Source organism: Cupressus sempervirens, chromosome 5, assembly GCF_028749045.1.
Source record: "Cupressus sempervirens isolate cs-2001-9-10 chromosome 5, ASM2874904v1, whole genome shotgun sequence".
NCBI lineage: Eukaryota > Viridiplantae > Streptophyta > Pinopsida > Cupressales > Cupressaceae > Cupressus > Cupressus sempervirens.
Genome location: NC_143122.1, coordinates 897,061,754 through 897,133,842, shown reverse-complemented (window position 1 = coordinate 897,133,842; position 72,089 = coordinate 897,061,754). Strand labels below are relative to the sequence as shown.

Below are 72,089 nucleotides of genomic sequence, written 5' to 3'. Positions count from 1 at the left end.
CCAACAGGATAGACAAGAAATGAATTATCTCATTGAGAGATTGCATCATGTTGAGAACGTTATTAAATCTGAAGTTGAAAGAAAATCGTATCAATGTGAGTATGATAAAGCTGAGAGTCATTTTCCAAGTGATAATTATGTTGCTGATCCAATATTTTATCAAGAGGTGTCATATGAAGCTGATGATGAGAGTTATTACTCAAGTCAACAAGAGGACAGTGCTAGTATGTGTCCGTCTTCATGTGAATCAGATGCTGATTGGGAAGAAGAGAGCAATGATGGAAGTGAGTGTTCTCTTGCTAATAAAGGTACGAATGCTGTTTCTAAATCTGAAAGTGAGTTTCCATATCAAAATTGTGTAAACCAGTTTGAGATTGAAAGTTATGAAGAAAATGTGTCTACACAATATGAAGACAAAGAGGTTATCCATAAAGACGTATTGCCTAATTGTGGAGAAGAGTGTCTTGAGGATGAGTGTAATGATGATCAGTACGTGATTGACTCTGAGATTAATGCATCAACACCTTTTGGTAAGATAAATGATGATTTTCTTACAAGACATTTGAATCACCTATATGGAGACAATGAAAGTAACTTTGATCTATTTTCTACATGCTTCGTTGACGGAGTGGATGTTGATTCTTCATGTAGTTCTAATTTTTCTTCATATGTTGAAAGTGTCCATGATAGTGATGTTAGAAATGATTTTAAAGTTTTCACTAATCCGTTATATGGTGAGGAGCTTGATGTTGATCAGCACATCACTTGTCCTAATGTCTATAAAGGCGCTTTGCATGGAGTTATCAATCCTCTTTTTGAAGAACACATGGATAGTTTAGATTTAGAAGAGAATAAGTTTAATGATGATACTTTGTCTTACTGCTATAAGAGGTCAAACTGTTCTTCTTCCAAATATGACAGTGAATATGATCATGATGTTGCATCTGATTATGATAACAAGGTGTTTAATAAGACGGTTATTGAAAATCTACCTATACCTTGCAGTGAGATTCATGATGAACTCTTCGATGTGAAGACTAATTTGTTTGCTGATTGTGAAGAACCATTTGAAGATTATAGATTAGTCTCAGATTTTGACATTGATTATATATGTGAGTACAAGTCAGAATGTTCATTTGAATATCGTCCGGTTATGTATAAGGAAACACATTTTCAAGGTATGTGTGATCCCTTTCCCCAAGTTGAATATGAAGCCTTCATATTCGAAAATGATAGCATGCATGAGTCATTTGTTAGAGAAGGTTTTCAGTTTTAGCCTGATATTTTTGAGCATGCTGATCAGAACTTTCATAATGAGCTAACGGTTGAAGATGAATATAGTTTTTATTTTCATTGTGAAAGTCAAGGTTTAGATTCAGTTTTGCTAAATGAGTTGATTCAGAATTAGAATCTGATTGGTGAGACTGATAGGAGAAGAATTTTTAGTTTACATCATGAAAGTTCAGATGAGAACCATGTTTATGACAGAGGTAAACAATTTTTCTGAAGTTCGGTGGCCCGGGGCCATCGTGTGTACATAGTCTTGGTAGTTGTAGTTGTTTCCTTGCTTTCAATAAGTTGTTCAAGAAGAGTTTTGAAGTTTTTGGGAATGGTCTGCTTCCTCCAGAGATCTGAATCCTTGCCATGCCCACAAGGGACATGCATCCCTAGACAGAGCCACTGTTGGCGCTAAAAATAGCATGGTCAATTTTGAGCCCTGTTGAGAAAAAATAGCCCTATAAATACTTTTAAATGAGATTGTACTCGGCTGTACCTTTGAACCCTATGAGGTGTTTTATGCTCCTAGCACTTTTCATTCAACATGCCTAAGTGTTTCGTGCAGTTAAATTGAGTTTTCGAGTCATTTGACGAAGTCCTGTTTCAAGCATTTGTCAAATTTGCAATTCTGCCCTAGTGTCAAACAACGACAGGAGGCTGTGTTTGAACCCGAATATCTTTTGTCCAAAATTGTATCATAACTCGCCACTTTGAGAGTACCTAATATCCATATCCAAAAACCTATGTTTCAGATTTCGAGTCATTTCGAGTCCGTTTGACTAGGTTTTGAATCCCTCAAAGTTGGTCAGTTACTGTTTTCATGCTGATGCACTTTACACATAATTCTGGGAAGCCCTGTTTGACATGTTGTAACTTTTGACCAGTTGACCCAAATTTTGAAATTCCTTTTGCGTTGCATTGTAGATGTCAAAGACTTGTCATGTTTCAAGTTTCAGCCCTTGACGAATCCATTTGATCAGTTTTCAAACGCGATTCCAAATGGAATTTCTAACTTTTACTAGTGTCAGCATTTGCAGATTGATTGGAACCCCTGTTTGTGACATCATATCTCCTGATCCGTGATAGATGAGATCAAATGGTTTGTTGCCCTATGTTCTATACTGAAAATACTCCAAGTGTGTCAGTTTTCAAATCTTGACGAATCCGTTTGCACACTTTTCCAAGGTCATTCCGTTGGTAAAAATTGTTATGTTGTCATCGTTTCCTGTCTTGCAAATCCAGGTAGCCCATTTTAGATGCTTGCCAAATGCGCCTAGTTATTCATCGTGAGCCCAAATCGCAGATTCATATTGTCCTCGGGATAGAGTTTTAACGCCCCAGTTTTCATTTCCCCATGTCTTCATTTGCCCAATTTTCTGAGCCAAATCCAAACCCAGTTTATTGCTTCCTGACGTGTTTGCTTGCAAATAAATTCGAGAATTCAACTTTGACGGTCAATATCTTTTGACCTGGAATTTGTCATGAGATGAGATTCGGCAGGTTGATAATATGTGGAATAGAGAATTAGTGTGCCTATTTTTAGAGCCTGACCAGAGGTTTGGGTCAGTTTTCAAGGGCAGTCAACGGGCCTCCTGATGCAAAATTGACAGTTGGCAGAAAGATGTAAATTGAGTTTCAAATTCGCTTGCAGTGGTCAAATTTGTTTCAAATCATTGCCAGAGGGTGAATGAGTTAGTTTTCTAGTTTAGTCATCTGGAAACAAAATTTTTTTAGCTGGGCCTATTGTGGGGCCTGACTAATTTGCGCTAGATTGATAAGAGGTTGGGATTTAAGGATAAAAGGATATATGATGGTTTTTTCTAAGTTAGAGTTCCAATATCGAGCATTGAATATCAATAAGGAGCTTGGACAAATAAAAATGAGATAAAGATATTAAGTAACCCACGGTTCGGACTTCCATGGAGTGGCAGAGAAACAGAGTAAGCCGCCTAATAAGATGAGATATCCATGCCAAAATGGGGCATTATGAAACCCATGTCAACAAAAGAAGCCACCTGATATTGATGATTTAAATAATTCTTTGCCATGTGTCTCAGATCAAGGAAGAGAAATTAATCTAAATTCTATGTTTGAGCCACAAATCGTTGAATCAAATAATGCTAATGTACAAGGGTTAAGTACCTTAGCTGAAGCTCCTAGTTCTGACCAATCAAAAGAGTCTATTTTTGAACTTCCCCATCAGCCAAAGGAGGTATTAAAGCCCAAGATTTGGAGCAGGCGACATATTAGTAAGGACCAGCATTTTTAAAGAAAGGACCATGCCTTATATAGAGACATTGCTCGCAGGCAAAGAAATGCTCACGCAGCATCCAGGAAGAAGCAAGTTCAGAGTTGACGCAAGATAAGGCTCAGTAAAGAAAAGAAGGCCTCACACCATCTTAGCAAGGGTTCATAATTTATAAAGGCAGGCATCATTTAATAGGAAAAGAATGTTATAGCACACGTCTATATGCAAATAAGAGAAGTCCAAGCCCACTAGAAGATTCAAGACTCAAGCTTCAAAAGATAGTCGATGGAGATCAAGTAAGACCCTGCGAAATAAAAGGGGCCCAGCAAGGAAGCCCAATGTTTTAAAAAGAATGAGGCACTCAACCCACGTCGGCCCAGTCAAAGAGGAAAGCACATAGCAAAAGAAATCATTGTATCAAGATGTTGCATGTGTTAAGAAGAGATCCATGCATTGGCAGGAGGGTTCATGCCAGGAACAAGGAAGCTCACGATTTTTCAAAAAGGAAGCCATCCACGTTATAGTATGAGTAGGCAGAGCAAACATGAATAGAATCCGACTCAAAGAGATAGCCGCCATGTTAAATAGAAGACGCCTTGCAATGGAAATCCTTAAGCAACACGAAGAAAACATCAAACAAAAGTGTATCCATGTCTCACGCAAAAGGAAAGAGGGAAGCCATCTCACAGACACCCGTGTGAAGCAGCCAACAAAGATGAAAGGAGGAAGAGTAAATCACGGGTAAAGAAGAAACTGCCAGTCATAGACCAAAGAGCCATAGCTTTTGTTTCAAGAAAGCTGCTAGTCTGCACAAAAGGGAGAAATGCCCACAGTTTGAATAAGGAAAGGAGGCATCTGAATTTTCGCTCAGAGAAGAAGAGGTTCATTTAGACGTTTATCCCATATTTGTCACGTTTTAAAATTTACCTCACTTTAAATGCTTTTCCACACGCATTACCAATTGTCTTAAAGAGAGAGGTTGTCGAAAAGCCAAAGTTTTCATCGTGGGACCCGGTTGCTGGAGGAAAGAACAATAAAATTTTGACCGAAAAATGTGCAAAACAGAGATGATGTCAGCAAATATGGAGAGGCCAGAAAAGCGTAAAATCTGGCTAGTCGCTATGTCGCTAGCTGAAAAATCTCAGAATTTCCAGCTAGCGAGGTAGCGAGGTCGCCGGAAAACCCCAAAATCCGGCAAGAGTTAGAATGCCAAGCGGGTCCTGCCTAGCAACAAGCTGGTGAATCAGGTGATGACACATGGCAGATGATGCAGATCAAGTGTCCAATTAGAATGCGCCACATGGCATTGGTCAAACCTAGAGTTGACCCAGATGAAATGAGAGGGAAATATGAAGGCAAATAAACATAATAATTTTTATTATTTCCCATTTTTTAAGGTCACGTTCAGGCTTTTGAAATCAAATAAAGGATATTTCTAAAGTTTGGACTTTAGAGTATTTTAATTTTTTTTTAAAATTTTAAAAGATGTGCAACCTCAACTTTCAATCGGAGGAGTCATTTTTAAAATGATTTTTTTTGGGGGTTTCCTGGAGGAAAAATAGGCGATGTTATATATCGCTGAAATTGGGAGAAGACGTACTTTCCAAATCTGGAGTTGGTTTTTGCACAGGTTTCAGTCAGTTTGTGCTACACGAGGTTTTCTATTAGGTACCTAAGTTGCAACCATTTTTAGACCAGGAAGTTCAGTTTTGTTTTTTGTTAAGGTAATGACCCGAATATCAGTAAGAAGGCAATGGAAATGCAGTTAGGGTTGAATTTGTTCTGATTTACTCAGTAAAAACTCATTTTCACTGGCTTTTTCATGGGGCAATCAGATATTTTGGCAAGTAAAGGGTTTTCATCATTAGACAAGGATATTTTGCAAGTTTGTTACAGATTAATGATGAAACAAAATCAGATCAGAAGGGATGATGGAAGGAAGAAGTAATTCAGTTACAGAGGATTGAATTTCAAATGGACACTTGTCATCTTCAGAACAGATCCGAGAATTTTTTCTAGGCTATATCATTCTTTCTTGCTATCATTGTGGGGGTTCCAGTTTTTGCACTGAGAAACCATTCTTCAGCATTTCTTCTTGTATTGAACAGCATTTTTAAGTTTTATGCAGATAGTTCTTTTCTGTTAGGTGATCTATGAGTTATTTTCTGTACATTTCATGTATTTGATTTCAAGGAAAACAAATAAAATGTAGCAAAAGTTTGAATTTCAGTTTGAATCTTGTCTCCTGATTATGGCTCTGTTATTTCTTCTAATTTGTGATCAAAGAGCATGAATTAGGTTGCATTACATTTTGAAATGTATGTGGTTAAAATGTCTTTCTTATGGAACAAAGAACCATGTAATTGCTTGATATTTGTCACAGGGTTTGCAGATTTCATGATAGGATTTTCTAAGTATGAGATTCATTCTGTAGCAGAGGTCTATTCACAAGGTGAAAGATAGATCAGGGATCTTAATGTAGAGATATGTTTTAGGTTTCCAGGAGATGTATGGTTATGATTCATTTAATTGCCGAATAGATAAGGCACTGGTCAGAGATAGGATCATTAAGTTCTATTGCTCATACTTGGGTCTTGCTGATATCAACATATTAAATCACTTTTCCCTTTTATGTTGAAAGCTATTCAATGTTAACCCACACTTAGCTTTCCAGTTTCATGAGTCATGTCCTTAGCTATTTCATGCTTGTGATCTCCTAGTTAAGCATAGAAGGATTAGGGGTTTCATCTGCTTTTATAGATCCTGAATATGCTTATTGCACTGGTCACATAGTCAGTTCTAAAGAGGTTCACCCACCTAGGTTTTGCAAAGCCTGAAGTGCAGAAGGAGTACGGCCTTATAGTTGGCCTGGTGTCTGAATGGATGTGTTGATAATGGGAGTTAGCTGCCCCTAGATGCATCTTGTTCTCATCAGGGTAATTGGAAATGGGTAACATTTTTAAACACCAACAACAGGCTCCTGCAATATCCTCTGCAATATGACCAAGAGGAATCCATAATCAAACTGACAATTATAGCTCAACCAAACTCCGAAATCACCACTACCACAATCAAAACCCATGAGGCACAAACTCTTAGAACATCAGAACCCAAGCAAAGTGGACAAATCAAACTACCAACACAGTAAATACCATCAATGCATCCCACTGGCCTATACGGAATGCACAATCCAACTCTGCAACAATGGTGAATGCTCTCGAATGAAACTGTACCAAGTATGGAGAATCCAAACATTGTACAACTCCTGCAGTCAACACAACTTTGCAAATCATTGGCCACTATCTCATAACCATAACTACCGTGCACCCCTGATGGTGAAAAGCCATCACAAGATAAATAGCAATAATTGGAACCCAAACCAAATCTTCCTGCCATCAACTCCTCGAGACAAGGATCAAATGCTAACTGATGTACATACCTTGCAATATAATGTTGATAAAAAAAACCAACCTTAATCAACAACTCACCATGAACAAATGATACAACCACTGTGACTGATCACCAGCTAAGTGAGGAGATGTCATAGCCAAAGGAGTAGAATCAATAACAACACCCACTGAAGCATCACTCTGAAACTCCTACTCTAAGTCATGTATTATCAATCTATCAATTGTAGAACCTATCGCCATGTCATGCCCATCACAACTCTCATCTTGAGGCATCAAATTGTCCCATAACTGATGATAAGCACTAGGAACCAAAGTACATCTCTGTATCATTATCTCATCAACATGGTCATCAAAGGTAAATTGATGAGCATACCTCATAGTGTAATGCCAATAGAATGCACCAATCTCAGTCAGTGGCTCAGACTGTAATCCAGATGAAACTAACTGCAATTGATCATTAACCATTTTGGAACTAACTACTACCTCCGAAGATATCACCAACATGTCAGGCATACAACAATCTGCTACAACACCCAACTCAACTGAACCTAACTCTAGTAGGAATGAACCTAATATTCCAATGTTAGTATGAAGAATGGATGCATCCCCATCTCCACTGTCTCTGACAATCTCAGCCATGGACATCGTCAGATCACCAAACACCATTGCTTGTGACTGTATAGAATCAGGTGAAGACTGTAGTCACTCTAACTCCATGGTCACCTTAGCCAAATGAAATTGTGACTCCTTGAAAGTCAACTATGTACTCTCAAGAATATCAGAAGTCACCACAAGTTGCTCAGTAAGCTCACTCACCTCATCTTCCTTGGCCAACAATGCATCATATGTTGTACTGCCCCACTTCATAAGATAATCTCTGTTGGCTACCAACTGCATATAATCCTATCTCAGAATCTGGATAGCCTCCCATAAAGAGTGGAACTCTATCAAGGAAAGATAACTGCCTCCCTGCTCATCACTAGTAGGAGAACCCCATCCATAAACTGCTAACAACTGACGAGCATCATCGAAATGCTGGCAAGTGATAGCAATGTCTTGTTCACTAACTCTCAACTAATTAGACACATGATGGCACTGGCTTGATTGTCTCCTACAAACCTCCTCTGATGCACTGTCTAAAGGAGTATCCTCAAAGTTACTAGTCTCTAGAGTATTACCATCCATATCCTGTGAATCAAATCTAAAACTCATATCAACATACGGAGTATCAAAAACATTAGCATTGCTGTCCAACTCCTCTATACCCAAGGAAACTAAGTCTTCAAAATTGCCCACTGCATCCTCCTAGATGTCATCAATGCCAATATGATCCTGGGACTCATCTATACACACTGCCAAATATGAAATATCATCAACACATTCTAGCAAGTATGGTCGACTGGATATATGAACAAAGCCCAACATCGGTGTATAAAAACTAATACCAACATTGGACAAGCTACTAGCACAAGAAAAGACAACACCATGCAATCTGCTAATCAATTCCATGATAGCACCCAAACAAACACTGCTACCAAAAAGTGTTAAAGATCTCCTGTCAACTGAATCCCAAATGCCAATATAACAATCTTGAGTCCATATCTGTAAACTAGAATCAGCTGGTAACTCAAGCAAAATCCTCACTTGAGTAATATGACCAATACCAACTAACTCCACATACCTATCATGATGAGATAATGAAGTCAAAATACTATCTTCACTCACCTTCAGCTGGCGGGATAAATCATGTGAAATACTACCTACCTCAACCTCATGTGATGAAGCATCTAACTGTGCCTGGTACTCTTTCTCAGCAAAGTCATGAATGCTCAATGTTTGCTCATCTCTATCAGGTATCTCACCATCTTGCACAACAACATCCTCATAATCATCATCTGAACCCACTACACTGTAGTCACTGCCTGTTGTAACTATACCATCCTGAATACCTGTGGCATCACCCTTTGACAGCCTGTAAACAATTGTCTCAATTTGATTATCAAGTTGACCGTTACTATCAATCTGTGTAATATCCTTTCCCACCACCTCCTATGGCAGAGTAGAATCTGAGACCTCTACCTGGCTATCAGCTAGTTTCTCAAACTCCTCATGCAAGTTCTTGGGAATTGTGTCATCTGTCCTGTGAGAAAATATGTCAAATAGAAATCCAGTCAACTTATCCACCTTAGCTGGGTCAGATAACATGTCATTCATTATACGGTGGTGCTCAACCAACTGTTTAGACATGTCATGGCTTATTTTCATAAGTTTATCTCGAATGTCTAAATAACCATCCTTTCTACTATTTTGACTCTGGCTATCAATTGTCCAAGATCGTTCCCTCTGAGACTCTGTACTATACCTGTCCATTCTGGATAAAGTAGAGTGTAACCCCAATAGGATATAACTTCTTCAAACACCAAGAACTAACATGCAAATGATTAGAAGTAGCATGCAACCATAGATTTGGACATGCAACTAATTAGAAGCAACATGCAACCACCAAATTATGACATGCAAGATCTGGGTAGTTGTCAAAACTGACATGCAAACTTCTACAACCACCAAATTCACCAAGAAATAACATGCAAATGATTAGAAGTAGCATGAAACCATATATTTGGACATGCAATTGATTAGAAGCAACATGCAACCACCAAATTATGACATGCAAGATCTGGGTAGTTGTCAAAACCGACATGCAAGATCTAGGTACTTGTCAAAACTGAAATGCAAACTTCTACAACCACCAAATTCACCAAGAACTAACATGAAAATGATTAGAAGTAGCATGCAACCATAAATTTTGACATGCAGCTAATTAGAAGCAACATGCAATCATAAATTATGACATGCAAGATTTGGGTAGTTCTCAAAACTGAAATGCAAGATCTGGGTAGTTGTCAAAACTGACCTACAAACTTCTACAAACCCTCAGGCTGGCAAGATCATGGCTCTGATACCACTAAAATTTCCCTTTTTTGATTTTACATGATATTTCCAACCTTTAATCAGATCTTTAAGATCAAACAACTAATATCACAAAGATCCTCCAAATTTCTCAAGAAACCCCAAATCTGGTATGCCAGAAATTGTGCCAAAAGCTTCACAGCTTCACCAATTATTAATAAATATGAAAGTGGACATTTTTACAGAAATTTCAGCAGCATAACAGCCTATAAAATGACATTTCCAGATCCATATAACCTTTACACAACAGTTATCAAATGTAGGACAAAAACTATGCTCATCGGGCTCCCGAAATTAACACAAAAATGCCTGGAAACACAACACAACACTAATAAACTATCTCAGAAGTTTAATCACATCCCAATACATATATTTAGCTCTATTTTAACAGCTTAAAGTCTTAAATACATCAAAAACCAAAACTGATATGAAATGCTCAACTGAAAACACCAAACTCATGCAAAAAACACACCCAAAAACCCACAAATCTACACTATTCGGCACAAAGGCAAACTCTGTATGAGCATGCACATGGAATGGCTTCAAACTCCCATCCTTAGCGTTCCTGGAAACCTACAAACTCCCATTCTTGGGTCTCCCTAGAAACCTGCAAACTCCCGTTCTTGGGTCTCCTTCTCCATAGGTTTGGCAGCCTCTGAAGAATAAAAAAGAATGAGCAAAAATCAAGTTCTCCAATCAGCCCAAAATGCCTCCAAACCCCTTAAAAGAGGGCATAACTGTAACTCACGTCCAAGAGAGGTTAATGAAACATATTTTAATAATAATTTTCATTTATTAGTCCAACGGTTTCCAAAGATTAACCCCCTTTTTTCGAAACTTCACTTTCTTGGGCCTGCCTGCCTTAGCAAAGATTATTATTTTTTAATTATTTGAAAAGGGGACATGACAAAGTCTTAGTTTTATTTGTCCTTGTTATTAGGCAGGAGAATAAAGCTTTCACCAAACATTTTCGTATTAATTCATTTTTGGGATGATGTGCATTCTTCATAAAACAAAGGTTTTGAGCAATATTTTCATTTAATTGAAAATTTTCATAGTTAATTACTATTTTATCATTAGTTACGTCAACTTTTCTAAATAGTCTTTTCAATTTTAACTTTAGAAAATTGTCCATTATATGCATCATGTTGGAGTTATCCACCCATCTGCTACATGTGTTGGTTACCAGGCAACTCCACAAGAGCTTAAAAAAAAGGAAATTCATCTCCACCGATGGTAGCATGGAATTGTTCGGAGGTATAAAATGTGCGTCATCTACAGGTGGAATCATGTGGCATTTTGCATGAATGCTTCCTCCGTGTTGATGTATTAAACTTTTTTTTTTCAATTCATTTTTAGTATGTTTTCTCCCAAACAATGTGTGTTTATTGTGGATGAAACATGGTCGTCATCTTGGACATCTTATTCAGCATCACAACCCTAGTTTAGACTCAAAGGTATTTTTATCTCAATTCCTCTCCACACTTGATCCATGGTTCTGATAGCTACAATGAATAGAATCTGTGAACATAGTTGGTTTTCCCTGTATATAATCTCTATTAGTGATCAAAATTATCTTAAATTTATTCCAAAGCTTTTGCCCTAATGACATATGAATTTATTGTCAGGAGTTGGATATAGTCCTCACATTATTTCTAGTTTATTACCATTCTACTCAGAGAGGACCATCAATTTTCACATTTACACTAGAGGGAATCTAAACTCTGAAATCTCTATCTAATCCAAGATAACTGAAGGCGGGGCATTGAATACTATTTGTTCAATATCTATATTATGTACATTACTACATCCATCTACAATCATTGCATCTAAAGAAACATGATGTGAAAAGGCATAAAATCCATCTATTGTGATGGATTCACAACCAATGACCTTGACCTCATTCAATTTTGAACAATTCTTACCAATAGTAAGCAATGAATCGATCAAATGCTATGTTATGTTTGTAGAGACATTTTCCCAATTCTAGGTATGATTTTTTCCAATTTTGACATTTTATTTCTTCTATTATTACATTATTTCTTTATTTTAGTATATCCCTATAGCTTTCTCCATTATTTTGCAGATCTATAGGTACACATTTTTGGAGCACTCTCCATGATAGGTGTGAAATTGGTGTTCATAGCATGCTCTCTCAAACACAATATTCAGAAATAGATGTTAGAAGCACCAAAATTTAGGGGCCAAACAATGTAATCATCTCATTGTATGCTTTTCTTGTGAATCTTTTTAAAATGGAGATTCATGCTATTAATTGTATCAAATGGACTGATTCTATTCAATGCAGGTTTCCCCTCTTCCGTGACTACTTTTTCTATTCAATGCTAGATGTTAAAATAATGAGGATAATGGTGAGGATATTAATTCATTGGTGTATGCAAACTATAGAGTAGAGATGAATCCATTGTAAAATAGTTTGATTGTGAATAGAGTCTAAAAGTATTTTACTTTTCAACTCTATATCTTATGAGGAATGAATAAAATAATGAAGTAAACTATTTTCATTTTCCAATATCCTCCTACATCTAACTTGTAGTAATTATGGTCATTCTCTTTGCAATAGTCTCTAGTTTACTAATGTCTAGTAAATAATACACATCTTCACCAAGGATTTATGCACAACTATGCAATTATTATTACAAATAAAATATTAGTATAGAAACTATTCTTCTACAATTGTAGTCATTTTTTTTCCAATAGTCAATTCTTCACTAAAACTTTGTGGTAGTCCATCTTCCTGTTTGGATCATTGACATTGCTTTGCCTTTGTAAAATCTATAGGTAGCCTAGATGTTAAAGTTGGTTTGGATGGTTGACAAAAGAAAAATAAAAAGGTTAGGTCAAGCATCAACTCTCAACAAAGGCCATGTATAAACTTACTATAAAAATGTAATAGTGTAAACTTACTATAAAATTATTCTTGAATATTTTATTTTTTAATTCTATATATGGTGTTTATTTGCATCACCTTAATTTAGTTTTATTTGAAGCATATTGTTACGTAAAATGTTATATTGAAGAGTAGAGTTATAGTTAGGGTTAGGGTTAGTGTTAGGGTTGGGGCTATTGTTAGGGTTTGAGTTATGGATAGGGTTAGAGTTACGGTTAGGAATAGAGTTACAATTAGAGTCAAGATTAGCATTAGGGTTAGAGCTAGGGTTATTTTTAGGATTATGAATCTTGTTAGGGTTATAGTTAGGGTTAGGTTTAGAATTAGAGTTAGAGTTAAAGTTAGGATTAGGGTTAGAATTTGGGTTACAAATATAGTCATGGTTAGAATTAGAGTTAGGGTTAGGGTTAAGGTAAGGGCGAGGATAAGAATAAGGGTTTAGGTTAAAAATATAGTTTGGGTTAGGATTAGAATTAGAGTTAGGGTTTGAGTTAGAGGTAGAGTTAGAAATGGAGCTCGAATAAGGGCTAGAGTTAGAGTTGAAATTATGGTTGTAATTAGGGTTAAAATTAGGATTAGGGTTAGGGTTATAATTAGATTTACGGTTAGAGTTAGAGAAAGGGTTAATTTTAGGGTGATGGTTAAGGTTAGGTTTATATTTAGAGTTAGGGTTGTATATAGAGTTACATCAGGGTTAAGATTAGGGTAAGGGTTTGAGTCGGGGTTAAGGTCAGGGTTAGGGTTAGGGTTAGGGCTATGGTTTTTGTCTAGATTAAAGTAAGGGTTAAGGTTAGAGTTAGGGTTAGGTTATGATTTTAGTGATGGTTAAACTACGGATTAGGGTTAGTATTAGAGTCTAATTATGGTAGAGTTAGATTTACAGTTAGGGTTATATTTAGGGTTAGAGTTAGGGGTAGGATTATGGTTTAAAAAATGTAATTTTCTTTTTGGCATATTGTAATGTAAAATGTTATAGTCAAACATAGATATATGGTTAGGGACAAAGTTACCATTACAGTTAATGTTAACCTTACGGATAGAATAAGGGTTAGGGATAGCATTAGCATTAGGGCTAGAGTTAGGGTTAGGGTTTGAGTTATGGTTAAGGTTAGGGTTAGAGTTACGGTTATGATTATTGTTAGATTTATGGTTAAGGTTTGGGTTAGAGTTATGTTTATGGTTAAGGTTAGGGTTAGAGTTATGGTTATGGTTAAGGTTCGGATTAGAGTTATCTTTATGGTTAAGGTTAGGGTTAAAGTTATGGTCATAGTTAAGGTTAGGGTTAGAGTTATGGTTATGGTTAGGGTTAATTTTATAGTAAGGCTAGGGTTAGGGTTTGAGTTAAGGTTAAGGTTAGAGTCAAGGTTACGGTTTGAGTCAAGATTAAAGTAAGGGTTAGGGTTAGGGTTAGAGTCCAATTATGGTAGGGTTAGAGTTGAGGGTTAGAGTTATGCTCATGGTTAAGGTTAGGGTTAGACTTATGGTTATGGTTAGGGTTATTATAGGGCTTGAGTTAGGGTTATTGTAGGGATAAGGTTAGGGTTTGAATCAAGGTTAAGGTTAGATTTATGATTACGGTTAGGGTTTTAGTTAGGATTAAAGTTAGGGTTAGGGTTAGGGTTAGAGTCTAGTTATGGTAGAGTTAGATTTAGGGTTAGAGTTAGGGATAGAGTTATGTTTATGGTTAAGTTTAGGGTTAGAGTTATGCTCATGGTTAAGGTTAGGGTTAGACTTATGGTTATGGTTAGTGTTAGGGTTATAGTAGGGCAAGGGTTGGGTTAGGGTTAGGGTTAGGGCTTGAGTAAAGGTTAAGGTTCTAGAGTTATGGTTAGGGAAAACTTTTGAGCCAAGATTAAAGTTAGGGTTAGGGTTATGGTTAGAGTCCAATTATGGTAGAGTTAGATTTAGGGTTAGAGTTAGGGACAAATTAATGTTTATGGTTAAGGTTAGTGTTAAGGTTAGGGTTATGGTTAGAGTTAGAGTTAAGGTTAGGGTTAAGGTTAGAATAAAGGTTAGGGTTAGTGTTAAGGTTAGGGTTAGGGATAGAGTTAGTGTTAGAGTTAGCATTAGGATGAAAATTAGGGTAAGGGATAGAGTTTGAATTAGAGTTAGGGTTCTTGTTAGGGTTAGGTTTACAATTACAGCTCTAGAGTTAGGGTCAGGGTTAGAATTATAGTCAGGGTTAGAGTTAGAGTTAGGGTTAGGGTTAGGTTTAAAATTAGAGATAGAGTTGGGATTAGGGTTAGGGTTAGAATTAGGATTAGAAATATAGTTAGCATTAGAGATAGAGTTATGGTTAGGGTAAGGGTAAGAATTAGGGTGAGGGTTAGAATTAGGGTTACAAATATAGTTAGGGTTAGTGTTAGGGTTAGAATAAGAGTTAGGGTTAGGGTTAGAGATAGAGTTAGAATTAGAGTTAGAAAAAGGGTTGGAGTTAGAGTTAGAGTTAGAGTTTGGGTTATATTTAGGGTTAGAATTAAGGTTAGGATTAGAATTAGTGTTAGAGTTAGGGCTATGGTTAGTGTTAGGGTTATGGTTAAGGTAAGCATTAGGGTTAGGGTTAAGGTTAGTGTTAGGGTTATGGTTAGGATTAGCATTAGGGTTAGGGTAACAATTAGAGTAAGAGTTAAAATTAGAACTAGTGTTAGTGTTAGTTTTAGTATAAGAGTTAGAGTTAGAATTAGAGTTAGAGTTAGGGTTCAAGTTAGAGTTAGAGTTAAAGTTAGAGATAGAGTTGAGATTAGGGTTAGATTAGGGTTAGGGTTAAAGTTACCTGATTAGATTTAGGGTTAGGGTAAGAGTTAGGGCTAGGATTAGGATTAGAATTAAGGTTAGTGTTAGAGTTAGAGTTATATATAGTGTTAGGGTTAGGATTAGGGGTAGGTTTATAGTCAAAGTTAGGGTTAGAGTTAATATTGGGGTTAGGGTTACAAAAAGAGTCAGAGTTAGAGTTAGGATTAGAATTAGGGGTAGGGTTAGAATTAGGGATAAAGTTAGAGTTGAAGTTAGGGTTAGAGTTAGAGTTAGAGTTAGATTTAGGGTAAGAATCAGGGTTAGAATTAGGGTTAGGATTAGAATTAGCATTAGAGTTAGAGTTAGGGTTAGAATTAGGGTTAGGGTTAGGGTTAGGGTAAGAATTAGAGTTAGAGTTATAGTTAGGGTTAGAGTTAGGAATAGAGTTATAATTAGGGTTAGAATTAGGTTAGGGTTAGAGCTAGAATTGGGGTTAGGGTTAGAATTATGGTTAGAGTTAGGGTTATATAGTTTCGAGTTAGGATTAGGGGTAGAATTAGAGTTATAATTAGAGTTAGAGTTAGAATTAGGGTTAGGGTTAGAATTAGGGTTACAAATATAATTAGGGTTATAGATTGAGTTAGAGCTAGAGTTAGGGTAAGGGTAACAATTAGGGTTAGGGCTAGAATTAGGCTTACAAATAAAGTTAGGGTTAGAATTAGGATTAGGGTTAAGGTTAGATTTAGAGGTAGGATTTGAGCTAGAATTAGAGTTAGAATTAGAATTAGAACAAGAGTTGGAGTTAGAGGTAGGGTTAGAATTAGGGTTAGGATTATGGTTAGCATAAGGGTTATGGCTAGAGTTAGGGTTAGTATTAGGGTTAGGGTTATAATTAGTGTTAGTTTTAGTGTTAGTGTTAGTGTTAGTGTTAGGGTTGGAATTGGGGCTAAAATTGAGGCTAGGGTTAGGGTTAGGGTTAGGGTTAGAATTAGAGTTAGAGTTAGGGATCAAGTTAGAGTTAAAGTTGGAGATAGAGTTGGGGTTAGGGTCAGATTTAGGTTTAGGGCTAGAGTTAGGGTTAGATTTAGCGTTAGATTTAGGTTTAGAGTTAGAGTTAGGGTTAAAATTAGGATTGGATTTATGATTAGAATTAGGGTTAGGATTAGAGTTAGAGTTACATATAGTGTTAAGGTTAGGATTACCATTATATATAGTGTTAGGATTAGGATTATGGGTAGGATTAGGGTTAGAGTAAGGGCTAGAGTGAGGGTTAGTGTTAGGGTTACAATTAGAGTTAGAGTTATAATTATAGTTAGGGCTAGAGTTAGAGTTAGAGTTAGGGTTAGAAATAGGGGTAGGGGTAAGGTTAGCGTTAGAGATAGAGTTGGAGTTAGAGCTAGGGTTAGAGTTAGAATATGGGTTAAAATTAGGGTTATATTTATGGTTAGAATTAACATTAGAGTTAGGATTAGAGTTATAATAAAGCTTAGGGTTAGGGCTAGAATTAGGGTTAGGGTTAGAATTAGCATTAGATTTAGGATTATAAAGGGTTAAGGTTAGGGTTAGGGGGAGAATTAAAGTTAGAGATAGAGATAGAGTTAGAGTTAGGGTTAGGGTTAGGTTTAGGGTTAAAATTAGAATGATCTAGTTAAAGTTAGAGTTAGAGTTAGGGTTTGTGTTATTATTGTGGTTAAGATAATTTTTGGGTTACTAATCATATTATAGCTAATGTTAGTGCTATTATTACACTTTACCTTGGTGTTAGGATAACTGACAGGTTAAATTTTAATGTGGGTTAGTTCTATTATAGTGCCCATGATTAGTACTATTGTGATACAAGTTATTAACCTTTTTAATAATGTAATCCCTCCCCCCCTCTCTCTTTCCCCCCCCCTCTCTCCCTCTCTCTCTCTCTCTCTAACTACACCCATTAATATCTCCCCCCACTATCTAAATATACCCTCTCTCCATGTAGTCTCTAGTAATGCCCCCCTAATATGTCTCTCTAATCTCTAGATACACCCACTTATCTCTCCCACCCTACTTTCTAGATACTCCTCCTAATCTCTCTCTCCCTTTATGCTCTCTAGATACACCCCTACTCTCTCTCTCTCTCTCTCTCTCTCTCTCTCTCTCTCTCTCTCTCTCTCTCTCTCTCTCTCTCTCTCTCTCTCTCTCGCTCCGTGTGTCGGCTCTCTAGATACATCTCATAATATCTTTCTCTCTCTCTCTCTCTCTCTCTCTCTACATAAAACATGCCTCTATAAGAAACATAATATGAGCTCCTTCTTGTCTACAGATATGCTCTCTCTCTCTCTCTCTCTCTCTCTCTCTCTCTCTCTCTCTCTCTCTCTCTCTCTCTCTCTCTGGGTGTGTGTATATACATATTATCACTTATAAAAAAATATAATATTATTTCTAGTTACTTGTACATATAGGGTTAGGCTAAGGTATATAGTTTACTAAATGATTAGTACAATCATATAGAGAGTAAGAGTTAAATTTAGGATCCAAGGTTTACAATTTCATTTATATGACACTCGGTGTTATGGCTAGGGTTAATAAGTGGTTAAATGTTACACTAAAATAAGGGACATGGTTAGGGGAAGTATGAGATTTAGGTGTAGTGTTGGAGTATTTGGAGTACAACTATGGTCAAATTTGGGATATATGTTATACAAATTACTCGAATAGTGGAAAAATTAATTCATGAAAGGGAAATTATAAGTCCCAACACAACAATTCAGATGATGTTAAAAGTGTGAAAGAATATATAAGAGTCAATTTTATGAAAATTATTTCTCCATGATGATGTGAGAACATTATATATTGTTGAATTTTTAATAATGCTAATGCAACTTTTATTGCAATGATTAAGAATTGTAATCAATAAATCTCCCTATCATTAAGGAATCTATTTAGATTTATGATTTTCTTTCTTAATTAATATATTTAGTAGCCACATCCATTGAAGAAATTTTTCATACAACAATAAATTTATTTTGTCTTGTTCTCTTCTCCATGAAAGTGACATTGAACAATGGGGAAATAAAATTGCCAATACAACTAATTAGAAGTAAAAATTTGAAATCGGAGACAAGAATGAACTATTTACAAAAAATATACCTGTGATGGTGTAAATACATGTCACATTCTTCAATGATTAGGATTCTTTTGTGAACTTTATTTGAACAATGATTGTGAAATACTTCTTTCATCATTGAGGGAAACCCATCCACTTTTGTAGATGTGTCACATAGAAATATTTATGCATTTCTTCCATTTCCTCAATTTAGTCAATTGGAAATATTGCTTCTCTACAACTTTAATTATAGTTGTGTGCACCTCTTTAATTATTGTAGGCATTTGCCAAACTCAATCTCGAAGAAATCATTTGAGATCATTGAAGTAGTTAGGCTTTAGTATTCAATAATGTTTGATTCTCTATTCGAGGTATCCATAACTCAAATAGTAACTTGCAAACTTATAGACAAAAATCAACATATGGAAATAATCATAATGAAAAAGTATTAATAGTTAACATAAAATCTTTCAAATGAATAATGTTCAAAATAACATAAATAAAAATAAAAACCATTTCAAATGAAATAGTTAGATTGTAATGTTTGAAATATGGTGGCATTGTCTTCCACTTTTCAAACATTACAAACATAAATATTAATAAAAATCTATATATAATCTAATTAAATAATGAAAAAATATAAACTAAATATATGATTCGTTTATTTTAAATTAATCACTAACTTTAATAAAATACAAATTTTATTGATAAGGTGACCTTCTTGTCCACATCAATGATTAAATTTAATTATGAAACATTAAAAATATAAATATTTTGAAACATGCAAATATAAAACTATTATGAAACATACAAATCTAAAACATGGAAACCAAAAGTATTTTGAAATATGCAAATCTAAAACTAATGTAAAACATGAAAATGTAAAACTCAATTGAAACATGCACATTAAAAATTTGCAAAAGAAATGTATTATCAAATATCTAAATCAAATAGTTTTTGAATCCTAAATCTAAATCAAACATACAAGGGTAAACTATATGGAACTTTAATCTACTCCTATTCAAAAACTCTAATTGCTCCAATAATCTCCATCTCTTCCTCGCTGCAAAAACACAAAATGAAAATGAAATGAGGAGCATTTGTTTTATAATTTATGAGAGAACCCTCATATCCCCCAATAGATGTCTTTTGATATTCCATGAGTTTGTTTCAAATCCCCCCACTCCTCACCAAAAAAAGCATGAATGTGCATGCAAAAATATATTTAACAAAAAGAAAATGTTTTATATTTAAAATTTTAATTAAGTTATTTCAGCCCTATTTTCTTGGGTTCTATTTTTTTGGCCTTATTTTTTCAAGTCCTATTATTTCGGCATCCATTTGGCTTAATATTATTTTCGCTAGCTATTATTTCGAGAATTTTATTTTATATTATAATTCAATAATGATAAAATATATACTAAATATATGATTTATCTACTTTAAATAAATTATTAACTTTAATAAAATATAAATTGTATTGATATGGTGGCATTCTTATCCAAATTAATGATAAAATTATGCTTTGAAACATGTAAATATAAATACTTAGAAACATGCAAATGTAAAACTATTGTGAAACATTCAAGTCTAAAACATGCAAACCAAAACTATTTTGAAATACATAAATGTAAAACTAATATGAAACATGCAAATATAAAACTAATTTGAAACATGCACTTTTAAAATATGTAAATGAAAAGTATTATAAAATATATAAATCTAAATCAAACATGCAAGAGACTAGACTATTAAATGCAAGCCTGTATAGTTATGAACAAAATTCTAAATCTAAATGAAAATCTAAATCAAAGTAGAATATTATAACTAATTTTAAATTTCAATTTATATCTACATCTAAATCTAAATGAAAATGTAAATAAAAAACAGAAATCTCACCTGCAAAAAATGTTACTCCAAAACTTCAATCTACTCCCATTCAAAAACTCCAATCTAATCCTCTAATAACCTCCACCTCTTCCTTCCTATAAAAACATAAAATGAAAATGAAATGAGGAGCCTTGGTTTTATAACTTCTAAGAGGCTCCTCATATCCCCCAACAGAGATCTCTTCACATTCCATGAATTTGTTTCAAATTTCCCCACTTCCCACAAAAAATAAGCATGAATGTGCATGGAAAATTATATTTAACAAAAAAAAATCATATTGAAATTATTTTGCCCCTATTTTTTCGAGCTCTATTTTTTGGTCCCTATTTTTTCGCGTCCTACTTTTTCGGACCCTATTATTTCGGCCTCCAATTTGGCTTCCTATTAATTTGGCCAGCTATTATTTTGGGAATTCTTTTTTAATATTTAATTTGGAAGTTTGTAACTACTCCCAATTCTTTTTTATTGAGGAAGAATCTTTTTTGGCATATTCTTGTGCTGGGTATTTGTGTTGTGATTATATAGAATGCCTCTCGGCATAATGAATCCATTGTAAAATAGTTTGATTGTGAATAGAGTCAAACAATATTTTACTTTTCAACTCTATATCTTATGAGGAATGAAGAAAATAATGAAGTAAACTATTTTCATTTTCCAATATCCTCCTATATCTAACTTGTAGTAATTATGGTCATTCTCTTTGCAATAGTCTCTAGTTTACTAATATCTAGTAAATAATACACATCTTCACCAAGGATTTATGCACAACTATGCAATTATTATTACAAATAAAATATTAGTATAGAAACTATTCTCCTGCAATTGTAGTCATTTTTTTTCCAATAGTCAATTCTTCACTAAAACTTTGTGGCAGTCCATCTTCATGTTTGGATCATTGACATTGCTTTGCCTTTGTCAAATCTATAGGTAGCATAGATGTTAAAGTTGGTTTGGATGGTTGACAAAATAAAAATAAAAAGGTTAGGTGAAGCATCAACTCTCAACAAAAGCCTTGTTTTATTTTTATCATTGTGTTGCTTGACACTATTTCATCTATTTAATAGACAGATGCTTGTCTCTATCATAAGCCATAGTATAATATAAGCTTTCATTTCTCTTGTTCATGTAGATTTCTAAGAACTACCTCTACAAGTAGAAACATTTTTCTATTGAAAGCTTCAAATAGGAAATTCAAGACTCCATTTCATTGGAACAATCTATTCTTTGTGCACAACTTGTGAGCTAGAAATCCTCTAATCTGTGTAAATCTACTTGACTAGTACCTTCTGTGACCGGGAAATCATCTTACAACATGTAAAATTATTTTCCCATTTATCCACCAAATGTACTGTCAAGGGAAAGATGAGTGTTTAAACATTCTCAATTTCTTCTAGATTGTATGCAAGCTTGCTTCATGAATAGATACATTTGTTCTTGTTGTATATCACTTCTTACTCCTATAATTTGTTCTAAGAAGATTCAATTTGTGAGGCCTTTATGATGTAGTTGGATACATGTATCATGCATTGTATTCATCTTACACACCAACATTGGCATAAAGCTACCACAAGATGTAAATTCAAAATTAATATACTTAAGAAACATAACTTTTCCAACCAAAACTTGTTGTGTCTGTCATTATAGTTTAAGTGTTACTTTGAGATTAATGTTCTATGTATTTGTGCTACTAATTTTTTTTTGAAATGGTGTTGGTACTAAGTCTTCCAAGAGAGAAATTGAAATTAGTTTGATCAGAGTTTGATATAATCTCATATATTTATAATCTGAAAACTAATTCTTTTTTACTGTTAAGTTTTTTTTAGATCCATTTCTCGTCAATGAGAAAAACAAAAAACTAGATAGAGGAAGAATTAAGCTAAAAGTAGTAATGTTAAAAGAGTTCAACTCCCAACTGGCACATTTAAGCAACTAGAAGTAAAGATTCCATTTGAATTCAAGCAAACAAAATCTATAACTTTCTTTAGCAATTAAAGCTTGTTAGTGCTCAGGGACATTGCCATTGATCACATACATTTTCATACTCCTTAGCAAAGGCAAGGACTTGAGCTGCAGGCAGCCCTTGTTAATATTTTAATTGTATTAAATCTCAAATATTAAAATTAGAGAAATGGCTCAAAAAACCCTAATATCCACCCTATGGTATTTTTCATTACTTCTCTATGCTTCTTTATTGCATTGTCAACTAATTTGTGTGATCTCTATTTACTCAACTTCTATTTTCACCTCATGCTTTTTCACACCTAAAGATCAATTAAAAAATTGAACCCTATTAGATAAAAAATTCAAAGGAAAACCTTTCTAAGTAAACTATGAAAAGGATAGATGTAAGATGAAATAAACTAGAAGTGAAACATTGAATATGGTGCATGTATAAAGAACTTCTGTTATTTTTTAAATATACATTATATTATAGTCATTACTAATATTGAGCATGACTTTTTCCTTTATACAATTCAAAAAAAAATTGTGGCCTCTTCAAGATTGAGGATCGAGTATGTCAAAAATTTAATGTAATTGTGAAATATATGATGAAACTTTAACCATCAACAATTACATAAAGATTATCAAGATAAAGTAAGCTTGTTGAGCTCTCCTTGTTGTATTCCTTTATGTCTTAATAAAATTTTACCCCCTTTTTCAAAAGTATGATGATACAAATTAATGCTATCATGAATAATCATTTGCATTATGATTGAACACTAATACCAATGTGAAATTATACTTCCCAACTAAAGCACTATTGCTGTCAAGTCTGGTAATTGACCGGAAACTGTGTCGACCTGTCAATAATTTAACCATCTTGATACTCTTGTTGTATAGAAAAGAAAAAACTATTATACCCGCGACAACTAACCATGAAAGAAATTATACATAAATTTCCAATGTGCTCACATTTGAATTGTTTGTTTTTTTAATATCAAGATTGATACAGATTAAATATTATAAGGATGCTGGTGCTATCCCACTTGTTTTATTCAGCGTGCTTATTGTTAGAAATGATAATAAATTATTTTGGCTATCGAAAGCTTCACCGTTTAAGTGAGAAAATGACTACACTTATCATTCTTAGGAACAGAGTTCAAAAAATGTCCCTCCCTGACGTTTTACCATTATTGGCAGCACTAGTATTTTATCTGTTGATTTCTTTTTCTCTTATTTTCATAAAATATCGAATCATTGTATACTTGTACATTAAAGGATGAAGAACGGTGTGATTTTCATGCCTAAAAGATCCTAAAATATATATAATTTTAAGGTTAAGCAAAGCTCACCATTTATGTCATTCAAGCCTTCAACTTACTGTCATTCAATCCATGAACCAACTGCAACTAATTTGATACACACCTTTATTACAAGAAGTTGACAATAGTGAAAAAAAATTGCAGTCTTCAAAAATAGTTATAGGAGCCTTCCTGCCCTAGACGGTTACATCCTAAAATTTGAAATGTAACTGATAAAACAACTTGATTGAAGAAAAACTCAAAGATATGTTGATATTATTCCTTTGATACACGAGAATCTAGAAAGAAAATTTACAGTGTTCAGTCAATTAAATTCTTAAAGTATTAGGAATCAGTTAAGTTTCTTGTCATTCCATAATAGAAATGGTTATAATTTTGTTATATTCAATTAGTTATGTGCCATGTCAAAATCTTAAAATTAAAAGTAAACAAAATTCAAAACTATATTGCTAGAGTTTTACAGTTTGCCGGTCCAAAGCAGTCATCCAGTCCCTAGAATCATAGACAAGGTGTATAAGACCCATCACAATGAAATTGCTAGATGAAATATATTTTGAATGACACTGTTGCAATTATCATTTCTATAGTTTTATTTTTTCTAAATTTTTTCACCAAAAAAATAGAAAACACTATTGAGAAATATGGCAATAGCCAATTAAAAAAAGGAATAGAAATACATTTAATTCCGAAATTTGTTAAACTTTATTATTTATGACACTGTTTTTCCTTCTTGCTCAATTCTCAACAAATTAACTAATGCTAAAATAACAATCCAAAAAGTAACAAAAAAAATCACACTATTGAACAAAAAGATATGACACAATCCTCTTAAAGCAATTTTGTAGACACTAGAAATTGTGATTATTAATGTTTAGATTTCATATATGTTTTCTTTTTTTTTTTAAATTTCTTTTCTCTTGTTTCTTTTTTTGATGGAGGGTTCAGACCTGCTAGGCAATCCAGTGAAGCTTTAGCCTTGTGAGCTACCAACTAGTGAAGGTCACCACTTGAAGATTTTGAAACCCGATACGAGCTCACATGTGCCTGAAACCGCTTTAACTTAGAGCAAAACACTTGAAAATTTATACTATCTTTGAAAAATATGAAATAAATAAAACACAATAATTATTATATTATAAAATATGATAAATTAAATCATTAAGATTTAATAAGAAAAATATAATTATATTAGAAATAATAGAAAATTTGAGTCAAAAAAAATTATAAAAGTATTTATACCACAATAGTTTCATCTGTAAAATATTGCTATTCTAGGAACAAATGAGTCAAAACACTAAATTCTCTTTTACAATCTTTGCTTTCATCTGGGAAATATTGCTATTCTAGAAAATAAATGAGTCAAAACACTAAATTCTCTTTTACAATCTTTGCTTCATCTTACTCAAATGATACTTTAAAGCATGAATGTAGCTGAAGAAATTATCTATTATAAATTATAGATTAGCATGTTTTAGTTTTGTAGCAAGCCATCAAGAGGCCATGAATCCCACTTGGTTGACTTCCTTGTAGAAATATGCCTTATATAGTAAGTAATTTAATATATTTTCAAGAACTTTGAATTAGTCTGTAAAATATTTAAACTAAACTCAATCGAGCCATGAACTAATTCCTGATGCAAAATCTTTGTGCTACTCCTTTCGGCTGTGTTCTCTAATTTACAGATTTTGCCATCGTACTTGTGTTTATTCGGCATCGCACAATTTCGGTGATTGTGACGATTTTTTGGCACAACAAAAACCTTCTAATTATATTATTGAAGAAAAGAAAACACTTCTATTATAGAAGGGGTAGGCTAATCTCCACACAAAATGCACTAAATACAAAACAAAGTCAATCTTTTTGTTTTATAAATTAACAAAAGTGGTGATATTTTTACAATTTTTTATTTTGTTTTTTACTATAAACTATTCAGATTATGAAGATCAAATGTTGAAATTTTCAAAAAAAATCATGATATTCTCATTTTTTAAGATTGGTCAATTGTACATTTGTAGAGAGGATAATCACATTTACAGAAATAGAACACCAAAACATTAAATGAATAGTGCACGAGATTCTTCAAAACTAAAGATATATGCCTACCCTAAACTGTGGTTTCCCTCTTTACAGCCAAAAGTAGAGAAAATTTTTGTATATTATAATGGATTTGTAGAAGGTAAAAGTTCAACAATTACAAAGCAAGAAAGCTCATGGCAGCGTTAACCTGACAGATTTGTCTATGTTAATGAAATAACAAGCCAATATGCTACCACTAGTGACGGGTTGAGATGTTGCGAATGAGACCTTTGTATGGTTAAAAATAGGGTAACATAAAAGAGATAAAAGTAGAGTAAACAGGGAACAAAATTGTCTCTATTATGAGGTCTTTACAATCATTGTACAAAAGACACTCTCCTCCATGCATCTATGAGGCCTCGCTCTGACCCTTCATAGCATAGTTGATACCTTATTATTTTGATACTTATGACTTGATATGTCGAGACACTATCAAATACATTGAACATATTATGTTATGTTATTTCATGTTGTGTGATGTTTTACTTCCAGATATTTGATTTCATTATTTAATGATTTATGAACACACACACACACACACACACACATATATATATACTGATGAAGTAAGTGAATGCAAAATTAACACTTTGATTATGAAATTTTAATGATTGAGAATATGAGTAGAAACCCTAATTAATTGAAAGATATATGTTTTAATTTATGTGATTTTCCTAACATGTATATACAAATGTGCATGTGATTTTATGGAGCAACTGATGTGTGCAATGAATGTGCAAGATATTTTAGCCAAAAAATCTGAGAGGAAAAAAATTGAACCCTATGTGCCATTTGTGGAAACCCCATTGTTCGCATTTTATTCGTATCGTAAGATGTATGAATGTATCGCTCTATATTTAGTAAATGTTAATGTTTCGTAACCATGTTTTTATAGTGTCACTTGACACTCATGAATTGTTTATGCATTCTAGCATGCCAGTTAGGGTTAATTGTGTAACCTTTGGACCTAAGTTGGACTAATTTAGTGTCATTTTCACTAATTTTCTTTTAATCGAGTTTAGTTACCCCTAATCTAGATTAGTGCTTAATCTACTTTTTGGAGTTGTTAGATAGTCCTAAAAATTCTTAGCATTTGGTTGGTCCCAAATTAATCCCTTAGGCCTTAAAATATGAAATCTTAATACCCAAGGGGTATGGGTATGGGTTGGGAGCTTTTTCCACCCCTTAACCCCTTTTGTTGACTTTTATGGTCACTCAAAATGTTTGTTTTTGCCTTAGTGCGAAAATTGAAGTTGTTACCATGGGTTGAATAACCTAAACTCCACTTAGAGGTTAACCTTAGGTTTAGTTGAGTTAGAAACCTCTAGAGTTTTAGGCAAGTGGGGCAAGTTATTGCCCTTTTTAGGTGGTTGAGTTTGGATCTTATTTAGAGGCATTTTTCAGTACTTTTGGTTGCTACCCAATCTTTAGTTTTAGAGAAAAGTTTGAAGATTAAAGGAAAGGAAGGAAAAGCTCTTCTTAACTTGTTCATTTTATCAGAACCATATTTTGAAGGTAGGAGTTCTTCATCTCCTTTGTTCATGATGTTCATGTTCTTCATGTTGCTCTTGTTGTTTCATGTTTGGTTCATGTTTATGTTATTGTGTTGTTCATTGGTATGCTTGTATGTATGTTGGGTATGCTTGGGAAGGATTGAAACATGTTTTCTTGATTGCTTTTCCTCATGTTTTTCTTGAATTTTGAAGTTTTTTTTGTATGAGTGTTTTGGCATTACTCACCCTCGGATAGGGCAGAAGTGGCCAATTTTGGGTAAGGTCTTCAGTTGGACACCAACAGTGTAGAGTCTCTTCTTAGGATGAGAATAGGGAGAGAGTGTAGGGTGTTATGGGCCCCTACTTGTCAACACAAACCACATATGAGTTTTGGCATATAAGAATGGAAGAACGCAAGTTCTTGAGTTATAGCCTCGATTGGGCACCTATTTTGGTGTTGTGTCTAACATCCTCTGTTGGAAAAATCCACCTTCTCCCTAGTTTTGTATCAGTTGTGAAAACCCAATATGGAAATGAATGTCTAATTTTGTTCCTTGTTATGCTTATTTGTCACCTGGTTAGTTTTCGTTCTCTCCACAATCTCAATGATGCATTGTAGATAATGATATGGATACCTTGATAAGGGCCATGAAGGAAACTTAAATTGATTGTTGAAATCTGATTATGTTCAGGATTAAAATCTTGTGTATAAATGTATTTTAAACTTTTGTTGTAGTGACAATGATGTCGAGTTTTCTTCTTGGTTCTTTCCCAGTGGAGCCTTTGAACTAGTTTGTCAATAAAATAGTGTTTGAGTGATATCATTCTCATGAGGTGTTCATATTTTCTTCTTATTTATAGGAATGAATATCAAGATAAGATAGAATGATTATGTTCAATTTTGAGAATTTCTAGTGCAAATATGTTAAGGAAAGTTAACAAATAAGTAAATAAATGATATTATGATACGTATGGAATGTTGATTCAATTTTATACTTATTAGGAGATCAAATAAATCTTGTATTATAGTGAAACAAACTATTGAATCTATGTTTTAAAACCATTCAAAAAAAAAAAATACCCCTTGTAAAATCATCACTTAGGCAATATAACACTTAGAAAAAAAAAAGTGTTCCTAGAGCAAAAAGCCCTCTAGAATTCGTATGGGCAAATGTTTTAATCATTTAGAGTAACAAAGAATATTATCTGAATACTTTATTTTGAATCTTAGTTAAATAAAAAAAAGAGAGATTATATTCTTAATATCCGATAAATATCCTAGAATCCCAACTATAAAACTTTATGACTTAAATCCCATCCCCCTCAACTTCAAAACTCACCTAAGTATCATTTAAACTTATCTCCCTTTATCCTCCGTAGGTGCAGACTCTTCCAACTTGGAATGGCATTAACTATTATCTTGAATTTGTTATTTTGTTATTGGTGGGGGGGTTTGTGTTGTCAGATGGTACCTACAAATGGTAGGTGGGGCAGGTTGTGATAGTGCAAGTGTTTCTATTATTAAAGTTTGAAAACTAAGTTTTTTGTTCCTTACTTTTTTTAAACCCAAGCTTCTCATTGGGCTGCACACTTTTCATGGTCCCAACATGCTTACCTTGGTGGGCATGAGCAAGCCTAGGGAAGCGCTGCCTGTTTGGTAGGGGTAGTAGTTAGAAGTTTTAAGTTGTTTAAGTTAGTTTTCTTTGGGGTTAGTTGTTTTGGTTAATGATTAGTAGTTTAATGTTAGGAACAACATTTAGTTAGTATATGTTATTTAGGATTAGTTTTAGCTAGGATTTTTAAATTTATAGTTTAATATAGTTTAGTTTAGTTTTGGAAATGTTAGTTTAGTATTAAATTAGTTTAGATTAGTAAGTAGTTAGTATATTTTCTTAATTTTGTAAATTTTTGTTTTGGTTTTATTAATGTAGTTAAGGGTTAGAAATCTTATTGAAGTAGTGTTAGTAATAAAGTGTTTTTTAAAAATTTGGTGTTAGTGTGTGTTAGTATTAGTTTAAATATTGATTTGAGTTTTAGTTAAAAGTTAATTATATGTGGTAAATGTAAGTTATTTAGTGATGTTAATAATTCTATTAATCGTAATGTTAGATTGGTAGATTATGATAGTTTGTCTTATTTTATTATCTAATCAAATTTAATTTAATTTATATTGTTAATTTTTTTAGGAATGTTTTTATATTGTTAATAGAACTATAGATTAAATAAAAATTGTGATTTGAATAAAATCTAAATAAAGTTTAATTATGAATGTATCATCATAGTAAGTTCTTTTGAATTCAATTGATTCGAAGAAGTTTGACTTATCTTTATTTCATTTTGAAATCAGTTTGAAAAATGTTAAGTTTATTGTTATTTAAATAATGAACAAGTGTCCATAACAATTTAATAGCGAGAGTTTAAATTTTTAAACAATTTGTTCTTACTCATGGTTAAACTTTAGATGCATTGTAATGAACCTATATTTTAACTATGAAACAAACCTATCGAACTTAGTGAAGTTAATTATTATACTTTAAAAAAAAAAACAATTGTACTTTTGCCCTCGTATTTTTAGACATGACAGCATCTTATATGAACTAATAGATCACATAACTCAAAAGCAGTGTCCTGTTTTTCTCTGTTTTCTTGTGCCCAGTTTTAAAGATTTTTACAACCTTATGATCACACATCACATGCTAGAAGATGATTCGGAGGCTGTTGATTGGACTGTTGTATCATCTGGAAAAGGCTGAGGGGCTATAACGATATCAACAGTACCTTCTAATATTTGAATCAGTCTGCTCATGGAAGGCCTGTGAGAAGGGTTGTATTGAATGTACCACAACCCCAGCATACTCACCCTCTTAGCTATTGCTTCATGTTCGTCATCTGTTATATCTTCTCCTCTCAGCTTTCTGAATTCTCCCATTGCCACCTGTTTGAACGCCCATTCTGTATAGTAAAATTTGCTGGATCTGCTTGCTCTCATATCAAAATTCTTTCTTCCACCCACCATTTCCATGAGCAACATACCATAGCTGTAGACATCTGATCTGTCAGTCACGGGTCCATTGCTTCTAGACCACACCTCTGGAGCCACGTAGCCAGGGGTTCCTCTAGCGCCTGTCAGAGAAACATGGCTTTCTTCTCCATCTGTTAATTTTGCCAGACCAAAATCTGCAACCTTTGGGGAGAAATTGGCATCCAGCAATACGTTATGAGGTTTTATGTCACAGTGCAATATCCTATTTCGACATTCATCATGTAGGTATGCAATCCCACGAGCTGTGCCCATTGCAATGGAGTGCAACTGTTTCCAATTCAATACATTTTGATCATCTTCATGGATGTATTTTTCAAGAGAACCAATGATCATGAACTCATAAATCAAAGCTCTTTTAGACCCTTCCAAGCAATACCCTCGGAGTCGGACAAGATGTAAGTGGTGGATCCTTCCAATGGTAGCCACTTCATTCAAAAATTGAATTTGACTTTGTTTAGATTTATCAAGTGTCTTAACAGCAATCATACATCCATTGGGAAGTTCACCTTTGAAAACTGTACCAAAGCCTCCTTGACCAAGTTTAATTGTAAAACTTTTGGTGTATCTTTTAATCTGACGATAATAATATCTTGTTTAAATTCCTGCTTGTAAGAAGTTCTAAACTGAGGGAGGTGCGAAATCAAGGGGATTCATATATCGTCTGATGTCTTGCTCCTCTTGCTGCTCTCTTTTCTTTCTACTAATTCTTCCGTAAATGAAGATGATGATGGATATAATGACGACACAAGATATAGCGCCTACAACTGCGATGAAATACATGGCAAACTCTAATTAACAAGACATGTCGCCATTTTCCTTTTCTGGAAATTTTACAACAGACAATTAATTTTGAATGGAGAAAGCCGCCAATCTAAACTGATTTACCTGCTATATACTTCGATATCTTAGGCCATGTTCTAGTCCACCATGACGCTTCACCGAAAGGGTCTACTATTTTTTCTACTTAACAATTATATAACGCTTCTTTCACTATTGTGTAACCTCCCTTCCAAATTGAATGTCCTGAGAAAACAAATTCCAAGATATTGTTTTAAGATTTTCCTGCATTTTCTCTTTATTTTCTGATTATATTTTTCGAGCCTTTTCGTCATGCCTTAACTATTAATTATAAAATTCTGATCTATGAAACTTACCTCCAGAGCAGTTTTGTGCGTGGGGACCGTCGGAACAAATGCATGCTTTATCGTATTCAGAGGTGCCATAATCGCAACAAAAACCCCCAGAGGATTCACAGGATGAGCACTCAATGCTCTTATTCCATTTGACATCGAATCCTGTCTGGAGGAGTTCCCTCAGATTCTTTTCATCACTGATGTTGTAACTCTTGCTGTTCGTAATGATAACACCATATCGATCTACACAACTCTCGTCACTTCTTGACGGGGACAACTGATAAGGAAGGAAGCAGCACAAAGTGTCTCTGCTTCTGCATTCCAAACACTTGACGCGTCGGAGAATGTTACTGTACGAAGGTTCCTTCTTACAGATAAGAATGCTTCCCGATTTATATTTATCAGAAAGAGAAAATTCCGAATTTGACCAGACGTAATTGTCCACGACGTAAGGATCCGAAAAGCTGTCGCAGGCAATCCGAATGGTTCTGTTTGTATAAGTTGACTCTGTGATCTCTCCAACTACCCTATATCCCTCTCCCGGACAGAACCCCAAAGGAGACATATATAATAGAGTGCTTTGATTCCTTCTGCACTCAACCGTCGCAGAGCCGCAATCGTTGAAGGGGTATTTGATGAGGGAATGGTTGCATATATAAGGAGAACAACTCTGATAAGAAGGATATTCAAAGGCATTCCTGATTGTCAAGGCAGCAGAGCATATAAGAAAATTACGAAAGAAAACACAGAAACCCATGAAAATTAATAAAAATACTTCTGTTGCAAAAGCAAGTTATGAATTCTGCAACATCTCCTGGTCTGGTCTGAGATTTGTAGAAGATGAAAAGGAAGGAAGGCGGAAATAGTGAGTCAAGGAAGGAACAGTAAAGAAATAGAGTCTCACTTGACCAAATGCAGTCGTATGAAGCAAGGAACGAGAAATAGTGAGTGAAGAAGGAACGCGGAAATAGGGAGTAGAAAAAACTGAAAACGGAAATATTACAATTTTCCCTTCCAATTATAAAATATGTTTTATTAATTTATTTAAATCTATTATTAGTGAAAGTCTTGCATTCAAATTGAAGTTTGCGAAAGGAAAACTTGGATCATTTGATAATTTCATAATAGATTTAACAATGCAAGACTTTCACTAGTAATTAGATTTTAAAGATCCAATAATAGTGCAGAAATGCCACAGTTGATCAAATGCAGCCGAATGAAGCAAGGAAAGAGAAAGAGTGATGTAACAACGTGGAAAAAGGGATTCAAAAATTGGAAACTGATAATATTACAATTTGTCCATCTAATTATTTTTTATTAGTTAATTTATTTAAATCTATTATTAGTGAATGTGTTGTATTAAGGTTGAAGTTGCAATGTGCATTTGGAATCTCCCTCGGGTAGTGTTGAAGATGGAATTGGCAGGTTTGGGGAATGTGTCAGCTGATGGGATGGAGAGACAGTGAGTTAACAAAACATAGATTCGCTGCTTCAATGAAGAATAAATTTCTGCGGGGTCTTTTCACCAAGAGGAGTGCAGAAAAGTAATAATGAGCTCGGAATAGCATTGCTGAATGGTGACGAAAAGACCAAAATTAAAATAGGATGTGATATAGGATATTCATGAAATACAATTAATGTTTGCAACAAAAGTTTCGTATACTAAATAAATGAGAGGGTGAACCATTCCATCAAGACATTATATTTTAATATTATTTGTAACTTTTTATAGGTTTTATTTTTATAGGATATTCATGAAATACAATTAATGTTTGCAACAAAAGTTTGGTATATTAAATAAATGAGAAGGCGAACCATTCCATCAAGACATTATATTTTAATATTATTTGTAACTTTTTATAGGTTTTAAATTATGGTGAAAGTTTATAGTTAAGCAATTTATAAAAAAAAAACAAAAGTAGCTTTACATGGCACCTTTAATTGAATTTAATTATCAATTAGTAAGTTTTTATAGAATAAGGTTTTATATGTTCTAGTAAATCATCTTGTGGGTTTGATCATCATCAAGAATATTCTTCTAATCAGATTTTTCCTTGAGAATAAAATATTTGTGGAATTTGATTTTTATTAGTGAATGTTTTGTATTAAGATTGAAGTTGTCTATGCCTCCCTTCGAGTAGTGTTGAAGATGGAATTGGCAGGTTTGGGGAATGTGTTAGTTGATGGGATGGAGAAATGATGAGTCAACAAGACATAGACTCATTGCTTAAATGAGGAATAAATTTCTATTGACTCTCACCTAGAGAGTGCGGAAAAGTAATGAGCTGGGAATAGCATTTCTAAAAGGTGAAGAAAAGATTAAAATTAAAATAGGATGTGATATAGGATATTCATGAAATAGAATGAATCTTTGCAACAAAATCTTTTAAATAAATGAATTAGATGAGAGGGGCAAACCATTCCAATAACATATTATATTTTAATATTATTTGTAAGCTTTTATAGATTTTAAAAAAAAATTATGGGAAGAAATTTCTTCGGTCAAGTATTTCTTCATTTTTTTAACATAAGTAGGTTTACTTGAAAAGTTTATGTAATTGAATTTAATTATCAATTAGTATTTTTTTTCTAGAATAAGGTTTTATATGTTTTAGTAGATCATCTTGTGGGTTTGATCATCATCAAGGATATTCTTCTAATCACATTTTTCCTCGAGAACAAACTATTGGTGTTATTTTTAAAATATTTTTTTGTGAGTTTCAGATCTAATTATTTGTGGATGGTTAAATGTTTTTATTTTTTCACAATTAATTCACCCTCCTCTCATTTGTGTGAGGTGCATTGTTATTCCTAAGATGACCATATTGTGAAGATAGGTCACTATATTCATTACTAGGAGTGAGTGATAATAAATGTATAATTGGTAAATCATGATCAATATCAATAGTATCATAAATATCATGAGAATCATGAGCATGAATCTCAGTTTTAGTATTAATAACATCAGCATTAAAATTATTTTATTAATCTAGACTAGTTATGATACATACAAACATATGATAATCATCTATTTGTTTGTTTGTTTTAAATTTGTTAATATTCACCTCCTCCATAGCTTCATCAATGGTCTAGTAAAATGAAAGTGAAGCATTAGGCATATGAGGGAAAAAAACATATTTTGAGAAGTACATCCACTAGCTTTAACTTGATTTTTGTGATGAAGATCATGAGCATGCTATTTACTTTTAATCTAATTATATCCCTAAGGTGGGGTTATAATCCTTCCACATTTGGTTGTTTCCTACTTTAGGTGGAGGAATGAAATGGACAACACTAGGTGGAGGGATAATGTGAGGATGATTTGTGTAGGCAAATGAAGGATGGTTTTTGTAGGCAATAGGAGGAGGAGAAGTAGGTAAAGGAGGAATGGGTTATATAGGAAGAAGACCATAAGTAAGATCATCTTTGGTTTTACTAAGTTCAAATATCTTCTTGATCTTGATGACTTGGTATCAACAAAAGAAATAATAAAGACATACCTAAGGTGGTTGAGGTGCAAAATATAAGAAAATCAAGGTGAATATAATCTTAAGGCCTATAAGGATGATAAATAGTATTATTAATTGTATTGATGAAATTTAAGACATGCTTGAAGTAGGGAATATATAAATTTAATAGAGGAAAGCCAAAGAATACTAAGTTTGATTTCAAATTATTCAAAATCGGAGATGATAATGAAATTAGTATCCATAATTTTACCAAGAATTTTTAGAGGAAAAGATATGTAACCAAGGGACAGATAAAGTATTGCAAGCTTGAATCAACATTCAAATCCATCATAGAAATATATTTTCTAATGTTTACTAGAAAGGTGATCTTTAATTTTTACAATCACCAAGAAATTAGGATCAATAATAATACAATGGGAAGGAATACCAATAGCCATAGTGATAATGAAAAGAGGACCATCATGTTCCTTAAATCTTCTAGATTGATTAAGCGTAATACAAGGTAGAAGTAGAGGTAGAGGTAGAGTTTTACATTAGAAATGAGGATGAGGTTGGTGTAATACATGATCAACTTGATTAACAATGTGATTGGATTCATCAACTGTGTGATCGTAAATATTATTTGTAGAAGAAAGAGGTTGCACAATAGCATTGGTTGATTGCGATGGAAAAGGACTAGAGTATATTTTCAAATATGTTGGTTAATAGTTTGTCTTCCTTAATGTTATGGTTTATACCTTGACTCTTGAAATGCCCGATTTCTAGTGGAAAACAAAGCTAGAAAGAATCTACTTTCTAATAAAGTTGAAGAATTTAGAGCAAGCATGGAAAGGTCCTTGAAAGATTGTATTAATGAGTCTAGCTGGTTATTGAAGAGAAAGTATTAAAAGAAATGGTTTTGGGGACTATTATGGAAAGTGCAAATGTGAGAGTTGATGAGAAATTCAAGATACAAAAGAGAATGATTAATTATAATTCAGATGATGATGTTGTTAATAAACCAACAAATGATGAAGTATTTCTTGAGACTAACAATGATTTATAGAATGAAGGAGAGCAAATGTAGGAACAAAAGTTGAAACCTTTAGTAGAGCCAAGAGTTGAGATAAGAACTCGTACTTTAGGTAATAATATGATAAATAATCATCCACCCAAGAAAATCATCGAAAGCAAAGATAAAGGTGTGATGACAAGAAGTAGAGTCAATGAAGAACTATGTTTGATATCTCAAGTTGAACCTAGGAATGTATATGAAGCATGTAAAGATGATCATTGGAAACAAGCTTCAAAAGAGGAATTGAATTAGATAGTAAAGAATGAGGAATGGGAATTGTTCCCTAGGCCAACAAAAAAGAATGTGATAGGAACTAAATGGGTATTTAGAAACAAGATGAATGAATAAGGCGAAGTTGTAAGGAACAAGGCAAGATTGGTATGTAAAGGTTACTCACAGTAAGAAGGAATAGAAAATGATGATACCTATGCTCCTATCGCTAGAATAGAAGCAATAAGGTTATTCTTAACATATGCAACATATAATAAATTCAAATTATATCAGATGGATATCAAGTTAGCATTTTTGAATGGAGAACTTGAAGAAGAGTTGTACATAGAATAGCCCAAAGGTTGTACTTTGACATATGATAAGGACATAATATGCAGACTAAAGAAAGCATTGTATGGCTTGAAGCAAACACGTAGAACCTGGTATGGAAGGTTGGACAAGGATTTGACAAAGCTTGGATATAGAAAAGGTATGGCAGAGAGTAATCTGTATTGGAAAGAAATTGATGATGGATTAATGATCTTGGTAATATTTTTTGATAATATCATATTTTGAGGAAAAGTGTCATGCCCAACTCACTTACAGCCAAAAGAACCAGTAAATACAATTTTATTTTTGTCTTCATAAGATTAAGGTTGATTAATATAATAGATATAGAACCATAATGAAATAGAACTATAAATTCATGACAAAGCTATTATCAATAACATAAAGTGAACATACATAAGAGTGAAGTAAGACTTTAAATATCTATTGATAATTTTTTTTTTTTTTTCAGAATATTTTAGGACTACAATACCACAATTTTCCTTCATTTATTTCTAATACAATAACAATAAATAACATGTAATTTCTTCATTAACTTATTCACTGAAAAAAAAATCACAACACATTAGCAATAGTACAAACCATCTTGTGCATATTACAACACACAAGCTACCACAAACTTCACATAAATATGTCCAAACAAAAGTGGTGGTTACTTCAAATGGGCGACTCTCACATGTAGAATACAATCTCAAAAAAAAAAAATGTGCCTCTTTGCACAAATAAATAAATCAACAAGTCTATCTTCAAGCTTTCCAATTTCATAGGTAGTGATGTGCAATAAAACACACACCAGCAAGCCCATGGGTACTCTCCTCCCAACCTTAGGCCTTATATAACACCACCCTCCAGCTGGGAGAACCGTGACTAGTGGAAAAATACATTTCTAACAATCATTCACATCACAATGCTCACATTTCAAAAAATTGTTTACATGCTTACAACTCACATATAAAAAAAAAATCCCCATCCAAGGTATAGCACTTAGGATCACATATTGATCCATATCAAGGGGTAAGGGTGGAACCTAAATGTTGGGGAGACTCCACTTGCACTTATGCCTTTACTAGGCTATTCAAGTCACATAGGTCCCTTCACAAGACATCTTTATTGAGCTCATACTTTCCTTCACAACACATTATTACCCCATTATAGCCCCTTCAATATATAAACAAGTGGTGTATGGGGCCCATAAAATAGATACAACATCCCTCTCCTAATCCAACGAGAGACTCTCACCAAACACAATCCCAATGCACCCCTTACCCACACAAGGCTCTCTTTTTCCTACAAGAGATGAGGCTCACCTTGTGACACCCCAATACACATAACTAAAAATAAGAAAAAAAGAACTCACATCACAAAGTAAATACACTACAACCATACACTAAGATTGAAAATAAAAGAACCCTCAGACTTTTGTGAACACAACATCAAATACATCATCACCATGCACAAATCTATAACAAGAACTCTTAAATCTTATAAACACATCCACCATCTCACCCACAATAAGTATCACATGAAATCACACAACCAAAAAAGTAGGAACAAATATGAGCACAAGTGTTACGTAACAAAAATGCACAAGAAAGGTTAGTTACCTTGCTACCTAGCTTGCTTCAAAATGGATTTGGACTTTCTTCCCTCTACCATTCTGCTTTCCTATGCTTATTTCTTCCCCTTCCCTCCCCTAATCTTCTAGATCATTTTCCCCCTCAAAAGCTACCCCCTAGCTCCTTCTAGAGTTTTTCAAAACATTCTACCCTATTTCCTCCTTTCACACTTCCCAAGACACATCTCCCAAGAACTTTCCCTTCTCCTTATGTTTTTCCCAATCCCCAAATTCGACCAACTTGGACAACCTCACTTTTGGGTGACTTCCAAGATGCCTAGGGATGCCAAATATACTTAAAAATGCCCCCAACCTCTAGGTGTACCATATGGGCTTTAAAATAAGGCCTTAACCTAACCCTAGAAATGGTTTTAACCTCCTAACAACTCACTAAAGGTTTGCATTCGAATTTTGCATGGGAAAAACTCTCTTGGTTCAATAAACAAATGTACCTTCCCTAGTTTCCCTACAAGGCTACCCCTTGCTTTACTCAACCACCTATTTATCCCCTTGGCATGTCACATTAAAGGACATGTGTCAAGTGACACAACAATAATTTACAACACTTCAACACGCTAATCACATCCACATGCAAATTACATCACATAATAATAAACCACAAATTACATAATATAAATCACAACTATATTCAAATTGGCTTCATTAGTAAATGACAATGGAAATTAGGTTAAACCCTCCTTAGGGTTAACCTTGGCTTTAATGCACCTAGTGAGGGTTATCCATATGTCCATGGGCTCACTACCTCCACACTCCATGGAAACGTCAGTATTCCCATATGAGGAAATCAATTATAAATCAAATACATGGAAAATAATATACATCTAATGTCCATGACCAAATAATCAATATGTAAATATGCATCTATAATTCATAGATTAATTGTCCATAACATGTCTTAAGATTTCTTACTTTACATTCATGATATTTCTCTAATCCATATTGTCAATATCATTCATCATGGGTACTTCTATTTTATTCCAATTATGGAGTCAATCCATATACACCTTTATAGGGAATCAAATTTAAAATGCTAAATTTTAATTTCTTTTCCATCAATAATCATGACCTATGAATTCTAAAGAAATTACACATAATTGATAAAACTACACATAAATTAATATCTATTATGAATCAAAAGGACTAGCTTAATAATTCACCTAATCCTATCCATTATTCAACAAATTCATATACCTTTCAATATACAAATGCATCATATGCTAATCCACATAATTACTCTCTTAAATGAATGATTCATATAGGGCATCTTCATCACATTATAAAGCTTATTCAAATCAATTGACCATGATGCCACTACTAGGGTATGCTTTTGTCTTCAAGATAATAGAATTAACGAGAGAAGGATTATGTCCATAATAATCTATAATCAACCATTGATCTCCTAATTTAGATATCTAGCTTTCTATCTTTATAGCCCTCTATCTTGATAACCCTAATTAAGCATGAGATGTTATGACTTCTCAACAACCACATAAATTTCTAAAAGAATAAGATTATATATTTTTATTTTATCCTAATATATATGTCAAATTAAAGTTCATAAAGTTTAATGTCTTCTTCAAACAAGTTCTAACAATGTGTCATAAGAAGGCATAATTGTGACTTATAATCTTCCTTAACTCTAGGTGGAATACTACATCTTGCTTACTTAATGTTTACAATTCTTTAGTAGAGAATTTAGATATGAAACTGTGGTTTTATTTAGTGCATAAGGAGCAAAATCTTACATACTTCCCCCCTAGGGTTCGACTTCCTCCTAGAAGTTAGCCACGATTCCAGAAGGTGCACTTGACACTATATTATGGTTTAGCGATGTAATACTACTTTTAACTTTTGGGATCTTTTATTCTTATTAGTTGGAATTTTGAATTATTAATCCTATATGGTCCTTTTCAAATAAGCCTCGAGATCCCAAATTAAGTATATCACCAATGATTGGTTAGCTAAGGATATAATATAAGTTAACTTAGATAGATAGACAACTCTTAGGGAAACAATAATTAATAAAATCATTTTACCGAGTGGCTTAGTTGAGAATAATCACACATGTTGATAACTTCTCAAATCCCTTAATATTTTAATGGGGTCATTGATAATTTGATATAATACATGATACTTCCCTAAGTTCACAATGTTATGAAACAATAACATGATCATTACTTTAAATATATATGGGTTAAGATACTCAAAGTTCATTTCATGATGCTTTTTTGGCTTCAATTTTATGATAACCTTCCTATGTACAAATCTCTTATTATAGAATAGTTGTTAATTCTATACTTAAATGATACTTTCTAAGATGACCCCCCCAAAAAAAAGCTAGATACCTTTCAGTATTAAGGATTGTGGTCTACTCTACTAAATCTCAAACCCATAGAGATACATCCTCATGCCTAATCCTCTCCTTCTTTGGTTTACTAAAAATCCCCTTAGTTATGGCCTTTTCAAAAATCATACCATAGCCCATTTTTCAACAACCATTACTTGAAAGTCTCAAGAGTAAATTTAAAATCCAAAAGAAAATATAACACTTTCAAAGTCTAAGAAAACTTGTGTGTCGCTAATAATCAAAACCTTAAATAAAACCAATAAAAGATGTCCTTGAGGCAAAACAGGACCTTTAGAATTAAACTTTCCCAAGTGGCCCCAACTCATGCCATAAAATGTTGGTAATAGCACAAAACATCAAAAAGAAACAAAATATATTTTAAAAAAAAAAACCAATAAAGGTTATCATAAAAGTTCGCATCAGAAAATAATTTCCACCTTACTAACAATTTCCACATTCAAAACATGGTGTGGCCATACCCAAGATTCCAAGGGAATAAGGAGACATTATAGTCTTATTTCAATCATACATAAAATTAATGGTACACTTTTTTTTAAAGATTAGATTGGTAGTCTAATATCCACCAGACATACTTGTGCTACATTTGCACATCCTTGAATAAGATAGAAGAAGGATCTATACAAGAAGAGTGGAAAAGAAATCACATCCTCTATACATATCCTTCAAAACCCAAGAAAGGCTTGTGAATGCACATTGGTCATCCTTCTTAAACTAGGTGAGGCTAGATAATTCACTTGATGGTCAGCAAATAGTCCTTATCATCTCTCTTCCTACTTTGAAGTATAGTGTCTAACATACTGACTTTCCACCCCAATTTATGAACATGTATTGACCCTCAACTTCTAACTAGTAATGAAGTTGGAGGGTGTTGATATCGCCTTTTTTAAAAAAAGGATTTCCATACATCTACATAATAGATTAGGGGGTGTCAATTCATGTTATTAACAGTTCACAATGAGTACTTTAATAAGATAATTAGCATACTTCCCATAACGATGGAAGATGAATTCAGATTGTTTCATTATATTTATATTGACAATTGTTATAATGGATATAACTTAGATACCATAAGTATGCATTTAAAGTATCTTACCTTATGCACAAACGAGGAGTTCTTCACTCTGATTAATCATACACATAGATCTGGTTCTATTACTTTATAGGAACATGAGCAACTATCATACATAGATAATTGTACTCAAATCTTCCTTACTATGTCTTATTTTCTTAGTTACATTTATCAATTTATTTACTCTTCTTAACGTCATATTACTTACCAATTCTCATGTTCTCCCTTTTATCTTGTATTTGCAACTATTTTTCTCTATATATTTAATTATAACTTACTCATATCATCATGGTTGTACTATTGACCATAGTTGTGAGCATATATGTATCATAATATCTTATGAGTTATCTCCTTCTCGGTTTGATTACTTATCCTATCTAGTCTAATACAAATCTCATTTACCAATTGTGCCTTATTGTGCTAGTTTATCTTAATTACTAACTAATTACTCTTTTAAGGTTATAATAGCAATACCATTTTACTTGCTAGGTTTATGTTCATAGTACAAGATAATTGGTTATAAGTCAATTAATTTTCATAATTATGGGATCCTAATATCCCATATAAGGAATCGTCCCCTATATTAGTCCTTGGAATTGACTTCGGAGTTTATAATAATATTAATTGGTTAACACCTTGATAATATGTAATCATGGAATAGGTGTTCCTGAATAGTCATATTTAATCCACCTATTACCTTAACATGTTGGGTCTCAAATGTTCATCAAATGTACTTTTAGGTAATTCATCCATAGGTATGTCCACTTGTTTTAGGTTTCACACCTCCTTAATATCTTCCTTAGCATATTATACCCTTAGATGGCTAATTAAATAAAATCATTCTTGTAACATTACTTGTTAATATAACTCTTGTTTAACCACATGATGTGTCAATTAAACCTGTAGCAATGTATTCAACTGTCATGTAATAGCTAATAACTTGGACTAATATCTTGGATAACAAGAACATATATAAAGATTAACACTCTATTACCCCCTATTAAACACTTATCAAAAATAATATTTCCTTTAGGTGCAGAATCCCAATCTTACTATTGATAAATAAATAATTCATTTATTATTATTTTTTAATTAATTATTATTATTATTATTTTTAAAAATAACTTTTTTTGTCATTCTCTATATGTCTAGTTCAACTTGTAATAACTTAATTTCCACGAAACCACTCAAAGTCATTTTTGCCCATGGACTTTGTTTTCCTTTTTTGGTATACCTTAACTTCACATTTATCAAAATCACAATAACCCCTCCTCATAGTTTAATAACACATTGCAATTTAGTTATGTCATTATCAATTAATTATTTAATAACTTTTCGCTTATTAGTTTAATAATGATTAAGTGTGAATTCAAAAATAAAACTTATGTAAAATAAAATTGATAGCTTTAAATTTCAAATAAAAGAGGAATATGGATTGGTGGAAGTGAAATTTGAACATATGACCTCTTGGATTTGAGTACTTCAACCCATCCTACTAACCAACTTTACTCTTTCTCTTTATTGATTACAAGTTTAAAATTTACACATGAAGCTATCCTCTTTCAATCTAGGTCAAAGGGTCAACCCATGACTATTTACAAATTTTTAAAAAAAATTTGACTTTCTCCCCAAACCCTAACCCCAATTTGAATTTAGGGTTTGAGGCAACATAAAACATTCATTTATGTCATTTTACAAGTTCATTTGACATTTTCTTCACATGGGTTCTCAAAACCTTACGTTTTTTTTTTGAAATCTCTTCTCCATTTCTTTGTATGCATTAGAGTTTATTGTAGGTTGAAATAATATTTTCTTTAGGTGCCTAAAGAGGCACCTATCAAACAAGCTGAAGGGAAAAAAGAAGAATGGGTTACTGTTGGGCGTAAGGGCAAGGCTCCCTCGAGTCCCTTGCCCCCCAAGAAGTCCTATGTTGCGATCACCACGGTTCCTCCTATCCCTATAGTAGCATCAATTCTAGCCAGTGTAGGGATGCAAGTGACAAACAAAGGAATTGTTTCTAGAGTTTAGCATGTTATAAACCCTGTTGGTTCATAGGGGATTAAGGTAGCCACTAGGGTTTCTACCTTGGCTAGGGTGCAAACTCCTCTTGCTACCTCTTCCATAGCACCATCAGCGATGTGGTGTTCTTGCAGTCCTCCTGCATGTGCGGAGATACCAGAGGTGAAATGTTAGGTTGTAAGTCTAGAGGGTTTTCTGTATGACTTCGACCATGTTTCTACCTTCTTGCAGAATAGCTAGTCCTCTCTTGAGGATGAAGATGATATGGAAGAGTTCTCATGAACTTCCTATCATGGAATGTTTAAGGTTTCACAGACCTCCCTAGAAAGTACTATATTTGAGATGTCCGTCATAGACTTGGTAATTTAGATTTTCTTTGTCTGCAAGAAGTTAAAATCTTTGGTTTCATGCTTTCTTCAACATGCCATGTAATTTGGTAGGATGGCGTGATGTTTTCTTCCATGCATGAAGTTGGCCGAGGTGGTGTAGTTACTCTCCTATCACCTCACCTTCATTCTAACCCCATGCATAGAATTATTTGTCTTTTGCTTTCCATTAACAATCATTCTTTTGGAGTCATTAATGTTTATGCTTCCAATGGTGTTGTGCAAAGATCTTAGATGTAGGCCTAGCTACTTGACAACTTGCCTCCAGCTACTTGGGTTATGTGTGGGGACTTTGATTGGCCTCTGACAAAGATGACATTCTACCTTTTCGCTACACAGTTGGGGAAAGACAAGCCTAGTATTAGATGCACAATAAATTGAGCCTTTTTGATCCCAATACCAACTGCCACTAGGATATTGGTGTTTGGCACACTTGGTCCAACATTCAAGCTAGCTCTGACCGCATATTAAATGCCTCGATCATGCTATGATTAGTACACAATATTTTTTCTCTTTTTCTAAGGATTGAGATTTGCCTATCATTCTCTTTCTAGATGTGACTTTATCTAACTACTACCCCATTTATTTTGTCATTTCTTGGCAAACAGTTGTCCCAAAGGTGGCCAAGTCTAAGTTCTTTCTCAACACATTTGTGTTGATGCATGGTTCCACTATTTCGTACATCCTACGTGTTTAGAACTTATAGTCATGTTTGCATTCTCAAAGGGGTTGGATTCAATGGTGGAATGATGCCATTACTAGATTTTTTTAGTTCTTTTGCACTTATGGGCAACAATTGGCTATGTTCCATAAATGGTCATACGAAGCTAGTAGGCTTGCCCAAAAAAAAGTCTCTGAGGCCCTCACCCTCAATCCCTTTGATGTGAATTTGCAAATTCAGCTTGCCATGCTTCACCATGACAAACAAATTGTTAATAATTATGTTGCATGGGGAGCCCAAATCAGAGCCCATCTCCACTAGTTGGAGGTTGGCGACAAAGCCTAGAAGGAGTTTTTTCAAGCTCTTTGTGCCCATCATACCAATGTTGGGATTAAAAAAATCAAACAAGGAAATGCTATTCTATCATGTCTCCCCACCATCTTGCAAGCATTTTTTTATCACTATGAGAATGTGTTTGCTTCACTGGGAAATTTGGTTGCTCAGGAGGAAGCTCCTAGAAAGTGTATTTCTATTACTCCAAACCATATAGCAACTGAGCAAAACACTTTCTATGAGCAACTTCATTCCCTCTGAGACCTTAAAGAGGTGGTCTACTCCATGGTGGATGACAAGTCCCTTGGGTGTGATGGGTTCCCTTGTGAATTCTACAAACACCTCTGGGAGTATATAGGTCCTGATCTACACAAAGTTTATCTTGAAGCCTATCACTCTAAAAGCTTAGGAGCCATTATAAACAAAGGAAATATCAAATTCATACCTAAAGCTGGTGATCTAGAGGATATATGTAATTGGAGACCCATTACCCTTTTGAATGTGTCATACAAGATCATTGCCAAGGAACTCTCTCTCAAAATCAGGCACATGTTGCCCTTAATTGTGCGACCAAAGAAAACTAGAGTCATCAAGTCTAGATATATTATTGACAACATCATTGCTACCTAGGAGAGAATGGAATGGGCTTGCATGTCCAATTAAAAGGCCATCTTTTTAAATATAGATTTTGTTAACACCTATGATTGCATTGAATGGTCCTTCATCTTGGCTATGCTCTAGGCTCTAGGTTTTGCCCCAACTTCCGCCAGTCCATGGAGATGCTCTTTGGGGATGCTAATGCTTGCATTACTATCAAAATTTGCAATTGAAGGCTTTTGGACCTTTTCGTTCCATTAGACAAGGTTGTCTGCTTGCTCTTGTGCTTTATGTCCTTACTATGGAAGGTTTTAGATATTTATTTGCACATTTTGTGTCCTCAGGATTAGTTCATGGGCATTTCCTTGCCTAAATCATCCTCCCAATTAGTTAATGGAAACTTTATTTATGATTCTTTTCTCACTCTTTTAGAGGATGAAGAAAACATCAATAATGCTTTAAGTTGCCTAGACACCTTTTGTCAAGCTTCTAGTTCTACCATTAAATGGCATAAAATGCTCTGCTTTAGCCAATCCTTTCTCCTAGCTCCACCTTAGCTTAGCTAGTTTGAGTGGAAATGGGTTGCTCATGGAGAAATCTTCTACTTTCTTGGCATTCCTTTTGCATATTGGCTAAGACTAGCAAAATGCTAAGATTCTTGTAGCCACTCATGTGTATTACTCCTCCTATTGGGCTCCATCCAAAGCTTCTTACATGAAGGTGGATGTAATGTCCCCATTTTAGCAGTTGACCAAGTGTGTGTGCGTTAGCCTTGTTCTACATGGTCCCGAGAGCTAACGAAGGGTTTAATGGGATCCTGGAGTGTTTTGGCCTAGCCATTTCCAGTTTGGGCCAAAATGAAGTTGATTACTCAGTTTTAGGCATACTTACTATTTTTAGTAAGTCGGTAGGACATAGTGCAGGTCAATTTTGGTGATTGGATTTGATACTCCTTGGTGAGATCTTTTCGATGAGCTATCACTCGCATTATTCGAAGTTCGATTGCTATTACATTTTAATGCTTGAAGTTTTATTAAAGTAACGTCTAATTTAATTGTAAAATATTAAAGTGTTACTTTAATATTTATTTTATGGTGATGTGTACCCAAGGGAGACATAAGGGGTATTTTAATACATGTTTTATATATTACACATCTTTTATCCCACATTGCCCATATGAGTTGAGCGGACCCTTGGAAATAGAATAAAAAGAAGCATTTGTGGCTTCATTAGGCAGGTTGAATATGAGAAGAAATTGGTGTGTGAGTTGCAGCTCTGTTCTTGGAATTTGAGGACATCTATCCTCTCTTGTAACATTCTACACGTCATTCCCTTGAGGTTTTGCCTTTGGAATTCTTTGTTATTGGCTTCATTATCAAGCAGTTTAGTTGCATTTTCGGCTACAGGCAGATTTGGTATTTTGCTCATATCTTCTTCACTACTTGTCCGACGCTTATGCCGCTTTGAGGAATGGTATTATGAAGGTAGTGGACTGATTGAAGGACAAAGTATTGTAGTAGCAAGTTCGAAAGCATGGGCTGGAGTATTATGTCAATACTACTGAAGTAATTAGTGAGTTGATAAATCTGCCATGTATTTGGTTTTATGAAATCTGAAAATAACATTTTATTAGCAGTAGATAATTTCCACTTTGCATATCATTGTAGTTTCTTTCTTTCTTATGTTGTATGATACCAATTCCATGCATGAAAGACAACAAACAAATAAACATTTGATTTCTAGAGTTATAAGGGGTTTAAAACATTAAATGAAGAAGTAAGAAGTTGAATGCAAACTGTTTGACATAATTCCTTTCAGCAATTTGGTTTAGTTTTTTGGACATCCAGGGGTGCCTATTATAGTGGTATCAAAACTATAAGTCCTGCCATCCTGTGGAGGTCTTATAGGAAATTTGAAATAGCCAGATAGAGGGAAAAAGTGTTTGATGAAATGTCAAAACACTAAAATCAGAAATAAGTAAAAAAGAGAGGCTAAGCATATATGTTTGAGCATGCGACAGGGGTCTTATAATTTCCGCAATACCAGAGCAAGACAAAATAGGATTTCAGACTTGCAAAGCAAACGGTCTAGTATGTCTGTGCAGGTGGACATTGAATCCAACCATACAGACACAGAGGAGATATTCTTTGATCAGGACAATAATATGGGTGATTGAGATGACAGGAATACAGGATTAGGTAGAGGCGGAAATGCTGGTCCAGATCAGGGGGAGGTATTGTTCAGACAGTTACTAGATACATTAGAGCAGGGGCAGCGTATGCAGCAGGAGTAGAATAGGCGAATGGACATGATGTTGCAGCTCATGGCTAGACAGATGGGTGTCAATATTAATCTAGGTGATGCCAACAACAAAAACAATAACAACCAGGGAAACAATAACAACGGGGGAAACAATAACCATGGAGGCCAAGGCAACAACAATGGTCCTGAGAATAACATTAATGGTAATAATGGACACGGCAACAATGGGAATGAGGTTGATAACTTTAGACACGTTGCACGCCCAACATGGACTGCGAGCTCGAGACCTCTTCTACCCACTTTCCCACCCAGAGATCCAGTTCAACCAGTAAACGAACTACAGATTACCGAGTTACAGGATTAGTTCATGAAGGACTAAGAGGCTAGTGGACCAGAGTTTCAGGCGGATATTTCCCTTAGAGATTATATGGACTTGAGGATGAGACACATGCCTAAAGTAGGAGGGAGGAATCAAAACTTTGAGCTGAGAAAGAAAGTTGGAAAAAATTTCTTTACCTTATTATGATGCTTCAGGGAAGATGACTGCACAAGCTTGGGTGCAGAAGGTAGATACATACTTGCAGCTAAATCCTATGCCTGAGGAGGAGGCTATAAGGTATGCAGCTATACACTTGGATGACGTTGCACATGAATGGTGGCATCATGGCATGGTGACTTGGGGGCATAATTAGATTACATCCTATGAGGAATTCACCAAAACATTGATTGAGAGATTTGACACTAAGGATCCGGAGTTACATTTCAAGGAGCTAGCATAGTTAAAACAGTCAGGTTCTGTGGATGCTTACATTGCCGAGTTTCAGTGCTTATCTGTACTTGTTACTGATATCTCTCCTAGGAGATTGGTGGTGTTATTTTGTGATGGTCTTGCTGATCCATTATGAGGTTGGGTGAAGGGACATGATCCACTCACCTTAGCTGAAGCAACTAAAAAGGCACGAGATTTAGCCCCTTCGGTATACAAAGGAAAAAACCATTCAATAGATTCTTCCTACCGCAAGGACAAAGACAAAAAATCATTATAGAAAGAGTATAGCAAACCCAAAGAAGGATAAAAAGTAGTAGGCAATGAAACCTTGAATGAACTTCGAAAGAAGAAGCTATGTTTCCATTGTAGAGAGCCTTGGGACTTATCTCATAAATGTTCTCTCAAGGCTAAGGCAAATCAAATGGAGTATTTTTTAGCAGAAGAGTCAGAGTCAAAATGGGATGATCAACACTATGATTCAGATGAGGGTAACACTATAGAGGAGAGCAACATTCCTAAGGATGATAGATCGTTGGCATGCTTGATAGGGGCCCAAAAGGCAATCACATTTAAGGTCAGGGGTACTATCCAGGGGCAAAAAGTGATATCTCTTATTGACACTGGGGCTACACATAACTTCATAGATGCATAGTTGGTAGCTAGGAGAGGGTTACAGACAGAGGAGCATGATGGGTTTAGAGTCATGGTGGCTAACGGTGATAATTTATTATGCACTCGAAAGATATCTAATCTTTGCATCAGGTTTGGAGATGGCTACAAGTTGGAGGATGAGTTCTATAATGTGGACATGGGAGATTATGATGTCATCCTCAACATGACATGGATGGCTTCACCAGTTGAGTTCACACTCAATCTAGTGAAATTGGAGATGAGATTCCAGCATGAAGGCAGAACTGTGGTACTTAGAGGAATTTCAGATGGAGGTTGTAGAGTAGTGTCCTTGAGGAGAATGCAATGATTTTTTCGTCATGATGACATAGAGTGGGCGACAGAGTGCTACATTATGCCAACTTCACTAGAGCCACAAGAAAAGAGTCATCCACCAGATATCCAGAAGATACTTGATAGACACGCTAAAGTATTTAGTGATATTCCTCATGGGGTTCCTCCTAACAGAGGGATGGAACATGTTATTGAGCTCGAGGAGGGAGCCAAACCAGTTATGATTACTCCTTATCGTCATCCTAAGAAACACAGGGATGAGATAGAGAAGACGATTAAGGATTTTTTGGAGATGGGGCATATCAGGCCCAGTAAGAGCCCCTCTGCTTCAGCAGTAGTATTAGTAAAGAAGAAGGATGGGACGATGCGCATGTGCATCAATTACAGGGCACTGAATAAGAAAACAATTAAAAAGAGGTATCCCATTCCTAGGATTGATGAGTTGATTGATGAGTTGCATGGGGCATGCTTCTTCACCAAAATTGATTTGCGATCTAGATACCATCAGATCAGGATGAGAGCAAAGGACATTGAGAAAACAGCCTTCCGATGTCACTATGGCCACTTTGAGTTCATGGTTATGCCATTTGGTCTAACCAATGCACCTGCTACATTTCAAAGTTGTATGAACCAAGTATTCAGGAAGCAGCTGAGGAGATTTGTCTTGATCTTCTTTGATGACATCTTGGTCTTTAGTAAGACCTGGGAGGAGCACTTACATCATCTGGAGGAGGTGTTATCTATTCTGGAGAGAGAGTCATTGTATGCCAAGGAATCTAAATGTGAGTTTGGCATGACTGAGGTCCTTTACCTTGGGCATATCATTTGTGCAGATGGCGTTCAAGTTGATCCCGAAAAGATTAGAGCTATTGTAGAGTGGCCTACTCCCACAAACCTTACACAGCTTAAGGGATTCTTTGGTTTATGTGGTTTTTATAGGAGATTTGTCAAGGGATTCTCACAGATTGCTACACCCTTGACAGATCTTACTAGGAAAGGAGCCTTTGTGTGGACAGGGGCAGCACAGAGGTGTTTTGAGCATTTCGAGCAGGTAATGTCTTCATGTCCAGTTCTAGCTCTATCAGATTTCACGAAGCCTTTTGAGCTTCATTGTGATGCATCAGGTGATGGGATTGGAGCAGTATTGATGCAGGAGAAGCATCCCATTGCATTCGAGAGTAGGAAGCTCTGGGGAGTTGAGAAAAGTTATTCTGTCTATGATCGGGAGATGTTGGCCTAAATGCATGCATTGGCCAAATTTTGATCATATTTGGTAGGTGGACGTTTTGTGATCAAGACTGATCACAATAGTATTAAATACTTCATGAGCCAGTGTGATCTTAATGATCAGAAATAAAAATGGGTGACTAAATTGTAGGCTTATGACTTTGACATAGAGTTTGTCAAAGGTAAGAAAAATGTGGTGGCTGATGCCTTATCTCAGAGACCTCACTTATGTGCTCTGGTAGAGATTTTAGGAGATTGGAGAGATTGGATTATAGCAGAGTATGTCGTAGATGCTTGGGCTTCTGGATTGATTTCAGGTACCATACAGAATGATCGCTATGAGGTGATAGATGGATTGATCAGAGTTTAGGACAGGGTTTATTTGATTCCATCATCACATTTCAGAGAGGCGATACTGAAGGCATTTCATGATGCACCCACAGCTGGACATCCGGGGGTCTTCAAGACCTACAAGAAGATCCAAAAGTAGTTTTCATGGAAAGGGCTCAAGGATGATGTTCAGAGGTATGCCAAGGAGTGTGTGGTTTGTCAATAGAATAAGGGAGAGCACACATTTCCTGCAAGTTTATTATAGCCCTTGCCCATTCTTGATAGGAAATGGGAAAGTATTTCAATGGACTTCATCACTAGTTTACCATGAGTGCAAGAAAGGGATTGCATCTATGTGGTGGTGGACCGCTTCACGAAGTTTTCTCACTTCCTTGCTATTCTGTCCACTTACATAGCAGCACAGGTGGCAGATCTTTTCTTTAGAGAGATATTCAGGTTACATGGGCTACCCAGATTCATTGTCAGCGACTAGGATAGTAAGTTTATGAGTGTTTTTTGGAAAGATTTGTTTAGGTTGTGTGGTATAGATCTTACACCTAGCACTAGTTATCATCCGCAAACAGATGGGCAAATAGAGATTGTGAATAAATGGGCAGAAGGATATTTGAGGAACTATGTAACTACACAACAAAAGGCTTGGATCAGATGGTTGCATATGGGAGAGTATTATTATAACACCACTTATCATATGTCCATCAAGATGACTCCTTTCATGGCACTCTATGGTTATGAAGCACCTAGCTTCATAGATTTAGTTTTGGGGGACAGTAGAGTGCCCAAAGTCAAAAACTTATTGCAAGATAGTCAGGACATCCTGAAAGTGCTCAAAGAGAATATACAACAGGCCCAGAATCAACAGAAATTGTATGCTGATCAACACTGAATAGAGCATAGTTTTGAGGTAGGGGATATGGTTTACTTGAGGCTACAACCATATAGATAGTCATCGCTCAAGAAGAGCATAGCTAAAAAGTTGAAACCTAGATTTTATGGTCCCTACAGGGTGATTCACAAAGTGGGCAAAATCGCCTATGAGCTTGAGCTTCCAAAGGGCAATCGAGTGCACAATGTGTTTCATGTGTCTAGGCTTAAGAAAGCCATTGGTGAGAGTGTAGTGCCTTCTGCAGATTTACCCCCTTTGGATGAGGAGGGGAAGCTTGTGTTAGTACCCAAGGCTATTTTGGACACCAGAGAGAGGAAGCTTAGAAATAGGATAGTGAAGGAGTATTTGGTTAGATGGAAAGACCTGTTGGAGGAAGATTCTACATGGGAGAGTGAGCAGGTCATTCAGTAGGCTAGACTGAGATTGCTTGAGGACAAGCAATTTCAAGGGGGGCGGATTGTAATGTCCCCATTTTAGCAGTTGACCAAGTGTGTGTGCATTAGCCTTGTTCTACATGGTCCCGAGGGCTAACAAAGGGTTTAATAGGATCCTGGAGTGTTTTGGCCTAGTCATTTCTAGTTTGGGCCAAAACGAAGTTGATTTACTCAGTTTTAGGCATACTTACTATTTTTAGTAAGTCAACAAGACACAGTGCAGGTCAACTTTGGTGATTAGATTCGATACTCCTCGGAGAGAGCTTTTCGATGAGCTATCACTCGCATTATTCGGAGTCCGATTGCTATTACATTTTAATGCTTGAAGTTTTATTAAAGTAACATCTAATTTAATTGTAAAATATTAAAGTGTTACTTTAATATTTATTTTATGGTGATGTGTACCCAAGGGAGACATAAGGGGTATTTTAATATATGTTTTATATATTACACATCTTTTATCCCACATTGCCCATATGAGTTGAGCGGACCCTTGGAAATAGAATAAAAGGAAGCATTTGTGGCTTCATTAGGCAAGTTGACTATGAGAAGAAATTGGTGTGTGAGTTGCAGCTCCGTTCTTGGCATTTGAGGACGTCTATCCTCTCTTGTAACATTCCAGACATCATTCCCTTGGGGTTTGGCCTTTGGAATTCTTTGTTATTGGCTTCATTATCAGGCAGTTTAGTTGCATTTCCGGCTATAAGCAGATTTGGTATTTTGCTCATATCTTCTTCACTACTTGTTCGACGCTTATGCCGCTTTGAGGGAATGGTATTATGAAGGTAGTGGACTGATTGAAGGACAAAGTATTGTAGCAGCAAGTTTGAAAGCATGGGCTGGAGTATTATGTCAATACTACTGAAGTAATTAGTGAGTTGATAAATCTGCCATGTATTTGATTTTATGAATTTTGAAAATAACATTTTATTAGCAGTAGTTCATTTTCACTTTGCATATCATTGTAGTTTCTTTCTTGCTTATGTTGTATGATACCAATTCCATGCATGAAACACAACAAACAAATAAAGGTTTGATTTTTGGAGTTATAAGGGGTTTAAAACATTAAATGGAGAAATAAGAAGTTGAATGCAAACTATTTGACATAATTCCTTTCAGCAATTTGGTTTAGTTTTTGGGACATCCAAGGGTGCCCATTACAGTGGAAAGATTGCTTAGGGATTTTCTCTGGTTCTCTAGTTTTGATCACCATGGCTTTCAAAAAGTGGCTTGGGATTTTTGTTGTCTCCCAAAAGAGTTTGGTAGTTTTGGCTTGCTTTCCACTTGGAGACAAGGCCTTACTCTTTGTGCAAAATGGATTATTAGGGCTCTCTCAAGAGATGAAACTTGGAAGTTTCTAGTTTGGCACTACATTTCTTTCGGCTTCCTTGTCAATAGGCCTACTTGGAAGGTGATTGGTTTTGAAACCCTTTTCATTATGCATGAACCCATGGTTATTCAAGGCTCCTTCATCATCAAGAGCATTTGGAAAGCCTCGGAGGTTGTTAAGCCCTAGCTTCAATGGGCTGGAAATGAATTCCACAATGGCCTCTCCTTGAATCTGCATAACATATGGTGGTCTCCCTTATTTTCCATTTAGAGTACTCCCCTCACCAAGACTCAAGGGGCCAGTGCTCTATGGTTTTTCAAATGTGGCATCAAAACTCCTAAGGACCTCTTTTCATGGGTCACCATGAGTTTCAGGACCTTGGAAGATATGCAAGTATAGTACCACCTTGTCCATTCAGACTGGCAGAATTTTAACCTTCTACTTTCTTCCATCCCTGTTCACTTAGTTCATAAAGTGGGAATTCAGTCTATTTGCCCTTGGTGGCTTTATTGGAGGTGGTTTCCCACCACTCCTTTTTCTAATTACAAGCCAATTTTGGGTTGCAGATGGCTTTCACCTCATCTTCCCATGGTGGATATGATAAACCACAGATGGCATTTGCAATCTTCTCTTTCTCAATGGAGAAAATGCTCTGACACCATATCGAATGCTATAACTGAACCCTAGATTGTGCATTTTTCTTTGTGCCTGGCCTTCCAAGGTCTTCCCCTGGGGCCTTGGCTCAAACACATTAGGGTTCTTGACTCTTTCTTGCATATTTTTTCATTCTGAAAGCATGCTTAGAATTATTGGCATTGGATTCATGATTTTTTCAAGCCATTTATACCTCAATCTTTCTCTTGGCATATGATTTTACTAGGTGACTCTTCTAGATTTACTCAAAAGTTCACCCAGATTTGGCATACCTTTAGGCTGGAGATCTTGTTTTCTCTATGGAAAGATAGGAATGTTGTTCTTTTCACACACATTTTTTTGGATGTTAACATTTCTATGTATACTAAGGCATGCATTTCTAATAATGTAATTATACAGATTCAGGTGCAAGCTAATAAAGTTGCACTCGAAGTTTCTTTCCTACAAGAGCTGATCAATCATTTGGGCAATGCTCCTTGTACTATCACTAGGGTTCCTCCTAATGCCTCATCAGAGACCTTAATGCCCCGCAGCTGCCATCGTCAGCAGCACTCCTCCGGCTGCCACTTGCACACCCCACACTCCTTGGCTTCCCACTGCTGCTCTCCCAGTAGTGGTGATGGCAGATGGAGGTGCCGCTCAGCTTCCCCACCCCCATGGTGGTACTGGTTGGTCCCCGGCTCCTCCTCCTAATTCTCATCATGCACACTTGGGGAAGTTGCCTCGCCTAAACTTGGCGATTTCTTGTTCACGGCCAAAGGCTAAAGATGGGGAGGCTACCACTATTGTTGCTATTGTTGACGATAGCTAAACTATTCCTAGCCCACCCCCCAATCCTAAAGATGATTGGGGTTTTCAAGATAAAGATGATCTACCACCTTTGGCTGGCACTGCTTTGGCAGTTTGAGATTGTCTTATATATATTTTTTTGATGAATAGTTTCTGATTCCGACTGCGGCCATGTTTTTAGTCTGGCTTTGGCCATGTGAACTCTTTAGCAAGGTGATCTTGTATCCCCTGACCCTTTTTTTGTGAATTGTAAACTGAGTATATTTTATTAATAGAAAAGTTCACTATTCATCAGAAAAACCAAAATCTTCCAGTGCAATTTCTTTATTTGATCTTGCTTTTGACTTGTGTTGTGGATCATCGCAAATCTTGTGTGCTTTTATTAATATTTGTGCTTTTTATCTCGCCTGGTATCTGTCCTTTATAAAATACAGATCGATGCTTGTTTTCTATCCTCTATTACTTGCATTAAAGGTTTGTGGTCACGTACTTTTGGGTCTGCGCCCTCTTCCTAGGGTCCCACACGAGTGACTACGCATGTATTAGCAACCTTGTGTGTTGCTTTGGCTTTTGGAGTTTAGGAGAACATTTTTTTGTTTTAGGGGACTGCGTGCTCTTTGGGATCAATTTCGCACAATCAGCTTCCTTGTCCTACACTCTGGGCTTCACAATCACCATTGAAATCTCATTTTACCGACCAATAATATTATCTTTGGGTGAGCTATTTGTCGGTCTCATGCATTTCCCTTTGGACTATGAGTACACTAGGCTTCTTTTGAATGCAGACATTCTTTGGTGAGAATTTTTATCGGGCTTTCTCACCCCTTTGTACTCTATCATTAATACACAATCAGTGCTCAACTAGACATGCATTGGCCCAGTTTTACGTGAAAGTGTCTCCCAAATGCATGTATTTGGGAGTTATCTAGTGCTTTTTTCCTTGGATATCTTGTTTTGGTGGAGTCCCTTATTCTCTCCTAGGCTCACCTCAGTTTTGTGCAGCTCACAATGCCATATGGCTACCTAGCAGGTTGGAAAGAGTGCAAAGGCATGCGTCTTCTCCACTCAAATAGACCACGCCTAGGAAAGAATGGTTAGGCGTATGAGTAGATGGAAGGTAAAGCGTTAGTGTTAGCTCGCAACTTGCGATTGTGTGCAGATTGGATTTGGGAGTCTCCTCTAATAGTAGTAAACTTTTGACTAGCAAATTTATTAAAGTTTGGTTAATTTTATTTATTACCCAAGTAGTTTCACTTGCAATCTGAAATGTGTGCTATGAATAAATTACTATCCATTTGATTTAACCAAAATCAGTTCTGCGACTTAGTTTATCAATAAGTAAATTCTCATATAATAATATACGTTTTTTTAAAATATTTGTAGAAAAAGAAATTTGATTTAAAGAGAAACAAAAACCTAATGGGCCTAGGTCCTAGTTTACAAACCATGCTTTGATACCAAGTGTCATGCCCAACTTACAACCAAAAAAACCAGTAAATTCAATTTTTTTATGTCTTCATAAAATTAAGGTTGATTAATATAATAGATCTAGAACTATAATGAAACAGAACTATAACTTCATGACAAAGATGTTATCAATAACAGAAAGTGACCATACATAAGAGTGAAGTAAGACTTCAAATATCTATTGATATATTTTCTTTCAAAATATTTTAGGAATACAGTATCACAATTTTTCTTCATTTATTTCTACTACAATAATAGTAAGGGTATGTGCAGGATCATGGTGTACCAAACTATGGCCTTAAGTGGCAGTGAAATATCAACAAATTAGGGTTATGTCAACTTGACACATAATTTTAAAGTGGTTTTGGACTTTATATCAAAAAGTTGTAAGAAAATAATCTGTAGGAAATTGAATCTAGTTTCTAAACTACAAGGCCTTATCTAGAGAAAAAATTATTTGATTGGTCAAAAGTTTGGATTTTAATGCATTACTACGAAAATTTCAGGGCAAAAATAAAAAGTAGATGTATGTCTGACCACCTTAATCATAATCAAATGATAATATTTTTAAATATAATTTTAGATATAAAAAGTAGACTGATTCTTGGATGTGACGCATATTTTTAGCAATTTTTATTCCAAATAAATAATTAATCATGAATTTTCTACTATACTATTATTAGAATTAAAAAACTACCGTGTCTGACCACTTTAACTAGTTCAAAAAAAATCAAAATTAAGTTTTTCTTTTTTTTTTTTATACTAGTCGAAGCATAGAATGTGATGCATCTTTTGGATTTGACAAATCTTATACGGTTTGAAAGTTATAGCTATTTTTCAACCAGTATGTCAATCAACACTCTGTAGCTAACTCCATTACAAAATAAGTAATAATTACTTACTGAACTTGTAATTTGACAAAACTTACATTTATGAAAAACTAAGAACATTCTTAAGAAACCTTTTTCATTACATCAAATTTTGGTTTTAAAAAAGTTGTCAGCTACATGCTTGAAGTAAAAAACACATAATAACATGCCAAAAACACATTTTCGGGATGTTTTAAAGATGACCATATAAGGTTGGTACCGAAAGATATAGTAGGAATTATAAAGGTATTAATTATTTTCATTTAGTATCAGGATGGGTGGGCAAAAAGTTAGAATAGATTTTGAAATTCTTTGAGGCATTTTAGAACTACATATTTTTCAGATCGCCACTTTTTGGCACACCATGATCATGTACATACCCGTAAATAACATGTAATTTCTTCATTAACTTATTCATTGAAAAAAATCACAACACATTAGCAATAGTACAAACCATCTTGTGCATTTTACAACACACAAGCTACCACAAACTTCACATAAATCTATCCAAACAAAAGTGGGGGTTACTTCAAACAGAAGACTCTCCCATGTACAATAAAATTTCACATAAAAAAATGTGCCTCTTTACACAAATAAATAAATCAGCAAGTCTATCTTCAATCTTTCTAATTTTGTAGGTAGTGACGTGCAATAAAACACACACTAGCAAGCCCATGGGTACTCTCCTCCCAACCTTAGGCCTTATACAAGGCCACCTCTAAGATAGGAGAACCGTGACTAGGTGGAAAAATACAATTCTAACAATGATTCACATCACAATGCTCACATTTCACAAAACTGTTTGCATACTTACAACTGACATATAAAAACAAAATCCCCATCCAAGGTTTAGCACTTAGGATCACATATTGATCCATATCAAGGGGTAAGGGTGCAACCTGAATGCTAGGGAGACTCCACTTGCACTTATGCCTTTACTAGGCTATTCAAGTCACATACATGCATTCGCAAGACATCTTTATTGAGTTCATACCTACCTTTACAACACTTTCTTACCCCTTTATAGCCCCTTCAAAATATGGGCTTTAAAATAAGGCCTTAACCTGACCCTAGTGATTTTTTTAACCTCCTAAAAACTCACTAAAAGTTTGCATTCGAATTTTGCATTGGGAAAAACTCTCTTGGTTCAGTAAACAAATGTAGCTTCCCTAGTTGCTCTAATAGGCTACCCCTTGCTTTATTCAACCACCTATTTATCCCCTTCGCATGTCACATCAAAGAATATGTGTCAAGTGACACAATAATAATTTACAACACATCAACACACTAATCACATCCACATGCAAATTACATCACATAATAATAAACCACAAATTACATAATATAACTCACAACTATATTAAAATTGGCTTCACTAATAAACCACAATGGCAATTAGGTTACACCCTCCTTAGAGTTAACCTTGGCTTTAATGCACCTAGTGAAGATTCTCCATATGTCCATGGGCTCACTACTTGCACACTCCATGGAAACATTAGTAGTCCCATATGAGGAAATCACTTATAAATCAGATACATGGAAAACAATATACATCTAGTGTCCATGACCAAATAATCGATATGTAAATCTACATCTATAATTCATAGATCAATTGTCCATCACATATCTTAACATTTCTTACTTTACATTCATGAAATTTCTCTAATCCATATTGTCAATATCATTCATCATGGCTACTTGTATTTTATTCCAATTATAGAGTCAGTCCATATACACCTTTATAGGGAATCAAATGTAAAATGCTAAATTCTAATTTATTTCCCATCAATAATCATGACCTATGAATTCTAAACCAATTACACATAATTGATAAAACTACATATAAATCAAGATCTAATATGAATCAAGAGGACTAGCTTAATAATTCACCTAATCCTATCTATTATTCAAAAAATTCATATACCTTCCAATATACAAATGCATCATATGCTAATCTACATAATTACACTCTTAAATGAATGATTCATATAGGACAGGTTCATCACATTATAAAGTTTATTAAAATCAATTGACCATGATGCCACTACTAGGGTATGCATTTGTCATCATTATTTCCATAATAATCTATAATCAGCCATTGATCTCCTAATTTAGATATCTAGCTTAATAATCCTAATTAAGCATGAGATGTTATGACTTCTTAGCAACCTCATAAATTTCTAAAACAATAAGATTATATATTTGTATTGTTTCCATATATATATATATATATATATATATATATATATATATATATATATATAATGAAAGTTCATAAAGTTTTATGTCTTCTTCAAACAAGTTCTAACAATGCATCATAAGAAGGCATAATTGTTACTTATAATCTTCCTTAACTTTAGGTGGAATACTACATCTTGCTTGCTTAATGTTTACAATTCTTTAGTAGAGAATTTAGATATGAAACTATGGTTTTATTTAGTGCATAAGGAGTAGAATGTTACAAAATGATGATGAAAGTGACAAGTTTGCAGAAGAAATGAAGAAAGAATTTGAAATGAATATGATAGGAGAAATGAAATATTTTCTAGAATTGTAGATTGTATAGGATAAAGAAGTAATCTTTATTTCTCAAACTAAGTATTTGAAGGATTTACTAAAAAGGTTTGGTTTGAAAATATGTAAACCCATTGGAACACCTATGGTAACTGGACATAAGTTATCTACAAGGGATGAGACACCTACTATCGAGTAAAAGAAGTATAGATATATGCTCGATGGATTGCAATATCTAACTCACACATGGCTAGATATAGAAAATGTAGTTGGAATTTTTGCAAGATTCCAAGCTAATCCCAAAGAAGCACATTATGTAGAAGTGAAAAGGATATTTAGATACCTAAAAGGAACACTAGAGTTTGGATTGTGGTATGAAAAATCTAATGATTTCACTCTAAGTTCTTATATTGATGTTGATTGGACAGGTAGTATGGATGACAAAAAGAGCACCAATGGTGGAGCCTTCTTTCTTGGAGGAAGATTGGTTTCTTGGCTAAGCAAGAAGCAAGATTGTACCTCACAAAGTATAGTAGAAGTAGAATATGTTGTAGTAGCAAACAATTGCAATTAAGTTATTTGGATGAAGAAGACATTGAAGGAGACGAGGATAGAAATAACTGAACTTGTTGTCATATATTGTGACAATACAAGCACAGTAAATATGTCTAAGAATCCAATGTTGCATTCAAAGACTAAATGCATTTCTATTAAGTATCATATGTTGAGAGAGAAAGTTGCAAAAAAGGAAATTACATTGGAGTATGTGAGCACTAAAGAGAAAATTGCAGATATTTTTACTAAGCTTCTTCCCAAAAAGACTCTTGAGTGTTTGTGAGGTATGCTAGGGGCTATGCCCCTTCCTACATTAGAGTAGAAGATGCAAGAGTGCATCAGTCCAGTGTAATAGAGCACCATTGTTTGTTTGGATTGAGTGTTGATGCTTCTTATATGGAGGAGTATCTGTAATGAAAAAAGTCATCCATGACTCTTGTTGGATGTTGTTTTGAACACTTGAGCTAGTAAGAATTAGTTGTTGCAGCGTTTGATGGTTGTTGAAACCTTTGACATTGATGTTAATGGGGGAAATGTACTGCATGAAAAACATCATGGGTTTGAAGAAAAAGAAACAAGAACAAGTACAATATGGAAACATAGAAATCATATTGAGGTAATCAATGGGGGAGAATGATTGATGAAGATAATTTGAAAAGAAAGCTTAATAGTCTTTTGCGGTTGACATTTTTGGAACTAGATGTTTTTCATCTATGTTGTTGTCATGCCAAAGGGGGAGATTTTTGGAAGCATGAATGCTAATGATATTCCTATGGGGGAGTATTATAGATATGTTATCATGATGACATAGTACATTCATGATTATGTTTGTCATTGATGTAAACATAGCATTTTTTTGTGGTATTTGACATAAGAACAATGGAAAGATCAAGTTAGTATAGATAGATCATGTCATACATTCAGCAACAAGGTTAAAGGGAGATACTACTAAGTGTCTCGTATATGTAGCTACTGTCAAAAGCACAAGATATTAATTTTGGAAGAAGTTATGAAAGTTTTGGTAAAGATTGTTCTGAGATAGAGTTTACTCAGACACATTCTGGTAAACTTGTTATATCTCTTAGTATAGGTTTTATTCTGAGAAGCTGAAGTTAAAGATCTGAAGACATTTTAGTAATGATGTGGCCAAGTTTGCTTCCCATAATTTTATCTATATGGAAAGATATTCAAATTGCAAGGCGAAAGATTAATGTTATCGCTAAGTGTAACATGTTCTTAATGTGGTCCTATAATAATTAATTGAGAAGGTCTAATAGCTCACTCAAGGAATTTTTTTATAGATTTGATATAAAGGAAGGAATTTTTTCTTTATCATGGTGTGTGGATATACATCGAAGAGAAGTGATTGTAAGCAACACAAAGAGTAGAATGCGAAGTTGACTAGAGTAGAGTGGAAGCAAAAGAAACTTCATTGCCAAGGTTTTATTGAGTGATCGAAAGTTGGATACATGGATCTAAGGTTTTTGACCTAGTCTACAAGGTCAGTCAGTTATTAGTTCAATTGACAGAATAGAGGAAAGAGGAACTTAATAGTAAATTACCTGTTTGGGTAATGAGCTCTTCTTGTAATTGAAATTGCATGTTTGGGCAGTGGGCTCTTCTTACATACATTGTACTACAACTCTTAACAAGGTTGGCATAACTCCTAATAGGCTTGGAATCTCCTACCAAGGATATAAAGTCTCCTAATAGGGACTCATATGTACTAAATATTGTAATAGAGTCCTAATATGGTCCATCCTCTAACAATTAATATTTCTATTATTACATCATCTTGTGGGCATCATTACCAGTAGGGTTTTCCCTCTAATCAATGGTTTCCCTAGTTAACATATCTAGTGTAATTGTCTATGTGCATTTTGCTATCGTTTTTGTTCACTTTCCTTAAATGGATAAGATTGTTTAAGGTTTGTAAATGTTTTAATTTTTGGATAGATGATTCACCCCCTCTCCCCCCTCCCTCTCAGTTATCTTGGTGGACTATTTTTTCTAGTACCTTTAACATCATGTTCATCCTACTTGTACATAAAGTATTAAAATTTGTACAAGCCATATTAGCTTCGAAAGGACTAAAAATAACTATATTTCAATTAGTGAGTAGCTGGAAAGCCGCAGATCCATCTTTATTCATAAAAGTAGATTTTTACCTTTGTAACTTGATACAAGACCTTCTTGGTTTCAATGCACACTTTCATGAATATTTCCATTATGACATAATCTAGTACACTACTTGTTAACATCACTAGGACTTTGTTAGTCAGATACATGCTTGATGAAGATTTCCAAATAAGAAATCTAGCTTGATTATTTAGAATATGATAGAAATGGGAATACTAGAGAGAGATAGTATAAATAGATACAAGAGTGACTTACTTCTCATCGGGAAGATGCTTAAAAGACATCCCATCCAAACTTAAATAACGTATACCCTAAACGTATTATAATATTTGTAGGGAGAGGAATCAAGTCACTCAACCAAGAAACCTACATGTAGGAATAGGTAATAGGATAACCAAAGGATACTTGAAAAACATAGAAAGTGAGAGCCTTGGGAATGATGAGAAGTAAGTTACCTAAAGGATACTTAGAGATCAATCTTGAACAAAAACTCAATGAACACCAACAACTTTAAGTTGACAAGGGATAAACTAAAACTTCAGCAACAAGATCCTAATTAGGATGTACAACTATTCTATTTCCATGATTAATATCATTATCAATAGATATCAAATTATATCAATGAGATTTTGGGTCACTCTTTTCAAGGAAAAATATTTTTTTGTGTCATGAGTAGTTTGATGTTGATATCAACAAAAAACTTCAAGATCCAAGAATATTGGAAGAGGATTGGTTGGGAATATTGGTTTAAAAGAAGAATTTTAATCATGTTTTCATTCAATAACTTTATGGTCACATTAAAAAAATATTTAAAAACTAGAGAAAAACTTAGGTAGGGTCTAAAATAATTAGAACAAGGAATCACATATCTTGATGTTCTCGATGCTTGTTCATTAATAAAGTTGAATTATTTGTTTATCTTAATGGCATTTTTATCTTTATGAAAGCTTTTGGAATTGGATGTCACCTCACTCTTATCAAGAGAAACAAGAGCCATTGGAGTGTTCATCTAAAATCGACTAACTTGTAGTTGATAAAGATGATGCACTGAACACAATTATGAAAAAAAAAAAGAAAAAAAGTAAGGATAATTTGATCTTCACTGTCCTTTTGTAAATTAGAAACAAATGTGTGAGGTAAAAGCACAAACCTTTGTCACCCTTTTGTAAAGGAAAAGGGTAACAAAAGTATAAGTGTTCACCTTCAATGATATAAAATTGCTATTATTATTTAAAATTTGAAAATGAAGTAAACTAATAAAATGTGTAGAAATTGATCAAGTTTAGGATTATAATTTTTAACAATTATTTGGAATAAGAATTCATATATTTTCATGTTTTTTATAGATAACATTTTAGTTGTTAAAAAATCTTGAAGAATTAGGGGTCTAGTTCCCACCAAAAAACTATATTGAAATAAACTTATTTCTATTTGATCTCAGACTATGTTATAGGTAACATATATACCTAGAACATTCAAAAAATAAATTGGATTTCGATTTAGATTTTTTCTTTTATAATTATTCAAATTTTAACTCACTTGAAATTGATGGTTTTGTCTCCCAGCACATTTTTCAAAACAAATCTATTCTCACTAGAATAAAAATTATACATTCTAGAAGAGGATTCTCTCATCTAGGACATCATATTATTTTATTTTATTTTGATATGATTTAATATTATTTATTTCTCAAAATTGAAATAGAAATAGTTTAATAAAAGAATTACTAAGTTTTTCAAGTGAATTAGTGGAATAAGGATTCAAACAAAAATACCAAAAAATATTTTTCTCAAAAGGTCCAAGTGAAAAATAAGTAATGAAACTTTAATCATGAAAAAGCTCACAACATAAGGTCTTGAAGCTTTTACAATAATTCACATATTAACCATTATCTATATAAGTCTCAAGACAACGAATCTTATTTTTTTGAGGAAATATAACTTAGATAGTATCCAATGAAAGTGTTTTGTCAATATCAAATGTAAGAATAATAAATCTGGAATAAGGATGCAAGTTTTATATTGTAAGAATGAGATGCTTTGAGCTAGGCTGTGAACAATACAAATAGTGGAAAATATGAAATGGGGAGAAATGTTGGAAATTTTATAATAGTTCTTTGATACGAAAGGAATATTGGATGATTCATGAATAAAATTAGTAGAAGGGATATTTTCATATGAAAAGGGAACATTATGATATAAAGAGATTGATGTAGGAAAAGAAACACATGGAACACTCGTAAGAAGTGAATGAAGTGTAGGATTAGGGAGACTCGCATATGTAGGACTAAAAGATAGAATTGAATTTTAAATGAGAGGTAGGGGAAAAGTGGAGATAGTAGAAATTAAATTAGGAATATGAAAAGAGGTTTCATCATGTATAGTGGATGAAACATTGACCTATTCTTGAGCACATTATGAAATAGGTTTGACATTAGAATCAATCAACTCAGAAATACTACACAAGAGATAAAGACCATTCAATTATTCCAAATGATCTCTCTTAAGGTTTATAAAGTACAAATAGTCTCAAGACTATGATTGACAACGGGGATAAATAATATTTCAAATTTTCAAAATTTTGAGAGAGTTTGTCAAGAACAATATAAAAAAATCTAAAAGATTCATATTCATCATTGGAAGAATGAGTAGACTTGTTCTCTATGAGAGCATTTTCATCATGAGAGATTATTTTTTTTATCAAGATTCATGGGAAAGATAAGGGTTCTTGATCAAATGAACTCACACATTTATGAATTCTTCTAACAAGACTTTTATAAGTTGGACTCTATTGGCATTTTAAAACCACCAAGCAACAAAATGCTTAATACCAAAATGACATCACTCACACAATCGAAGGATTATCCAATTCCTATTAACAATTATATGTGCAAAACATTTGGACTCAACTTCAACAAAACCAAGGTTGTTTTTCTACTCTTTAGGCTTTGCAAAACCAAGGTGGGTATACCTAGGGATGATTCAAGACTAGGAAACATTGTATAAGAATTATTTTAGTTTCATTATAATTCTCATCTCAAATCCTCAAACACATGCATAATTCTTGACAATTTGATTAACACGTCCCATATAATAGATCTGGCCAAAATTCTTCTCTAGGTCTGCATGTATTCTTAGCAATAGTGGCTAACTAAAGCTAAAACATTCCATGCAAACAAGTATTGGCCAACTTTGAAGATCTTCAGGAAATAAAAGTAAAATTGATTATAATTCTACATTTGAAAACCATTTATGACACATTTCTCCTCTAGCTGAATCAATTTGACCAATGCCTAATCCATTAGGGTTCAAAGTCTACAACAAATCCTTAGATCTAATTTGTTGCCTTACAAAAAATATTATCAGCAATTCTTATTGAAATTCATCATTCAAAAATCTTTTCTACTACTGCAGCAACCTTACCAAATTCATCAAAGCTTTTACTTAATCCATTGAACTAATAGCAGTGATGAACAGATATACAACCTAACTGGATTGCATTCAATTGCACAAGCCTTTACTCATACAATATCAAGATAACCAACTAATCAAAAGGATGCAAAATTCAGAAAGAACTGATATGGGGACAGCTCATAATTTGTATTCATTTTCCTTAAAAATTGTATACATTTGCAATAAACTCAAAATGACCTTAAGAAGAAACACAAAGATCATTCTATATTCATGTATTCTCAAGAAATGATAGAGAAAATACACCACAAACTTGATCAAATATTGGACTGAGAATAAACTAAGTATATCACCTAGAAACAATAGAAATTTGACCCTTTCTCTAGCCCTGGAATCTCACTTATATAGTGTGAGATGCAACAAGCTTCAGGCTAAGAGAAAATGACAGGTGTCCTTTACAAGAGATAATTACATACACCTATCACAAAATGAAAAAAATGTGGGTAACAGAAGATGTCCAAATCAAAACATTCCTTTTGGTGGGTCAACTTTTATCACATCTTCTAATGTTGCTGAGTTGGTTGCTATTATGATCCCTCTTTGTATGCAACTACCAAGCTAGCCAGTGACGAAGTTTGATATGATGATTGAACATTAATCTCCACTTGTGGATGTTTACTGTCTTTATCCTGTATGGTGGGAGTAACTTCTACTTTTTTCTCTTCTTCAGTTGTATCAGCATCCTGTGGGCCCAAGCTTGCAACTAAAAGTGATTGATTATTTTTTTCTTCTTCTTCCCATTGGGCTTGTGTAGTGACAGTGTTAATGATTTGGATCTCCTCACGCTACACCTCATCATTGTCAGTTTCATCTTCATCAAATTGTTCACCAAGAGCTATTTCTACCATCCACTTGTCAAACAATGTATCATTTGGCCAATTGAATTGCAAAATATCCTTATGCCTTTTTAACATGTACTCAACCTCATTATCAATAGCAACAAATTCCTATTTTAAAGAATCAAATAATATTTGGGTCTTCACCATTTCTTTCGTTGTGGTAGCCCACCATGCATGCCCTATTTCATTTACAATTCTATTCATCCTTAAACACAAAATATCATCAAGTTCCTTCACCCATTCATCTTTGTTTTTCAAATTATTTCTTTTATCTAAGGCACAAGGAAACAAACTAAATTTTTGGCTCTTGTACTTGTTTAAGTAGCCTACTATTATTCTCTATAAATGAATCCTTTTATTGTCAAAATCAGCAAGATCAGAAACAATGTCAAAGGTTTTTTCAATTTGATCATAAGAATTTTTTATGATAGAGAAACACAAAAATGTCATTTCTTTCTCCCTTCTCACCCATTTATGCATAATAGGCTTTAAAGAATCATCATTGGCTTTCGACTCCTCCTAGATACTGATCACCCTGGCCAATTGATCATGAATTAGTGGCCATTCAAATTTTTCCCCCAAATACGTGAGAGCTTTTCTTAATTTATCTTCAAATTTTGACTCCAAATCTACATGTAAGGCCCATAGTTTACCCTTTTCTTCTTCAAAGTCCTCAGTAGTGTAGCTGGTATTTCTATGAGGGGGGTGGATTTGAAGTGTTCAACTGGGGGATGAGGGTATGTTATTCTAGGTCTGGTGGATTTTTCGAATAGCTTGTTCTCAAGCTCAACTCTCCTTTTTACCTCTTTATTATAGGCATCTACAACTGCCTCATATTTTTTTTGTAATTCAATCATTTTCTTTTCTTCCCTTTTTGTAGTAGCCAAGGAAAATTGAGAATAATCTACATTCATGTGGGCTGCTTGTACATGTGAGGTATCAGCAACTCTCCTTACAATGATATTCTCTATCAATCCTGAATCATTAGGCTGTGCTAATACAATCTTGGATCCTCTTCTTAGTGACCACATGACAAGAGAAGCTTGGTCATTACTAAAAGCAGTCCCTGCAAACTCCTTTTTATTTGGGTCTTGTAACTCCAATTTATTAGAAACATAATTGAAAACCATTGCATCTGCAATATCTCAATTAGGCAACAATAGTACGTTAGAAGTCTTTACCATTTGCCTTCCCTCTTCAGGGGTAATGTTCTAGAACTCTTGCATTATTTGTTCTTTTATTTGGTTTTGGATGGAGGCTTCATCCATTTTTGGATGCTCTGTTTTCATATTCTTACATCTTTCCTCAAAAATGTGTATGTTTTCCCTCCAAGAAAACTGATGGAAAGCCCTAGACTTTACAAAACAATCATGTGACAAAAATTGTTGGCTGGCTTGTTCCAAAATGAGATCCAATTCCCTTCCCCTAAAATCAGCTATAGTCAGCTCAAAGCTTGGCACAAGAGGCTCCTAGGGATTCCCTTCATCAATCTCTTCTTGGGTAAAAAAAACTCCCCCTTGTGACCCAATTTGTTCAATTTGCTCGTTAGTGAGCTAGTCCTCCTCAATTCTCAAAGGGATCTATGAAGGTGAATACTCCTCAACATGAGGATCCTCCTCTCTTATTATTTTTCTCCTCTTAGGGGAGGGCTCAGAAGGCCTCTCTTCCAAAACATTACTAGTAGACTACATTATTTGTTTTCCTTTGTCCATAGTATTCCTTTTATTTTGAATAACAATATACCCTGACCTTTTTCAGATAGTTAATTGACTTGCACTTATATTGGGAGTAAAACTCAATCTTCCTATTACTTCCCTAGCCTTATCTAGGTAAAACCTCATAAAGAATTGCTTCTTGTCATTCATTGCCTCTATTATTTTAGGAAAATTATTCTTAAGTTTTCTCATCTTATCTACATTTGCAATTGCATCATCCAAAGGACTATAATCTAGATCAAAACAATGAATGAAACCCAAAATTTTATAAAAGACTCCACTTTTCTTTTCTAGTCTCTAGCTCCTGCAAAGAGTACTCATTCCTTATTAAGTCTTTAGGAAAATAAAATTCATGCTAGATTTTACCAAGCTTAATTCTATGCCTTAGAGCCAAATGATAAAAACCTTCAGAATCACAAAAACAAGGGTGAGAAGTAGCCATCTTATAAGGACCAAAAATCTCATGCAGAGAAAGCCAACCCCCTTTTGTGATTACAAATTGATGAGCCACTGTGCAAGTAAGAAAAATGACCCCTTTTGTCTCTTCAATAGAAGGGTTTCTTCCACTCCTCTGAGCTGCCACAACATTTCAGCAATTCCTACCTTCAAAGGCACTTGGTAAGGTAGTACATGAGAGCTTCCTTTAAAACCATATACTCTAAATCCAGTAGAAACAAAGTATGGAATAACATCTCCCCAATTATATGAAACTTTTAAACCACTTGAATTTTCCATAGGCCTAATGAGATCCATTAGTTCTTTGGGGATTCTAGGATTGTCCCTTAATAGGAGGCATCTCAGCTTTGAAGAAAAATACCTATCAAACTTGACAAAACTGGCATTCTCTACATCCCAAGTCATATCTACACTCCACAATTGAACTGGTAGTGCTTCCCCATTCTCTTCTCTATTTAATTTCATTTCTTTACCAAAATATGTAACTCCCTTCAACAAGAACATGTGCAATAATAGAGAATAATGGCCAAAATTTTGTTCCACCTTACCCTTAGCAATTCCAGTCAGTCCAATATGAATCTCCTCAGCTAAGTAGGAAGAAAAATAAAAAATTATATCCACACCAAAAGAGGAAATCTGAGTAATCACATACATAAAATCCACAGGCATAAACTCCTCTTCATCTCTCCCAAAAACTTTGCACAGGGACCTATATATTTCTATAGCCCTGGAATTGAAATATGCCCTCTTGAAAGGTTCCTTGGAGGATGTTGTTATTACTAGCAGTGTTCCGATTCTACCTATGTGTGCCCTTAGTGCACCTTGCCTAACTAAATCTTTCTTAGACATATATTCATTCTCTAACCCTTTCAAATCAATGGGCACATGATAATCAGTGACAGGCCCTAAACTGAAAACCTCCCTAATTTCCTCTGGGCTGATTGTAATCAAGATTTCACCATCAGTTCTCCTTACTAATCTAAGGGCTTGGTCATAATTGTTAGCTACAACTTCCAAAATATCATAGTCCATGAAAACACTGAGAACCACCAGTTTCCCTAGATCAAAATTCTAGATATTGGTATGTGGGGCAAAAAGGTTCCTCTCTGAAAGCCATTTTTTGAACAAAACAAGACTAGTCTATGAAGTTGTTGCATCCCTAACCTAGTTTCCCTTGTCATACAACCCATTTTCTATTCTCAGCCTAGGGTTTAATGAAGTTAGCCTTTTAACTTCTACAGTTTCAACGGTGGAATGAGGGAGCAGTTCAAGCAAATCATCGTGGACATTCCTATCCAAATAGTTCTCTTGACCAAAAAAAACCTTCTGATTTGGAGCCATTTTTAATTAACTCTTAAAGAAATTGAAACAGTGCAAGAATTATAGTGCAAATATTTACTTTGAATTCTGCTCTAGTTCTTCTCAGTATTTTTGCAATCTTTCTGCGAACAAACTGCTTCATAGTCTTACCAAATTCAACATGATCTTCTCAATAACTAATTCTTAGAAATTCTTGGAATATTTGATCGCATAAGGTGGAATTAAGAAAATCTTCTATGTTATGCTCTCTTTTTTTACACGCAAAGCTTTCGTTTCTCATAAATGCACAGGGTGGCATGACCTTCCACATTCAAATTTACACCGTAGATTTTTGAAAAATCCTATGATCCAGGGATGCAAGAAAAGATGACTCATGTTCCACTTGACAAGTTGGTAGTCAACCCAATTAAAATTTTCCATGTGTACCTTTCCTTCATTGTTGGTGCTTTTGAACTGGACCCACAGATTTCTGAGGACACGTGTTACTGAGTTGCTATCTCGCTATAGATAAAAATTAAGCATCTTGTCATAGCGAGATAGTGACCATCATTGATTTTTCATTGATCATGTGGGAGATATTTGATGTATTACTTAAAAGAAATATGGTGGGCCCCTTGTCGCTATGTCATTGTTCATAACCTTTGTGCAACTCACCGTAGCAAGATAGCGATGATCGTAGACTTGAGATAGATCTGACAATCAGAATCTTTCATATGTTTTATGAATTAGGGCATGTGTCCAATTATTGATGACATGACAAAACCCTACCTCGCTAGCATTTAGATTCATATTTTAAAAACCTAGCCATATTACCATGCTACTTGGGGCCCATGTGTGTTTATTTCCTGACTAGGTGCTATGTCACTAACGATGAGAAGAACAAGTTTCCCAATAGCAATATAGCGACCTCTAGTGCTACCACTTTTCCCAATGTATATGTGTAGCCCATCAGATGCCATCGTGTTCCCAAAACTTTATAACTAATATCTGATAGAGCATTTTTTCAGACCCACTTTCTCTGAAATGTTGTCGTAGTATTACTTTTCATCTGGGCACTATGTCGCTAATAGTGAGAAACACAAATTCTCTGATATTAGCAATTTTTGGGGACTCATCAAAATTTGGGGCCAGAAAGATAAAGGCAAGTGAAGTCATAACCATCCTCATTAATGCTTCTGACATAACAATAAAACCACACGTCCATCACATAGCTTGGAAAACTTACGGTCATCGAAAAACTTAAAAGTGATTACCAGCCATTATTTTTGGTGAAGGCAACATGCTGCTAATAGTGAAGTGCTCAATCTCTTTGATAGTGAAAAAGTGACTAATCAAACAAGTTGAGATTTTTGTTGACACCTTTTGTACTTTAATGTTCTAACCCCTTTTCAGGTTCTAATAG

General features: G+C 34.5%; 1 protein-coding gene across 1 annotated transcript; it reads right to left on the bottom strand.

Moving 5' to 3' along the window:
* Nucleotides 1-30,043: 30,043 nt before the first annotated feature.
* LOC149558818 (rust resistance kinase Lr10-like) lies at nt 30,044-55,212 on the bottom strand. The gene is given in 3 exon segments (XM_089831064.1): nt 30,044-31,161; nt 31,552-32,228; nt 55,073-55,212. Coding segments are annotated over 3 exon segments (1,935 nt in total).
* Between the last annotated feature and the right edge of the window lie 16,877 nt (nt 55,213-72,089).